At 45.3% G+C, this 67405-nt stretch overlaps 1 protein-coding gene across 1 annotated transcript; it reads right to left on the bottom strand.

Annotated features, from left to right (window-relative positions):
• Positions 1 to 7051: 7051 nt before the first annotated feature.
• VSTM4 (V-set and transmembrane domain containing 4) lies at positions 7052 to 65460 on the bottom strand. Its single transcript, XM_032766650.2, has 8 exons — positions 65361 to 65460; positions 60065 to 60463; positions 46906 to 46974; positions 43880 to 43987; positions 37440 to 37473; positions 30388 to 30494; positions 29339 to 29400; positions 7052 to 7911 (listed from the first exon to the last, which is right to left on the bottom strand). Exons 1-8 carry the CDS (start codon positions 65413 to 65415, stop codon positions 7786 to 7788), a joined length of 960 nt encoding a protein of 319 aa, XP_032622541.1. The 5' UTR covers positions 65416 to 65460; the 3' UTR covers positions 7052 to 7785.
• Between the last annotated feature and the right edge of the window lie 1945 nt (positions 65461 to 67405).

Here is a 67405-nt window from a genome sequence, read left to right as displayed (position 1 = left end):
TGTTGTGAAAGACAAAAGTATAACTGGGTTCAAAAAGACTCAGATGAGTTCACGGGGTATAGATCCATCAATGGCTGTTAGCCAAAATGGTCAGGGATGCAACCCCATGCTCTGGGTTTCCTTAGCCTCTGACTGCTAGAAGCTGGGAGTGGATGACTGGATGGATCACTCAGTAATTGCTCTCTTCTATTCATTCCCTCTGAAGCATCTGGCATTGGCCACTGTCAGAAGACAGGACATTGAGCTAGATGGACTTTGGGTCCGACCCTGTCTGGCCATTCTTATAACTGGCCATTGGCTTGTGTAATGGTTGCAAAATGCTTTGAAGCCTTAAACAGAAGCTGGCATTGAAGTGGAATTGTTATGGTATTGTCACTGAAATTATTCCTGTCATACACTGTGTTCAAAAGCAATGAGGAATAGACAATGTCCATTACATGTATAATTCTTCCAGTCATCTCACATGGACCCCTCTGATACAAAAACATTGCATCTTAGGTTTTGAGGTGATTAGAAAAATCCCCTGGCACTCACTATTTCAGTTTCCTTAGTTCCAGAGCCCAGCCACTTTAGCAGAAAGCATCACATATGTTTGCTGAAGAACTGCCCATCCTGTCGCTGTCTGTTTTGGAGGAGGCGTGGCAAAGGTTTTGTAACAGAAACCAAGTCCAACATGCTGTAAGTGCTGCCTCCTGCTCTCCGTCAGTGGCAACTAGAGTCAGATTCTCTCCCATTCTTGTGGGTGGGCTCCTGTGTCTTGCTCAGACCATCAGATGCTGTCCCATTCCCTGGGGTAATCTGAGGGCAAATGGCAGAGGGAGGCAGCCATGGCAACTTTTTTTTTTCGGGTAAATCGGGTGGCCGACGTGAGCTGTGTGCACAACGTGGAGTCAGCACTGGCTTTCTTCCTGACTGGTTTTGGCTGCTTTAATAAGACTTTATAGCACCTTCCAATTGAGCCCTCAAAGCACTTGCCCAACACTAATTAAACTAGCCTCACAGTACCCCTTTGATATGGGTGGTTTATTGCCATTCTACAGCTGGGGAAACTGAGGCCCGACATGGCAAAGTGACTTGCCCAGGGTCACACACACAATTGGTGTCAGAGCCAAGAATAGAACCCAGGATTTCTGACCCTTAGACCCCACCCAGCCATTTCAATCTGTTCAGACTTCCTACTGTAGCTATGCCTGCCTGTCAGCAGCAAGTTGGCCAGGAAGAACAACTCCATGCACTACTGGGAGTACACTTATTGCCTCTGGAACTACTTGTTCCTAACCCACAGGAAAGCTTCTCACCGGAAGCAATTAATACTTCATATAAGGCATAATTCGATAATATGACTCCTCCCTTTACATAACACCATTATACTACAACACTCACTGATGAAATGCAGCTGTTGCTGGGCTGGAACAACACACAGCATCCCTATTGTGTCCTAGTGGAGAGGTCACTGGAGTGGGAGTCAGGATACATGCTTTATAGACCCAGCTCTGGCACTAGCCTGCTCAGCAACCTTAGGCACGTCTCGTCTCTATGTGCTTCAGTTTCCCCATCTATAAAATGGGGACAGTAATACTGACCTCCTTTGGAAAGTGCTTTGAGATCTATTCATGAAAAGTGTGATGTAATAGGTTGGTGGTATTAGTAAATCACAGGAAGTCCAGGAGAATAATTACAACTACAGGTAGCACTAAGGGCAGCAGAATGGAATTACACATTTTATCCTGCACACTGGGATTCACCACCCCAGTCTTGCAGACATGCCATGGGGTAGTCACATCCCGATTCTGCAGCCCTTATGCACGTGAGTTGAGGTCCAGGGGAACACTCAAAGGAAGCAGAATTGGGCCCACAAATCACTATTAGAGTAAATAGTTGAAATGTCCATCTTATCTGGCACAGCGCTTTTTAGCGCCATGCTGGGATGCTGATTCTGAATTATCCAGTTCTGCTTCCTGCAGCATCTTTATTAACCCAGTCACATCTCTTCTTTTGGGTTTTACGCAGGCACTCCTCTTTACTTCAGCTTGAGCAAGGACTGAATTGAAAACTAAATAAAAACCTCAGGACATGACCCATGCATGTTAATGCAATGACATTCATTCTGAGTTCTGCTGTACGGGCAAAGCCCTGGCAAAGGACATAAGTCAACTGTCCTTTCCTAAGAGAACCCCACAACGACGTTACAGTTATTCTCAAACAAATGATCTCCTTGTAAATGGGGAGATAATGACATTCCAGCCACACCTACGAATTAGAAAGTTGTAATCAAGAATAATAATCCTCCCCCCGTTTCCCTGGAGCTGCAGAATCTGCCCCCACACAGCATCTGACACTAATGTGATTTACTCCTGTTTGCTGATGGAGGATTCTGGCCATAAAATTTAATGTGGAGGAACAAGGTGCATTTAAGCAAAGCTGTAAACATCTCTAATTCTATTTAAAGCTATAGAGTGCAGCACATTAACATTTAACAATCTGCCACTAAATCGGTGTGGCGCTAATAGAGCTGCGTTTGTTAAAATTTCGGCACCAGGCCATGTTTTACCAATGACAACAAAAGGAGTAGCCCAAATAGCATGATTCAGTGGAGTCCAGCCACTGCTCAATCAGGTGTTGAAAGAGTCTTCTTGGGCGCTCCTGGCATATAAAAGGACAACAGGCCACATTCAACTCTGCAGTAACTCCACTGAAGCCAGCAAAGTTGGACTGGAAATGTATTTGGCCCTGTGTCGCCTATTAAATCGACTATACATGGCATTCTCTTGTCAAGTGTAGTCCCATCCCTGCTTTCACTCGCTTCAGGAGGAAGTAAATGGCAGTAGTACATCTTACTTCCTGCTCTGTGCTGGCTCATTGAAGGGGCAAAGGCTCCACCTATTCCCTGCTCAGGAGGGCCAGTAGAAGGCTGTCCGTGACTGTTCTCCTCCAGTGCAGGGTCTGCCCATGCGGGATAGCCCAGGTAGAGGATGATGGGAGCTCATTACACCTCCTTATATCCTTGCAACCTGGGCTCACAACAGAGTTCTCTCTGTTTGGAAGTCTATCTGCCCCCTGCACCACTAAAAATTACTTTTTATTCTCATTGCGGCAACTTCTGAGGGAGAAATAGAGAGGGGTGCTGGATTCCATTCTGCCTCATCAGTCAGTCGCCAACATTGTCAGCAGGTCTCAGCTCACAGCTTGAGCACATCGTGTTGAACACTTGAGAAATGGAACAGAAATCAGAGGGAATGGTCCCACCATGTCAGGACCATTTAAAAAAAACTAGGGAAATTCCCATGCAAAAACATTGGTATGGTCAAGTTGAGGTTGCAGCCACGGATTGTGTTTTGAGTGTAAGTTACCATCTGAGAACATCTGGAATTAAAGAAAAAAAATTGAAACCTAGGAAATTCAGAATTAAGATTACACTGACAAGAACTCAAGTATTTGAAAGTTGGCAAGTTACCAGGTAAGGTACTCAAATGACTTAACCTCTGCCCCCAGAACCATCCCAGTGTTCCTTTGGTCGCTACTTGGTAAGGTGTGAATACTGTGGAATAAAAGGTATGAATAAAAACATTTTCATGTCCCTCACTCCCATTCTAAAAACAAGGGTAGGCTCTTTCTTTCTTTCTTTCTTTCTTTCTTGTGTGCAGGGGAAAATGGAACTAATGCGTTCTTAAAGTTAAGCACATGCTTATGCACTTTGGTGAATCTTTCTCAATAATTATTGGAGCTAGTCGGAATTTTTTTTATGGAACATTTCTCTGTTGGAAAATGCTGATTTGCTGAAGCCAAAACATTTCATGGAAATGTGCCGATTTCGACAAAATTTTGTTTCAAGACAGAAATTTGAAAAAAAGCGCTTTGATAAGGTCAGATGTTCCATTTTGACCTTTTTGGAATGGAATGTTTCAATTTTCTGTTTACAAACAACTTTTTATTTCAATTATTTAACATTTTATGTTATTTTTTTAAAAAATAAGTCAAAATCACAAAGCCAACATTTTGATTTAACCTAAATTAAATGGTTCAAGGGACCCCAAATAAATTTTCAAATTTTTTTTTTTGCAGGAAATTCAGAAAAAAAATTAGTTTTATTCCATTTTGGAATGGAAATTTGGAAATCATGGAATTTCACACTCAATATCATTTGACATTTCTACGGCAAGCAAAAAATTCTACAGAGGCTGACTGAACTTCTCACCAAAAAGGAAAAGGTAATTTATTTAGCTGAATCAACTGTTGTTAATTTGGGGAATTAGATATCAAACATAGACAAGACTACATATAACCTTAATACATGAACAAAGGTATTCATTAAAATACTGGGCAAAGATTAAACATGGAATGGTGCATTTTTTCTAAACAAGGGGCCCAATGTCCAGCCGTTTGTGACCAAAATTGTTTAAAACCCAGATTTTGGGATATTTTCATAAATAAAAGCAAGTGACGTTGATGTTTATGGGGTCAGATTATTCATTAAGGTGAAATTCACCGTGTGCACATGGACAAAGCATATCTTCAGGTTTCTGTACAAGATGAATTTCACCTGTTGGGGGATTCAGTCAATATCCAGATGTTCTAAAAATGTCCATAATAATCCTTGAATGTTCCATGAATTTTAGCACAAATTATTATTGATTAAAAGATTCCACTGGAAGAGTGGTGTTAACCCTGATTAATCTCATATTCAAAATGTATGTCACCCAATGAGAGAGCAGAAAAAATATCATCCCACTTAAATAGCCAACACCACCCTCTGAATGGCAAAATGAATATTTTCTCAACAGCTCACAAGCCTGAATATTACTCATTCAAATAGTTACTAGCAACAAACTACTTACAGAAATCGGGGCCAGCTTGAGAATGATTGGTTGTTCTGAAAAGGGGCTGAATATGGTATTAATATTATACATCACGTTTACCTAGTTTTTCTTAACACTTTCTCTTACCAAAGCAATTTAGCTAAGATGGAAACACACAGATGACTGCATTATACATACCATGTTTACAAGATAAATTAGGTTGACTATGTAAAATGTTATATACCCATTTAAAAAAAGAGGCTTAAAAACCTGATTTATACAAAAACTAATCTTTTCCAAGGGAACTCTCATAAAAGGCAAATTTGTGCTCTCTCTACATGCAAAACTTCTGTCATCCTGGCTGTGCAATGGGTGAGGCAGGGTACTGCAGAAATAATACGTGATTAAAAATTGTATAGTAACATACTATATATTCAACAGCTCAGTATTAAAGTTGCATACATATCAGGAAATACTAAAGTTGAGGATATTTTTTTCTGAGTGCTTGACTTTGCATCCTTACGTAGCGTGCTCTTAATGTAGTTTCTTTGCATGGAATTTCCTAGGTTGTTTTGCAAGACTAAAATAAAATAAAATAAACTAGTGCCTTACGTAGTCAGTTTGGTTAGGCAGTGCACGAATGCCCAAAGTGAAAAAAGGGCATGCCATAAATACAGGCGTGATCTGTCTGTGTGCACCTGAGAGCACAATTTTGCCCAAATCCACCAAACACAAAATATCAACTCACATTCTTAAGCAAAATGAACTAGCGAGGAACGTGATTTTAGAATACAAGGGAGAGATCTTCAAAAGCACTAAGGGATTTTGGAGCTCAACTACCATCTTCTTTCAGTGAGACTTGTAATCCTAAACCCCTTAGGTGCCTTTCTAAATCTGCATGGAGGTGGGCGTCATCAGAATGGCAAGGACTGTTTAAATCCATAGGCAATACCAGAACTGATGCATTAACTACTGCATGTTACAACAGTGTGAAACTATCATTCTAAAATGGCTAGTGCCCATTCCCAGTCCTGGAACTTTGGCCAGTAGCGGGATTTCAGCAGCTACAATGTCCATGCTAACCAGTTGGATCCGATCCGGATTGGACAGGGATAGAACCAAACCCACACCTTGCATCTCACCCTCCCTTGGGAGACTCTAGCTAAATACTGTAGCTGAGCCTGGGCCAGGGGTTAGGAATCTGGGGGGACAGGACCTCAGAGAGGTTTCACAACCAGGTTGGGTTGGGAAATAAAGGGGGGTGAGAAGTGTTGCACTTCAGAGGGGGTAGTTTTTGAGCTAAAGGGGGTGTTTCTCCTTCACTTGTCACCCTTCCTCCCCTCTCCTCCTACAGCTGCCCCATCCCTGCTGATACCTCTGACCTTGTTATCTGTGTCCTCTCCTCTTCCTCTGCACTTGGCACACTGGCTGCAGGGTAGCATCTGACCATTTCAAAGGTGGGGTCCCAGCAGTGCCCTGTTGGGCACTGGTGCCTGGCTGTGACTTCATCAAAAAGGCCCAACCAGCCCGTGAGGATGCAGCTTTGGCCAAGCCGGTCAAGATTTTCAAAAAATAAGGGCCAAAAAGTGCAGCTCCGAAGTCCATATGTAGGAGTCTCAATAAGGAGTCTGATTTTCAAAAGTGCTGAGCCCCCAGCAGCTCCTGCTGAAGTCAGAGAGAGCTGCTGAGCGCTCCACACACTCAAAACAAGGGTCTTGGGAGCCTAAAAGTGGATGTAGGGGCCTAACTTTGAAAATCTTGGCTTTGGTGTTCCCACCCAGAGACTAATTGCATACAGGCCATGACCCAAAGAGGCAGAAGGGAGCCCAGCTCCCCCTGGCCTGCAGTGGGTGCTGGGCTTAACACTCTCATGTTCTTTCAAAAATCCCAGCCTATGTCTTCTCCCTGGTGGAGCGCCCTGCTGTGTATGTTTGCCAGAGATCAGAAAAAGAGAGGCCCTAGGGCTCAGCACCTTCTTTTAAACCAAAGGCAGGTAGAGAAGAGGGATCCGTGCTGAGCAATTCAGAGAGCAGGAAGAAGTGAGATGTCTTAACATCCTGGCCCAAATCACAACATGTTAGGGGGCTCTAGGCTCAACTTCCTACGTCCCAAGCCCTGGTCTGTGCAGATTTGTAGAGGGTGAAGTGGGTGGGTGAGGTTTTTTTTTTGCCTAGACATGGATGGGAATCAGCTTTCCTTTCCCTATGCTTTTCAAGATGTATATTAAAAAAAAAAAAAAAAATCCCCATCCTAAATCTGCATAAATCAAAATCTTCACAAATGGAGGGCAAGGGGCTGGAAATTGGTTCGGGTCAATTGAAATGGTTTGTTTCAATAATCTCAAAACATTTTGTTTCAATGCTGACCATCTTTAATTCTTTATTTTCTCAACTATCATTAGCTTCAATTTCAAAACAAAGAGTAGTTTTGAACCGGAATTTTTTTGTTAGAAAATATCAAAATAAAAAGTTTTGACAATTTCAAAACTTGAAAAGAAATTTCTCTTTTTAATTGAAAAATTCATTAAACCCAACTCTTTCCTGGGCAAAGTTTTGGTTTTGATAAATTGGCATTTTCTGATTTTTCACAGAAAAATTCCTCACCAGCTTGACTCTTGCCCTGGGCATCAGACTTACCACGGTGGATCCAATCACTGCAGCTTCTGGGCTTGCTTGACTATGGCCATCTCTATCTAACCTGGGCTCTTTTGTATTTAGATCTCAGATTTGCATGGAAGTGGAAATAACAACATTGCAAATGATGCAGGGTGCTGCTGAGTGCTACAAAAAGGGGTTCTGTGGCAATGGTTTGTCAGTTTACGCTTGCTACATTTCCTTTCAACTACAGTTTTTTAAAAAGTCTCATAAAAATATAGAAGTGCATGAATGGAAGTAAAAAAATAAGGATATTTGTATGATTTTTATAAATAAACAGCACAGCAAGAATTAAATAGAACACAGCCAAAGAACATTTAGCCAGACGCCAGCTTTTACAGCTTGTTCTCCTCAAACAGGATCTGGGCGTAGACCGTCGTGGTGGGCACACCTTTCGCTGCCTGATGGGGCTTGATCAGCTCAAGTTCGGCATACGTTAAATTCTCCTCTGCAATTTTCGGCTACAAAACAGAACCACAAAATAGAAACATAGGGTTAGAAAGGATTGCAAGGGTCATCTAGTCTATCCCCCTGCCAAGATGCAGGATCTGTTGAGTATAAACCGTCCAAGACAGATGGCTATCCAGCCTTCTTTTGACAATTTCCCATGAAGAAGCTTCCACAACCTCCCCATGGATCTGTTCCGCTGTTCTATTCAGCGACAGCTCCAGGCACCAGTGCTCCAAGCGAGTGCCTGGGGCGGCAAGCCACGTGGGGTACCCTGCTGGTCGCTGTGAGGACGGCAGTCAGGCAGCCTTCGGCAGCTTGCCTGTGGAAGGTCTGCCGGTCCCGTGGATTCGGCAGCAATTTGGACCAGCAGATCTCCCACAGGAAAGCCACTGAATCCGTGGGACCGGGGACCTCCCGCAGACAAGCTGCCGAAGGCAGCCTGCCTGCTGTGCTTGGGGCGGCAAAAAAGCTAGAGCCACCCCTGGTCCTACTGTTCTTACAGTTAAGAAGTTTTGCCTGAGATTTAATCTACATTTAAAATAAATAGTTACAAGATTCTTATGGCTCTCCCGGTGGGATGGCTGAGTGTGAAGGACTGCTGTAGTGTCTTACGCAATGAGCCAGATTTCAGGTGCCTATCTCCTATGGATTTCACTGGGAACAAGATGGCTAAATACTTTTAAAAATCTGGTCCAATAGGCCTAGTTTTCCTCTCAGCTCTACGCTGCAGCCAGCCAGTTTACTCCCTCACTAGAACTTGCTTGGGGTTGGCGGGAATGGAGGGAGAAAAAAATCATGAACATATTTTGGGGGAATTTTTACCTATTTCCCCTCCAAAATTTTGCAATTTGAATTTTTGTTTTTGTGTTTCTCAGTTCAAAATTTAAAAAGTGGCCACCAGCTGTGTGGTTGGTCAGAAAAATGGTGGGAAAATGTTCAATTTCCCACTTGATTTTCAAATTTCAAAATATGAGCAATTTCTACCAGCTGTGCTCCTTGCATGCAACAATGTCCATCACAGAATAATTAGACCCAGAGGCAGCTACTTTTACTTGCTCAAGGTACTTCTGTTATTGGTATGTGGTATTTTTACATTATCTACAACTCTGCTCAGTGCCCTACTGAATAAGTCAAAGGCCTGTTTCTCCTCTTACTCTGATTGTACACCACGTGATGCTTGACTTCAATGGGGTCTCTCCTGTTTTAGATGAGGTCAGACTTAGGCCACGGTCTCTGCCCCAAAAAGGCTAAAGCATTGTTAATATTGGCAAATGTTTGACCCAAAACAAGATACAGATAACTGAGCTAACGTGGTTTTATTTAACTAAATATAAATATGCCATAGAACAGCCATCAGATGATACACCACTGTCCAATTCATCTGGATTCAGGACATGGGGCCTATATCCTGGGTCTTCCAGTCTCTCATACTCTGAAGTGACTACTGTTGATATATGCAGTGTTATAGCCGTGTCGGTCCCAGGATATTAGAGGGACAAGGTGGGGGAGGTAATATCTTTTATTGGCTCAGCTTCTGTTGGTGAGAGAGACAAGCTTTTGCGCTTACACAGAGCTCTTTTTCGAGTCCTGGAAAATAGTGTTGATATACACAGGACTCGGGAAGCTGGTCTTATCTCTTTGCTTCAATAACCAACAAGGAACTGAACTTGGTTGTTGGGCCCATAATTCATTGTGCTCCAAGAAAAGTCTAAACGTACACTGGATTAATTTGAACATTGTACAAACCCTGGATAGGATCAAGTGCAAGACTAGAGTAAACTCAGGATATTATTGTTCCTGTGAGTAAAATATTCAAGATAAGGTGGATGAGGTAATATCTTTTATTGGACCAACCTCACTCTTCTTATCGCTTTAATATCCTGGGACCAACACAACTACAACAATGCAAGCAGCATCAAGATAACAGTGCTAATTTTCATCCTAAACAGTTCATCTGCTTTCTTCAAATACTTGTAGAGAGTTATCTTGTCATTTGGCCAAGCCATACATATTTAGCTCTGTGACTATTCCCTCTGAGTCAGTCCCTTAATCCTCTTCTGTTGCTATTATCTGGACTCCCTTCATTTTTGCCTTGAATATCACTCAGTATCTGTGTTTATTTCCAGATGTATTCGTTTGCATTTTTCCAGCACAAATCTCATTTCATTATATCCTCTCCATAGGTCTGCTCCTGGATCCCTGTCCTCGGGTCCAGTCTGCTGAGGAAGTGGTATCTCGCTGAAGTCAACTGAACTGTTCACAGGAAGAGGGACTGTGCGGGTGAGTAAGGGTGTCTTGCAGGATTAGAACCAATGGCATCATTCCTGCGAACACTCATGTGTTTATCTTTGATACATAAGTAAATCCCATTCAATTTCTGATTAGCACAATGCTGCAAAGCTGCAAATTTCTGTTCATTTTCATAGGTCATAGATGTTTAAGACCAGGAAGGTCTATTGTGATAATCTAGTCTGGCCCCTTGCACGATCACTCAGTGATTCTTGCATCAAGTTTGGACCTTGTGACTGAGCTAGAACATCATTTTTACAAAAATATGCATCCCATCTTGATTTGAAGACTCCAGTGTTGGAGAATCCATCACATCCCATGGTGGATCCAATGGTTAGTTACCCTCACTGTTAAAAAGGTGCTCCTTATTTCTAGCCTGAATTTATCTAGCTTCAATTTCCAACCACTGGATCCTGTTTTGCCTTTGTCTGCTAGACTGAAATGCCCTTTGGAGGGTTCATAATCTTCTGTGCCCCTCAACCTCGTCACCCCCGGCTGGCTTTTATTTAATACAAAACCTAAAATTGGGAGCTAAGCTAATTTAATGTCCCATTAATCAGAACAGTAAAAATACGTGAAACATTTAGGCTACAATGTAAAATATACAGTAACAGATCCACCCTAAAAGCCTGAAGCCACTGGGAGTTTTGCCATTGCCTTCAGTGAGAGCTGGATTGGGCCCTGAATGTAAAATTGCATGATGCAGGTGGAGATCCTTCCAAAACTGAATCTGATGAGACTTGGCAAACTGGTGATTGCCAGTTTAAAGCTCTGCATTGCTCAAGACTGTGCCAGTTCATCCTTTGCAATGGAAATATTTACATAGCTTTGTAGAAATCAATTGCTTGGGGCAAACTCAACCCATGTTTGCGTTCCCCTCTGCTGTTTAATTACATTTCACGTTTATTTCCATTGAGAAAATGCCATGTGTCCTAAAATAGCCACCCCGACGCCCAGCTCATGTAAATTTTAGAATAAAGATTTATGAAATCATATTGTCCAGGTGTTTTATTATATTATCTCAAAATTGCATTGTTTTCTAGTGTAGATTATCTCTTTATTCCTACTTTATTCTATTATGTTTGGATATGAAAAATAACACTAGATTCCCCAAAACAGGTCATTGGGCAACGTTGGCTGATGTGTTGCTTTCATACATTTTTATGATGTTCCTATAGTAAACATAATTTAATAAAGCCAAAACACACTAAATAAATAATTGCATCTAGAAAAGCAATAAAACCAAATAAAATTAGTACTTTCATAAGTGGAAAAGGTACCTCAATTACTGCTACAAGCAACAGCACACCATAAAATGTGTAGAATAATTTCCCTTATGCATATTTCTAGTATGTAATAATTTGATTGAAAATATGAGGAAACACACAGGAGGTTCAAAATTGAGACGTGTGTACAGCTTTCAGCAAAGGATGTGTAATAACAGTACATGGGAACCAACGCTACTTTAAAGGTCCTATAATATCTACTTTTTGTGAGGGTTCCACCACTTTCTTGTATTTCACTCATCGGCCATGTGTTTAATGCTATTTTGCTGGTTTGTTTATCTGAAAACAAATTTTCAGACAGGCAGGGAAAGAAAACTAATTCCACAACTACACTCATTTACGTTTGATAGCATTTTGGCAAGGTACAAGCTGGGAGAATACCACCCTTCTGTTACTGGAACGGTATCACCCCCTTAATAACAATCAATCTCATCAGCAGGGCTGGAAGATGAGAGAAATGAACGACTGGTTATTCACCTTCTATGTTTCAAAGAGGTGTGCGGGTGAGTTAGCAATGCTACCACAACTATGTCCTGGTCTACACTACGAGTTTAGGTTGAATTTAGCAGTGTTAGATCAATTTAACCCTGCACCCGTCCACACGACGAAGCCATTTTTGTCGACTTAAAGGGCTACTAAAATTGATTTCTGTACTCCTCCCCGACGAGGGAATTAGTGCTGAAATCGACCCTGCTGGGTCAAATTTGGGGTAGTGTGGACCCAATTCGACGGTATTGGCCTCTGGGAGCTAGCCCAGAGTGCTCCATTGTGACGGCTCTGGACAGCGCTCTCAACTCAGATGCACTGGCCAGGTAGACAGGAAAAGCCTCGCAAACTTTTGAAAATTTCATTTCCTATTTGGCCAGCGTGGCAAGCTGATCAGCACAGGTGACCATGGAGTCCCAGAACTGCAGAAGAGCTCCAGCATGGACCGAACCGGAGGTACTGCATCTGATTGCTGTATGGGGAGATGAATCCATGCTATCCGAACTCCATTCCACAAGACGAAATGCCAGAATATTTGAAAAAATTTCCATGGGCATGAAGGACAGAGGTTATAACAGGGACCTGCAGCCGTACCGCGTGAAACTTATGGAGCTCAGGCAAGCCTACCAAAGAACCAGAGAGGCAAACAGCCGCTCCGGGTCAGAGCCCCAGACATGCTGCTTCTATGATGAGCTGCATGCCATTCTAGGGGGTGTCCCTACAACTACCTCACTCCTGTGTTTCCCTCCTCTACCACCCCTCCTGGGCGACCTTGGCAGTTATCCCCCCATTTGTGTGACGAATTAATAAAGAATGCATGAATTTGAAACAACAATGACTTTATTGCCTCTGCAAGTGGAGATCAAAGGGTGGAGGGGAGGATGGTTGGCTTACAGGGAAGCAGAGTGAACCAAGGGGGCAAGTGAATCAAGGAGAAAGAAACTGAACTTTCACACCGTAGCCTGGCCAGTCACAAAACTGGTTTTCAAAGCTTCTCTGATGGACAGTGTGCCCTGCTGTGCTCTTCTAACCACCCTGGTGTCTGGCTGCACGTAATCAACAGCCAGGTGATTTGCCTCAACCTCCCACCCCACCATAAATGTCTCCCCTTTACTTTCACAGATATTGTGGAGCACACAGCAAGCAGTAATAACAATGGGAATATTGGTTTCGCTGAGGTCTAACTGAAACAGTAAACTGCGCCAGCGAGCTTTTAAATGTCCAAAGGCACATTCTACCACCATTATGCACATGCTCAGCCTGTAGTTGAACTGCTCCTTGCTCCCATGGCTCATGAAGCCTGGAGTGTAGTAAGGGGTAGGCTGGGGTAAGTGCGACCGTGCGGTGCTGCTGGCTGGGAGAGCAAACTGAGGCAGTAGCCTCCAGCTCGCATGATATTTCAGGCAGGACTAAATCTCCATTGGACGAAACTTAAACAAGAGAATGACTTGGAGTCATTCCCGATTTTGTCCAGGCACCCCCGACTGACCTCACTGAGGCCAGCCAGGAGTACCCATGTCTACCCAGGCACTCCGGACCAACCTAATCGAGGTCGGCCAGGAGCACCCACGGGACAATTACGATGGCTAGCAGTCGTATTGCACTGTCTGCCGTCCGCAAGGCAAGGCAAGGCAAGGCAAGGCAAGGGGATGCTGCTGTGTAGCACTGCAGTACCGCATCTGCCAGCAGTACCCAGGAGACATACAGTGACAGCGAGCTGAGCGGGCTCCATGCTTGCTGTGGTTTGTCATCTGCACAAGTAACCCAGGAAAAAAGGCGAGAAACAATTTTTTGCCATTTCTTTCACAGAGGATGGGAGGCCTGACGACGTGTACCCAGAAGCACCCGTGACAATGTTTTTGACCCATCAGGCACTGGGAGCTCAACCCAGAATTCCAGTGGGCGGCGGAGACTATGGGAACTGTGGGATAGCTATCAGAGTGCAATGCTCCGAAAGTCGACGCTAGCCTTGGTACTGTGGACGCACACTGCTGACTTAATGCGCTTAGTGAGGACATACACAAACGACTGTATCAAATCTATTTCTAAAAAATCGACTTCTATTAAATCAACCTAATTTTGTAGTGTGGACATACCCTATGACTGACCATTGCTAAGCACTTTGGAAAATTAGATGGTTGGTCTAAAATGGTGTAAAAAATGAATTATTCAGAATCTAAATCACTTCCAAAGCAAGGTTTCTAGAGTCAGAGCCTTCATCTTGGTAAAATATTGTTTTTTCAGGCTTCATGATCAATACAGTGTAATATACATCACACAATCATAAAACTAGGAAGAATCATCATGATTCTCCTTCCAAGTCTTCTTCAGGTTAGTTTTTAAGTTACTCCAGTAATGGGGCTTCTCTTGGGAGACGATTCCATAGAACTCACTGCTAGCTATATCTTTCCTGGTAGTCATCCTGCATAACTCACGAGCTGAGATGTTAGAGGCAAGCTGGAAGAGACTTTTTTAAAAGTGGGCGTGTACCATTTATTGCTTTTTTTATGGCATACAAAAAAGGCCTGAAAGGTGTGAGGTTTAAAAAAATAATTGTTTAAGTTTGACCTTACAATTATCAGGAATGTCAAGTCTGGCTTAGCTGGAGAACTTCTGGGAAGTCTCAGGGATGTTTATTGTGAACTCTCGCTGAAGGAGTGAAGGGTTTTGAACCTTTAAGCAAGGATACCTTTATTCAAAGTGGTAACTTTGAGCAGTCTGACAAAATAGCCCATGTTCCCCTGTTCTTGATAGCTGAATTTCCACTCTCTCGGCTCTTGTGATCTCACCATTTTGCTAGCTCTCTGCTTCCAACCTCCGAGTGTGAATTTCAATTTAAAAAAGCAAGCAGATTTTTTTTAAACCAGCCATTTGGTCTTCCTATATCCATTGTAAAGAGGCAAAAAAAGGCCCAAACCTGATCGATTCCACTTGAGGTTCATTTTTAAATCTCAATGGACAGAAAAACTTCGGCAACTACTGCATCAGCTACAGACGTTAGCAATGAAGTTCAGTATCTCCACGTTCTTGCACCGCTATTAGACTGTCATGGATGTGATGGTAAGTGACTGTAACAAGGGTGAGGTGGGGAGAATGTGTTATATTTACTTGCCCCAGTGAATTGCCATCTCTTTATTTTCTGGCCTTCACAAATACATGTGTCCCAAACAGGTACCTCAGAGAGCTGTGTAAATACTACATTTATACTAGCTCTTGTGTACTACAGGCACCCTTCAGAGTGAAATCCTCCTCTGCCTGGCTGCACTCAGCTGAGGGAGTGTATGGACTAGGAGAGCAGCAAGGAAGCAGTTGCACATTAACTCCCAAAGCTCTTGCCAACAGCCGACTTGGTAGCTCAGGGTGGGTGACCGCATTGTGCTGTGAGGTGTCGATTGCTACTTCATAGAAAAGACGATTAGTTTAAAAATGCCACATGTAGACATGAGTTGTGACATTGCTTCTTTGATCCAAATGCTCTCTGATGTGAACCTTTCCAAGTTCCCGCCCTGTTAAGTTGAATCTAATCTGGGCTCTCAAGAGTTGAGTTTTTCAGCCATGCCCAGATGCTATAAATTACTCTTTCCTTGGTATTTTCCCAAAGGGCCGCTCTTTCACTCATTTTCTTTTGCACATGCCAGACACAAAGCTTGGGTCCTTTCCACTTGATATTTGAGTAACATCCTGTTTTGCACTCCTGCTCTGTGACCGCTCCACATGAAGAGGGCTGATGTTATCCAGATGGTGCAGCTCAGATGCATAAATATACAGTATTACATCTCAAATATTTACAGCAGCAAAAAGCATTGATAGGCCTCTCCAGGCCAGTTGGAACTGACCCAGCCCAAGGACCAGATCATTGGTACTCTCTGCAGAAAGGCAGAGAGGGGGTGAAACAGCATAAATCGTGGAGTGCAAGGGAATGAAACTGAAGAGGCATCGTCAGTCCAGATAGTCTTTCATGCAAGCCCCAGCTGTTGGAGCCAGGACTATGTGGGACAGCTGCCATGTTGGCCAACCCTGGGAATTGACCTGGGGACCTCCAAAGGGAAACACATGAGTCTCTACAGCTTAAGCTCGGTACCAATATGGACACAAGAACAAATGGATATAAACTGGCTATCAGGAAGTTTAGACTTGAAATTAGATTAAAGTTTCTAACCATCGGAGGAGTGAAGTTCTGGAACAGCCTTCCAAGGGGAGCAGTGGGGGCAAAAGACATATCTGGCTTCAAGACTAAGCTTGATAAGTTTATGGGGGAGATGGTATAATGGGGGAGCCTAATTTTGGCAATAAATTGATTTTTGACTATTAGCGATAAATATGCCCAATCAGGGGCGGCTCCAGACACCAGCGCAGCAAGCGCGTGCCTGGGGTGGCAAGTTGGGGGTGGGGAGGGCAGCGTGCTGGTTGTCGTGAGGGCAGCAGTCAGGGAGCCTTCTGTGGTGTTTCTGTGGGAGGGCCGCTGGTCCTGCGGCTTCAGCGGCAATTCGGCGGTAAGTATGCTGAACGCACGGGACCGGAAGATCACCCGCAGAACTGCCACTGAATCCGCGGGACCGGCAGACCTCCCACAGAAACGCTGCCAAAGGCTGCCTGACTGTCACGCTTGGGGTGGCAAAAAACATAGAGCCGCCCCTGTGCCCAATGGCTTGTGATGGGATGTTAGATAGGATGGGATCTGAGTTAGTACAGAGAATTCTTTCCTGGGTGCTGGCTGGTGAGTCTCGCCCACATGCTCAAGGTTTAGTTGATCGCCATTTTTGGGATTGTGAAGGAATTTTCCTCCAGGGCAGATTGGCAGAGGCCCTGGGAGTTTTTTTGCCTTCCTCTGCAGTGTGGGGCACAGGTCACTTGCTGGAAGATTCTCTGCATCTTGAAGTCTTTAAACCATGATTTGAGGACTTCAATGGCTCAGACACAGGTTTGATACAGGAGTGGGTGGGTGGGTGAGATTCTGTGGCCTGTGTTGTGCAGGAGGTCAGACTAGATGATCATAATGGTCCCTTCTGACCTTAAAGTCTATGATTCTATGAGCTAAAGAGCTAGTACATGTAGTGGGGGGCTGTAAGAGACTTACATCCTCTCTCAGTAGGGTGCTGTGGGAAGACGTGTAGAACCCACTGGCCAGTGGCTTATACATGTGCCCTACAGAATAACCATGGGAATTCCTACAGAGCAATGTTGCCAGATGCAGCACAAACTCCTGCTGGGTAGCTTCTGCCCCCTCCTATGGGGCACAGAGGGTTGGGAGGGAGCAACGCACAGCTCTTTGGCACAGAGCCATGGGCATCATGATACTCCGTGCGGCTGTTCTGCTGCAGGGAATAAGCCCTCGGAAGCCGCAAGCTTTCCCCAGGATTCTCTACAGATCCTTAGGATGGTGGGGCTAATGGGCCCCGTGCCCTACCCCTGAAGAGGCTGCTTAAAAGCCTCCTTTTCTCTAGGTGCACCTTTTTTCTCTGGTGAGGAGGGGGAAGGTGGAGTCAGCTCACTGCATTCTTATGAGTCCTCAGCCCTTTAGCAGCCATGAGCCACATGGGACTTTGCAGGAAGGAATGTTCCTGGCTGCCCCAATCTCCTGAGCTCCACCTCTGCAGGCCCTGGGACAGTGGAGCTCTTTCTGGGGATTTCCCCCTGTTTAGCAGATGGGGTGAGCACACATGGGGCACAGGAGGTTTTATTCATAGATCCCAAGGCCAGATGGGACCATTGTGATCATCTAGTCTGACCTTGTGTATAGCTCAGGCCATGGAATGCCTACAAAATAATTCCTAGAGCAGAGCTTTTAGAAACACATCCAGTCTTGATTTAAAAATTGCCAGGGAGGGAGAATCCACCACAACCCTTGATAAGTTGTGCCCATGTTTAATTATCCTCATTGTCAAAAATGTACCCCTTATTTCCAGTCAGAATTCGTCTAGCTTCAACTTCCAGTTATTGGAGCATGTTAGATCTTTCTCTGCTAGATAGAAGAGCCCATTATAAAATATTTGTTCCCCATGCAGGGACTTACAGATTGTGATCAGGTCACCCCTTAACCTTCTCTTTGTTAAGCTAAATAGAATCAAGGAGCTCAATCTCTCACTATAAGGCAAATTTTCTAATCCTTTCATCATTCTCATGGCTCTTCTCTGAACCCTCACCAATTTATCAACATCATTCTTGGATTGTGGGCATCAGAACCAGACACAGGATCTCAGCAGTGGTCACATCAGTGCCAAATATATAGGTAAAATAACCTCTTTACTTTGATTCAAGATTCCCCTGTTTATGCGTCCTGGGATCACATTAGCTGTTTTGGCCACAGCATCACACAGGGAGCACATGTTCAGCTGATTATTAACCAGAACCCCCAAATCTTTTGGTTTTGGTGAATAATAGTGCAAATCCTATTGACTGTGAGAAGTCCCAGGGGATCCTTATTGCCCAGGTGGCACACAGGCACTTGGGCTCAATATTCAAACCTGAGTGACTAAAGCGAGGTGCTGAAATCCATATTTTGGCACTGTAGTGAGACAGGGTGGCCTCCCTCTCAGTAGGAGAGTGAGGGAACACTACACTCCCCCTGGTGGGTGACGCTAAATCTGTCCTGCCCCCTCTCGCTGGAAGTCCTGAGGCTGGAGAGGAAGTAAAAGAGGAGTGCCTGGAACTCACCTGGGGCTGGAGCACCGGAGGGAGCAGACAGCTCTTCCAGGGAGCTGGCATTTCAACAGGATCCCAAACTAGGCTCTGAGTGGAGCTGCGCCTTGCAGCCAGAGGAGACTGATAAGTGCCCTGAGGAGCTGCCAGGACAACTGCTAGACGAATGCCCCGAGGAGCTGCCAGCAGCCGAGTACCCCAAGGAGACAGATGACCTTTGGACTGCAGTGCCCTACACTCAGACTGTGGTAGGAAGTAGCCAGGGGAACCAGACTCTGGTCTGGTTCTGCTTCCGGAGTGTGAGTCAGCATGTTGCAGTGGGATTCCCGGCTGACCCAGTGGTGGAACACTCTGCCATTGTTTGGGCTGTGGATTGAGACGTGGTGGAGTCGGGTGGGCCCACATCCCCCTGCCACTTCACCCCAGGGGTGGCAGCCTCCCCACCTGAGGCCCAAGAGGCCTGCATTCGTCTGCCATGCACCCAAGCCAGGACACCAGATCCCAGACTGCTTTGTCTGCTGTGTCTGCTCTGCCCCTTCCTAAAAGACCCAGAGCTCACAGACTGTGCTCTGCCTTGCCCAGGGAGACAGTGCTCTCTTATAGGCTGTTAATTCCTGTTGGCCCCAACCAGAAGGCGCTGCGCTATAGACTGTTTGTGCTCTGCCCCACCCAGGGGGTAGGAGTGTCTCCTCCAAACTATGACTTACAATCTGCCTGTAGTGAGGCAGAGTGGCCTCCCCCACCATTTTGAATGTTCAACACAAAGGACCATGGCCAGGCGGAGAAGGTTTCTAAGACTCCTGCAGTCCTGTCCTTCTGGAGATCCCAAGAGCTAGGGAGGATGGACCTTTCACCCTCATCAGTGTTTGAGCAATGAAACAGTTTACAGTTCAGGAGCAGAGATAATGCTACAGCTTTGGATCGAAAAGCCTGAGCTAAAGGCTTTAGCAGTCTCATCAACCAGTATCTGTGACCCAACCACTAGAGGGGGTCAGTGTGCAACACTAACTGTGGGTGGCTTACAATAACACTGCACCTTGGTTGAAATTTTCCAAACCACTTGGTGCTGGGTTAACTGGCAAAACTCCCGTTGGCTTCATTAAGAGCAGAGTTTGGCCAACCCAAGGTGCTTTTGACAATCCCACACTTTATACCCAGTGGAAAATCCTGCCAGAAAGTCATATTTTCCCTTGGAAGAAAGGAGTTTTAAAAATCACTTATGCAGACACTTGTGACAAGTTAGCACTTCTGCAAAAATGCAGCTGGATCTGCAAGTTGAATTAGTTCTTGGAAATGAAAGCAAAATGCAATTGCTGGCCAATGTGAGCTTTGAAATATCAAGGGTTCAATTGAGTTTCCACTTGAAGGGATCAATAAATATGGCATTGGAATGTCAAATGCTGTCCTTAGAGTTAGAAATATGAATTGAGCTTTCCACGGTAGGATGTCTGCTTGTCCAGGGGAGAAGGGCCGCTTCTCTCACATAATGTTCCCCCACTTCAAGATAACGCATGTGCCCATTCTTTATTCACCAGGAAAGTAACTGCTAGCAGAAAACCCCACAGAGTCATTGCACGCATGGACTTTGACTCTAAGCAGGAGGCTTGTTCATCCTTAGTTCAAACAGGTTTTAGCCCCTCAGTGTAATAGCTCATCCCTAGTATAATGCTACCAAAGTCATCAAAGTTACACTAGGGGTGGATTTGGCCCACTGAGTCCCATTTTGATCACCTCCTCTTAAGAAGATATCATGGGGATTAAAAAGATCCCAAGAAGGGGAAGAAAAGTGGTTATAGTTCTACGGGGACTTTCATTAGAGAGGGGTACATCAGAAATGACAGTGGAAAAATGTCATCTGCTAAGTGGTTTTGTATCTGTTCAGTGCTTAGCCCAGCTCCATCCAGGGCTGATGCAACCATTTAGGCAGAGTAGGCAATTGCCCAGGGCTCCAAGATTTGGGGGCGCCAAAAAGCAGCACCCCCCAATTTTTTTTTAAGTGGTTGAGTGGCCCGCTGCTGTTGGGATGTAGAGGGAGTCTGAGCTGCCGGTGGCAGTGGCAGCAGGCAGCCCAGGGTGTCCCCTGAGTCAGTGCGCCGCCGCGGCAGTCGGCAGCCCAGGGGGTCCCCTAGGTCAGTGCGCCGCTGCGGCAGCCGGCAGCCCAGAGTGTCCCCTGGCCCAGGGGAAGCCCTGGGCTGCTGGCTGCCACAGCGGCGCACTGACCCAGGGGCCCTGGGTCAGCAAGCTGCAGCAGCATCCGGCAGCCCAGGGTGTCCCCTGGGTCAGCACGCCGCCGCTGGCAGCCCAGGGGTTCCCCTGGGTCAGCGCGCCGCCGCCTGCAGCCCACAGGTTCCCCTGGGTCAGTGCGCTGCCCCCGGCAGCCCACAAGTTCCACTGCGCAGTCGCTGCTTCACTTCTCCCGCCTCCCAGGCTTGCAGTGCCAATCACCTGTTTGGCGCCACAAGCCTGGGAGGAGAATTAGAGCAGGACAGCGTGCTTGGGGAGGACGCGGAGCAGAGGTGAGCTGGGGTGGGGGAGTACTGCAGGGCTCCTCGGGCCAGGGGGTGAGGAGCGGCTGCGGGATGCGGAGAGCTGCCACGGGGGCGGGAGGCACACTTCAGGGGGCGAGTGGGGAGCTGCTGCAGGGCTGGGGAGGCGCAAGGTGGAAGTTTTGCCTAGGGCGCGAAACCTCCTTGCACCGGCCCTGGCTCCATTGAAAGGTTTGACAAGGTTTCACAAACTGTTTCTATTTATATGTGAAGCTAGGATGATTTTTGGTCCTGGTGTGAAAGCCGCCGTAACTCAACAGGTTTGAATGCATTGTGCTTTGAGTTTGAACCTCAGTGTGAATGCAAACTTCAGGGAGTGCAAAAGAAATGTTCTCGTGAACCCCTCAAATTCCCAAATGCTAATTTCACCACAATTCCTATGATGTGTCTCTGAGAAGATACTGCAAAAACTGGGGTTATCTAATGTGGAAAGGAGATGAGTAATGGGATTGGATGAAAGGTTTCAAGATGACAGAGGGACCCGTGAAACTGGATCAGTCCATTTTGCTATGTATATTTGCTCAATTTCATATCACACCTACAGAGATCATTAATATCTTGAGAGTTCACAGCTGAGTCTGACACATCCTGGGAAAAAAATAACCTTTCCAAAAACACCTGGTACAGGCTTTGACTCCTACTCAACTAGGGGGAACTCATGTCTGGTCATTCATATGGTCGGACTCCCCAAATCACTATAGCTATATATCTATATCTATAATGTACAACATACCTTTCACTCAGGGAATGAACCAAACTCATCCCTGGTATAACCCCAACTGGAAAAATAATCATGCAAACATACCAGCTTAGACATAAAATTGCCTGCCTCCCCTTTACTGGGTTAATAATGGTAATGGGGTGGGGGGAAAACCTGAATGGATTTTACTCAATCATTAAAAAAATCACACACCCAAGGCATATGGATGAGTACAATGTCGTATGTAAGGGATGAATTTGTTCCCACGCCTGCAAGAGACTGCAGCTATAAAACGACTAGTTTAAAAACGTCACTCCAAAGTCGCTATCAGATATTGGAAAGTGCTTCACCAAGCACGAGTTTGTAAAGCAGCAGCTAAAATCGTGTCTCTGTATTTCACAAGCTTATATTTCTGAGCCAGTAATTGGATTGTCTCTAATTCACTGATACTTAAAACCCATAATCATGCTCTGGTGCTAGCTCCTAGGCCATAGTATTCATGTTCACCCTGCAGTGAGTCTGGAGTTGCTATGGTTGATTGTAGTGCCAGGAACATTTTCCTGGAAGCTAAAAGTCAAAGGAACATTTGTTTAGGAAAACATAAGCTCTAATGCTTTTAACCTGCTCTATGTAGGCATGTGCTCTGTGTCTTCTTACGAGGATGACAGTGATGTGAAATATTTAACTACATTCATTATACTTAAAAATACTGTGAATGCTTATTATGGGGCGCCACACTGAAGGAAAAGTTTGATTTATAGGGAAATACATGCACAAAGACATACAACTAAATCATACCTTTCGCAGACATCTTCACTGGTTTCCTGTCCTCCCTAGCCTTAAAAAAACACCTCCGAGGTTTTTGGAGTTGTCCTTTCGGAAGAAACGTTTGCAGGGGCTAGTTGCGTTGATGAATTAAGCATTAGACTCTGATTTCTTCAGGGCAGGGCCTGTCTGTAGTGTTGTGTACTATAGAGCTACTGAGTGCACTGTCAGCGCTTAGCACAGAATAATAATTAAGGCTGAGCTTTTCAATGCTGCAAAAGGAATTTGGGCATCTAGTTAAAATTAATAGGAATTGGGAATCCAAAACACCCAGGTGGCTTTGAAAAAAATTCAGCGTAAAAATAGGAGCTTTATAAGCATGTATCAGAAAAGGGAGCCTGCGTCAGCTTTTAGAAGTGTTCTGTCCTTACTTACCTAGAGCCAAAGTGATGTCGTTAGCCCTGTCTCAGTCTTTTACAGCCCTGGACCTCTCCCCTTTCTCAAATGGCTGTGACATCATCAGAAAAGTCCAGGAAAAGTTATGGAAACCAAATTCTGAAGAATTAAGACCCTTAATGAGGAAACAGCTAGTGTGCGTCACATTTCCAAACATTCGACTACTGTAGCTGAGGGAGTCATTTGTAAGAAATAATCTATCTGACCAATTCGGAGGCATGGAGAAGTTATGTAATTGGCCCATGGTCACACAAGTCAGTGGCTGAGCAAGGAATATTCTCAGTCCTGTGTTTTAACCCCCAAACATTCCTCTCTTTAAAAACCAATGTCTAGATGTTCCTGTCAGTGGTTGATTAAGGATTGCAGGCTTTGGGTCTGATCCAAAGTCCATTAAACCCATGGGGAGTCTTTGACTTCCCTGAATCAGGCCCTAAGTTTGCTAAAGATCAGCAGGGCCGGTGCAAGGATGTTTTGTGCCCTAGGCGAAACTTCCACCTTGCGCCCTCGCTCCCGCCCTGAGCCTCCCCACCCCGCGGCAGCTCCCTCCTCCGCCCTGAAGCACTCCCCTCCTACGGCAGCTGCCCCCCCCGCCCTGAGGCGCCCCCCCTTGTGGCAGCTCCCCACCCTCAGGCACCTCCGCCTCGCCGCAGCTCACCCCTGCTCCGTCTCCACCCCAAGCATGCCATCGTTGTTTCACTTCTCCCGCCTCCCAGGCTTGCGGCACCTAAGCTGATTGGCACTGCAAGCCTGAGAGGCAGGAGAAGTGAAGCAGCCACGGCGTGCTTGGGGAGGAGGCGAGGCAGGGGTGAGCTGGGGTGGGGAGTTCCCCTGCATGCCGCCCCCACCCTTACTTGCTGCAGGCAGCCCTCCACGCACTCCCCTGCCCAAGCTCCCTCCGTCTAAATGCCGGTGGTGACTGGGGCAGCCGAAGATCCAGCTGCCATGGTCTCTGCCAATGAAAATGCCGCCCCCCAAATCCTAGCATCCAAGGCTACAGCTTAGGTCGCCTAAATGGCTGCACCGGCCCTGAAGATCAGCAATGTGACAGATACCAAAGATGTTTTATTGAGACTCTGTTTTGAAGCTGGAACTCTGTGCTCCTCCGAGGGCTTGGGCAACCAAAACCAGTCTCTGGGTGACAGCCAAAGGCCTGGCCAAACAACACGGATGAAGAAGTGTAAAACCATGGAAGAATTAGCTTTACCAACTCATAAGACCAAACACTTCTGGATAAATGCAAACAAGGCTGCCACCGGCTACAACAGAAAATCCCCAGGCGCATGGAGGGCAGAATTTAGCCCATGGCATTCGGTCTTTTTTACTCTCTGAGCTTCTAGCATCCCATAAATATACATCCTTCCTTGCATTTCAGCATCTCTACTTCCTTTGATCTGTGCACATCTCCTGCTGTCACTAATGGGAAAGGACCACAAAGGGAAGATATAAGCATCAAGAGGACCATACAGTTTTTATTCCAGATAAAAGAAGGGCAATATGACTTGAGAAAAGTTTTTTAAAGAGCTTTTTGCAGGGCTGTGGGTTTGAATCCAATATTATGTTTTTTTTTGCTTTTTTTAATTTTCAGTTGAAATTATGTCCATATTTTATGCAGGTTCCTATATTCGTTTCTTTAATTCTTTTGTAAAATTCAACTGCAACCAATTCTAGCACATTAACAACAAAAGAAATTCTCTAGCTTATTATAAACATCCTTCCAGAAACCTAAAGCACATGTCCTCTGGAAACAATTTTGCTGCTATTTAGGTTATTATAAAACTTCTCCCACAACACTAGAATTATTTGGTAATGTGGCTCTGAGGCCTACCTTGATGGCTTAGGATTTCGAGAGCACTCTGTTTCCATCATAGTTGTGATACCTTATCTCAGGTTTGGGGTGGAGGGAGAGGCTTCAAGAGAAGCTCAAAATGAAACAGCTCTGTCTAAGCAAGTCTATCTTTCCAGGGACTATCACCAAGTGACCACACAGCACCTGTGAACACAGATCTAGCGCAGAAGGCAGTTGCGAAATAGGACATTACTACAACGTCCTTTAGCCTAGCATAGGTAGCTGTGCCCTTGGGAGAATGCCAATAGGAAATATGCAGTAAGTGGTGCAAACAGCCTTCCATCCCTGGCACACCTCCTCCTTAGGTGTGCCCTCAGATAAAGAGTGAACTGACATGTGATTGAGGGTCACACAGTGCTGGGCTTCTTAGGAAGTTCTCATGTCCAGCCTGCTCTGATGGTCAGTGAGAAAACAGGAGTCAGAACCTGTGGGACCTACTTCCAGCTCAGATGGAAAACTGACTGTGGGACCTCTGGCAAGCCAGTTAGAATTTCTGTGGTCCAGCTTATCCATCAGGGATCATAATAAGGACTGTTCTCCCTGAGGTGCAATGAGTGGTCACATGTAAAGCTCTTTGATGACAGAACATGCTACATTATGCCCAGTCGTGTGGAAGGGGAGAGGAGTGCGGCTGCCGGGGCGTAGCCCCTCTTCAAGTTGACTTCATAGAATTTCCTCTGTGGGGTGGTGCAGGCAGAAAGGGGCAGGTATTTGCTGAAATTTCTCCATGCTCCCACAATGGGCTGGCACAAGCTACAGACCAAGTTTGTGGTAATGTGCGCATCTTCCTTCTTTTCCCCTTGGAGCCTCCATCAGCAAACACCCTGGGGAAGCTGTGGGTTGGGGTCTGGCAGCTCAGGGGAGGGGCTGGTTGAGGGGTCCATGCATGGCAGAGACCAGGGGCTTCCCTTTTGTGTCTGGTGAATCCTTGGAGATCTGTTTGAATCCAGAGTGAAGCCATAGGTTGTGGCATTACAGGGAGCATTACAGGAAGCATTACAATAGTGCTGAGTTTTATTAAACTCTGAAAGGAGAAAAATGAATATTTCCCTTCTCCCTTTCCCCTGTACCTATGTAACTCCACTGATTTCAGGGGAGTCACTCTTGATTTCCACTGAGCTCAGAATTAGACCTGAATTTTTCCTCTCATTTACCCTCATAGAATAACTCCACTGACTCACACCAGATTAATCAAAAGCAGAATTTGATCCTTAACATTCAGACCTCTTTGAGTGATTTTTTTTAATCCAAAATCCATGTGGTGGGCTTTTCTTGGGCGTATGTTTTATTCCATTTTTAATAGCGTAGATCAAATTGCTATGGCCTACTTAATGTTGTTCACTAATTTGGAATCTTGATTTTTGGGCACGCACCATCAGTATCTCAACAGGGGCACCTGAAATTTCAAGCACTTTTGAAAATTTGCACCTTAAATGTTTTGATGGAAATCTGAACATAATGGCTACACATTTCTCGTAATTTTTATGAACTGGCATAAGGAAATTGCTACAAAAGTGTAACAGAAATTCCTTGCACATTCATGCCTGTTAATCCATTTAGGCTGCATTATTAATCTGATTATGGAGAGATGTAATGACTGTTATTGATTATGGGACCTAGGCTTTCATTCTCATGCTGTTTATAGCTTTAACTAGAGCCAACCAGAGGGTGACAATGTCTAGTGACAGCAACACTTGCTTTTAAATTTGATTTGGTTCTGCACTGGAATGAAACCAAAATGTTTTGGTGAAAACAAACTTGCATCAAAATGTCTGTTTTTGGAACACAACTGGAGCTTTGTAGGTCTGGAAGGCCCATGTATGTGGAAGACCCAGTCCAAGTCCCTACACTGCCTGATTCACAGCTGAGTTTTTCATCCCAGAACACTACGAATCAGGAAAAACAGGGAATTCTTTCCTCTCACTAAAACACTTTGTCCAACCATTTCCGACCGGATGTACTTTTACCTCCAGCTTTGCATAATGTCTTCTCTGTGTGCTCACACCATGAGCGGGACAAGATTTTCTCATTGATAAGAGACATGGCATATATTAAGTCAGATCTTTTTCACCAATCAGTTTGGCTGTATGAGGAGGATTACTATACCCAGAAATGCCTATTAGAGTGTGTCTATATACGAGGCTGTGACAAGTATAACCCATTTTGTGCAGGTTTTGACTCTGCTGGGATATTAGGCCAGACCCTCATCTGGTACAGATTGAGTCGTTACACTGAAGTCCACAAAACGATGCCAATTTATGCCATTTGGGGATCTGGTCACACACCTTTACTGCAGGCATTGGGTGCAAATTTTACCTGGGAACTTATATACTAAGGCTAATGGCACCCTGCAAATACCTTTCTGGAAAATTTCCCACTGTTGTTAACACTGCAGTAGTTCTAGTATGCCTACACTTTCACACTGTTTTCATTGGGTGAATTCTGTTCTTTAAAAACAAGCCCGGACCAGCAGATGAACTGTACTCCTCATGCGCTAGTGGGTCCCCAGGTATACTCTGGTGTGAAAGAAAAGACAGCCAGAGATGGAGACGGCTTCCAGCTTAAAGCCTGACAGCAAGGCACTAGCCCAGAGTCCGCTGACTGCATGGAACGAGAGACTTCACTCACTTTGGAAAACTGAAGCAGATCACTTTCTTTGAAAAGCCTTTTTTTCCTGTCCACCTCCAAAACAGACAGAGAGACTGAGCCTCAGCAGGGGCCATGTGTGATGTAGCTGGCTGGATAGTGAAAAAATATTTGGGGCCAGATTCACCAGCAGCATTCCAGAGAGACAAAGCAACTGGAATCAAATGCGTTTAAAGTTTAGCATGTGCTTAAGTACAGTGCTGAACCAAGGGCAAAATCTGGCTGTTCATGTGATCTTTAAATAGGAGGTCTGAAGAAGGAAACATCTTAGCAACAGCAGCGGCCCTCAGGCACAATAAATTAGGATATTAGAATTAATATTTGTATATTTCTATCGCATAGTCTATAGGGTAGCAGCAGTCTCATGATTTTGAGTGTTTACTCTGTGATCTCAATGTTCTAAGCACAAAGTGTTTGGATAGCATAATACCCTGCATTTATATAACTCCTTTCATGCACTTTGCAAACTTCACACCTCCCACCAGTGAAACCTGCCCTCTGGGGAGGAACGCAACAGCCTTTCCAGGAACTCTTGCCTGGAAGGATGTTAATGAAACCAGTTGGAATTAGGCCAGGACACCACAGTTAGCCCCCACTCCTGCATGAAGGGCATGACCTCCTGGGGTCCCTTCCAACCCTGCTATTCTATGATTCTATGGAACACTGAACGACCACTGACAATCAGGTATCCAATTTCAGTTCTCTCATCTGAAAGCAAAGTCATTAAACAGGAGCTTTGGGGACACAGTGCCTCTTATGCCCTGCTGGGGTATTGATTCATTAGCAACAGTGAAAAATGTCAGTCTGCTAGGGTTGTTGGAGATTCGGTCCATCAATGGCTATTAGCCAAGATGGTCAGGGATGCAACCCCCATGCTCTGGGTGTCTCTACACTTCTGTTTGCCAGAAGCTGGGAGTGGATGACAGGGAATGGATCACTTGATGATTACCTGTTCTGTTCATTCTCTGTGAAGCATCTGGCATTGGCCACTGTCAGAAGACAGGATACTAAGCTAGATGGACCATTGGTCTGACCCAGTCTGGCCATTCTTATGTTCTTGATCATTTGAACCTTCAGACTAACCATGAGACCAGGACCCCATTGCGCTAGGTGCTGTAGGAACATGGAACAAAGACAGTCTCTGCCCCCAAAAGCTGACAATCTAAGTGTAAGACAAGAGACAACTGATGGCTACAGACAGACTGCCAGGAATACAAGGAAACAATGAGACAACATTAGTCAGGATGCCAGGCAGAGGCATCAGTGCAGCAGTATCTGGAAGTTAGTTTGACTCATTCACCAAGTGTCTTGGAAGTTTTCTTTTCTCTTACCCTAGCTTTAGAGATGGGTAACTTAGTGAAGTTACCTTTGTTACTCCTGTTTTCCCCAGTTTGGAGAAGAATCAAGGTCTATATTTGGTATTAGAAAACACTCAAACCAATGTTGCCATCTATCAAGTTTTGTGCTATCTGGTATTTTTCTCAAAGCCCCAGCTCTTGGAGGCATGTGAAACTCAATCCCAGTTTTCATTTTTTTTTAAATTATATTTCTAGTCCTTATGATTGCAGAGAAAAGCTTGATAAGACCCAAGTGTCAGCTAAAGGCTCACACTCCCAGAAGACAAAGGTGAAATATCCAAAGTGTATGACTTTAAAATGATCTCTTGATTTTTAAGCAAATCTCACAACTTTCTGAACACTGGATGTTAGCAATACTGCCAAAATTATATTGAGAGAAAAGAATAAGGGGGAAATAAAGTTATATAAAAAGACTACTCACCAGGAGAATTTTTCTTTGAGGTTTCAACAGCTTAGGTTTCTGAAAAGTATTGGCTATTGGAGCTATAAAAATAAATAACAAGAGATTACTTCACATAATACAATTTGGGATTACTTTTAGCATGTGCATCAGCAGTTATACACCTGGATTCATAGCAGGTTAGCAACAGCAGCAAAAACCCCACATGTAAGTCTTGGAGCGTGAAGCATATTTGTGATTAAAACCTATAACATAGAAAGAGCACAATTTTCAAAGCATGGTTCTTGTTTGTGTTCGGAGAGATGTGCCGGGCATCTCTGCGTGCTATGACTCTCACGTGCTCATGATACCCAGGCAAATTGCACCCCTTGCATGGCACAGGCAATGGTGCTCAGAAAGTGACATGCGGTGGTCTGCGTGCATGGCGTTGGAGGTTATGTGGAAACCCTCTTTGAAAATTAGGCCCTGAGGACTGCACTTGCACCCACTCAGTCTCTACAACCAGGCAGGATTTTGTAAGGAGTTCAGCATGCTGGGTGCATTTTCTTTTGAAAATCTGCCCATTAAATGTCATAATGGGAGCTGAGGGGAGGTGGGCAGATCTGAAAATTTGGCACCTACCAGGGTGCTGAGGACTTGACAGTCTGGCCCTAGATGTATAAACAGGTCTAAATAGCATGATGTGCCCTAGCAGATCTCAGATAAGAAATCCCTGCTCTCCACTGCCTTGCCAGCGAGGATTACAAGGCTCAGAGCCTCTAGGGCATTTTAGCGCCTATCAATGGGAGTTAGGCACCTAAATACATTTCAGGATGTGGGCCAAAGTCCTTCACAAACACTGGTTACACATCACAGTACCTGTGGGACACATTTGCGGTATGTAGGGCCCCTTTTGTCATGTGGCAAATCAGAGGCACGGAGATGTGAATTAATTTGGCCTAGCTCATGCAGTAAGTGGTAGAGTCCAAGATAGAACCCAGGAGTACTGGCTCCCAACTCCTTGCCCTCCCTGCTCAACCACACTGCTTGGCGGAAATATAGCTCTGTGGGCTGCGTTAGTTGCCTCGTACCTTTCGCTGGAATAGCTGGGGGTTGCTCAGCCTTCTCTTTCTTTTTCTTTACTTTTTTGGGTTGTAGCGGGGACAGACTTGTTACACTGGTGACGGTCTCCCCTGAGCTGGAAAGCAAAGAGAAGGGAAAGAGCATGGTTATGGCAAGAATGAAATCCATGCACTGACATTTTCCAACCAATTGTTTTCAATGACTTGGATTCTGACTTCAAAATGTTTTTAAAATCTGTAACAATGCTTTGCAACTTCTGTCCCACTCCACCAGGCCTGACTCCTTGTCCAATACACAGGCTTTATGGTTGATAGACTTATAGCTTCATCTGCTCTGGCTAACACAAGAAGTGCATGGTGTCCACATGGCCAGATTTTGACACAGGTTCATTTCAATGGCAATTGTACCTTAGCTATGATACTTACATGACCCAAGAGTTACAGTATCTGCACATGTTACAATTTGTAACACACACACACACACACACACACACACCAGGAGATAGGAAACTGTTTTTTTTTCTCATGGGGACCACAGGCCTACAGACACTAGGGACCAGTGATTTCAATGGGAGTTAGGCAGTTGGAAGATCTGGGAATTGTAGGATCTGGGCCTAAGTGGCTTGTCCAAGCCAGATAGCACGTTTGTGGCAACAGGAGGTCTTGACACCACGTCTCTGATTAACACCCTAACCAGTGGACCATCTACCCTGTGAACTTTTGGAACCGAGAGAAGAATTTGGTTCAGGATCTGGAGACACATGAGTCTGCAGTCACAGAAGGCGTCATAACGACTACAGCCCTGACAGGTAAAGTCATGAATTTCGATGCTTACTCTTAAGCCATTAACTAGCATCATTATGGGCCTAGCCCTGTATGGTGCTGAGAGCCTCCCAGGATACATGGAATCATCTCTACTTCAACAGGACTTGTGGGTGCTCAACATGACTCATGAGCAGGCCCCAGTTTTCAGTTGATCAAAAAGTGCCTTAAAAAAAGAGCAAACATGCTTAACATTGGCTCCTAGTCTGTAACGGAAGCACCTAGAGTTCTGCAGGGTATCTGTGCTAATGAGCACTAGTTGCTTTGGGGGAATATGATAGATATGGCATGTCATAAACACTTCTGCAGAAAGAGGACCTCTGCAGTTGGACCACTACATTTCAGCAGCCTATAAGTCCCACAGAGTTCTCTTAACTTTGCCAGAATGATTATCAATTCTCAAGGCCAGGATTAGAGCAGTCCTTCCTGGTTTGAATATGCATGAAAGTATTCAGGCATATAAGCTAATTGGGTCAGAGACTGTTTGTTCTGTTTGTACAGCACCTAGCACAATGGGATCATGGTCCATAACTGGAGCTCACAGCCACCGCAATAATAATTAATAACAGCACTACAATCTATTCATCCTAATGCTTTTACAACGAAGCTTGATGAAGAGGCAGTCACGTTGTCTAATCTAGAGTAACAGAAATCAGGCCAGATTCTCATTTTAAACAGCGGTAAAGCTGGGGTAATGCCATTGCCATCAGTGGAAGTACTTTGGATTTACACATGCATCCCTCAGAATAGAATCTGGTTCATTGTTTTTGATGGATGCCATGGTTGGAATATTTAGCCCAAAGTGTAGGTTTCTTTTAAAAAGGGGTTTTGTAAAGGTAAATGTTCAATGCTTTTTGTGATTTTGAAAATTAATTTCAGTTATGCAAGCTAAGTTTGAGGGCAGAAGTAATTTCAAAGTTCCCCTGCACTGTTGTGAATCTAAACACCACCAGCAATTTGTTACCGCATGACAACCACAAAGGGAAACTGACCGAACAAAAAAAAAACAGTAACAGGAAATGCAACTGAACAGCCTATATTGACCAATTGAGAAAAATGGGGAAAAAAAATAAAGGAAAGATCAAACCGTAATGAAAAGGGGATTTGATTGTTTTAAAAGTCTTCTGCATTGAAAGGGTTGTTAGAGCGTAAATACAGTTTACAAATATGTTTATCCTGATGTTGACCAGTTAAGCGCCGCAATCAGAAAGGGCTTAATGTCAATTCAATACATTCGTTATTTTTCCTGCTTTGCCACTTTAAAGAGAAACCACTGAGAAACTTATCTGTGGCTTGCCCTTTAATTATAAATGCAGGGATTGGGCAGGGTTAACTAGCACCAGAAGATACAGTAATTGCACTTGCAGTCTTAGAAGGTAGTTCCTAAAACTAAACAAGAAGATTCATAAAGGCTCATTGGCTCAGAAACACTGTGTCTTTGTCTTGCTTCTCTTGTCCAGAGTTAAAAGGAAAGATTCTTTTTTAATCTTGGGATTCTGCCCACGGCTGCCCCCCATCTCCTGGTTTGTACTTCAGGTCACATTATGCTTTCCTCATAGGATCTAACGGGCTTTTAGAGAGCAAAGGAAAGCAAGGAATTTGGAAAAAATAGGCATGCAAGTTGTTTTAAGATTAGAGCACTGGGAGAGAGGGTGATTTGTGGGTCTGTTATTGATGTTGAACATCAATGCACTGTGTTTCTGGATTTCAGACTCTTGTGAGACCAACATGCTGAGTTTTAGGGTTTTACTATCCACATTAATGTCAAGGAAGCACCACTTCTCCTGTGTTTGCTTTGGTCAAGTACTCTCCCTCTTCCAGACTGCTGCAGGATAACTAGAGATTGGATCAAGCCATGAAATCTGCATGTGGATTTGAAGCAGAAGCTATACTTTCTCAATGGGAGTGAGATGGAGGGGTTCCCAAGGGGAAGACTGGCTGTGGCTCAGAAAAGAAGGCTTGCCTAGAGTTTAGAGTGTTACTGTGGGACTCAGGAGATCTAAATTCAATTCCCCACCCTGTCACAGACTCCTTGGGTGACCTTGGGCAAGTTTGAGTTCAGATCCTCAAAGATATTCCAGATCCTAAATTCCATTGATCAGATGGAAATTAGGAGTCTGAACACATTTTCTGAGGATCTGGGCCTTAATCTCTTTGTGCCACACTTCCCCATCTGTACAAAGGGGCTCATAGCACTGTCCAGGGCCAGTTTTAAGCCGATTTACCCGATTCCTCAGATTTGGGCCCTGCGCCAGAAAGGGCCTTGAGCCGGCGCTTAAGGGAGCCCTGTTCTGGGGGGTTTTGGCGGCATTTTGGCGGTGGGGGGTCCACTCCGGGGGTCTTCGGCAGCATTTTGGTGGTGGGGAGTCCTTCGGTGCTGCAGAAAACCTGGAGAGGCTGCCCCGCCACCAAGTATTCTAATTGGGCCCTGCGGATCATAAAGCCAGCCTTGGCACTGTCCTACCCTGCAGATAAACACATTAAAAACTCTGAGGCCAGGTGCTCAGATACGACAATAATCAGGGCCATAGAAGTCCCTCTGACAGCCCTATCTGTGCAACAGGGACCTGGATTTTGGTTCAAATCTGAATTGTCCCAAAGGCTGGGTGGAGAGTTGGATCTATCTCTAACCAGGATCTCAGCTATGCACAATGAAATAGTTAGGGTTTGCAAGAGTCTCGTGTAAACTGGTTCAGGGTTTTGGGTCGATGGATTCTCACACCCCTAGATTCGTGCTAAAGTGTCAAGTTGAATTGAGGCACTTTATTAGCAAGTATTTTTCAATCAGTCTCTCCTGGATGGATTGGCTAGATTCTATGGGACTCATGATCATGTTCCAGGAGAGAAATTATCTCGATTATAGGGTGGAAAATAAAAAATACTTGCATGTTATATGTTAACTAAGGCCCAGATGTGGCAAACATTTAAAAGCTGGAGTCAATGGGAATAGTCACATGCTTAAAATTGAGTATATGCATAAGTGTTTGCCAGATCAGGGCCTCACACTAAAAATGCTGCTGCTTGCTGATTTTAATCCTGTTTCCTCCTGCACTTTTGTTTGCTGTGATTCCATTCCTGCCTCCCCGCCTTCCCTCCAGTTATATATGTTTGTTGTTTGATTTTAATTATCTCTGCTTATCACGGAGTGTGGGGGAATCCAGGCCCTGCAACCCTCACTTCCTGCGATTCACTGTGACTCTTAGCCAGCCAGTAAAAGAGAAGGTTTATTAGACGACAGGAACACAGTCCCAAGCAGGGCTTGTAGGTACATCCAGGACCCCTCAGTTAGGTCCCTCTTGGGGGACAAGGATCTTAGACCCCAGACTTGGGGTTCCTTGCCTTTTCCCAGCCAGCCCAAAACCGAAACTAAAAACCTCTTCTGCAGGCTCTCTTCCTTTGTCCAGCTTCCCGGGCAAAGGTGTTGACTCTCCCCACCTGGCTCAGGTTACAGGATCAGGTCCTGTCTCTCACATAAAGTCATCCCCTGCATTCCCATCCCCCATGCAGACAGTCCCTACTGCATCACACTGCTATACCAGGCACTGGTGGGATGGCAGACTCCATAACTTACCAAGGCTTTGTATCTAACTACCATACTCTTATTTTTGTCTCTCCGTACTCGTGGGCTTTTTCAACTGGTTTAATTTTCTCCTTTCCTTGTGTTCTCCACTGATCTATTTTCATTTTTTCCCCTTCTTGCTTCATCTGAGCTGCGAGTTTCAAAACAGAAACAAGCAGCAATCATCAGCAAAGGGAAAGATGGAACTGCTGAGCTATCTCTTCTGAATCCATGCTGCAGTTGCAGTGACTGGGAGGGTCACAGAACAGAGGTCATTCAAAGAGTAACATCAAAGCCTTGGGCTGCATTGACTCTTCTTAAACTATCAATTGCTTTATTGTGAATTCACTTAGGCTCAATGTAGGGTAGGTTGCTATGCATGAATGCAATAATTATCCCATTAGAGGGGATTGAACATTACACTGGCAGGATCTGGGATATGCTATACTTAGTCCAGGACCAGAGCCAAAAAGCGCTACTAGACTGAAGGACTAGTGATAGACTTGATGTCCAATATTGTTCAGACTACAAGAGCTAGAAACAAATGCTTTATGTCACTGGAAAGCTGCAAACCTCTGCTTTCTTTGCACTAATATGAAGCATCCACTTCTGGGCCTGGTGCCAAATAACTTTAAAATCTGACCTTAAGTGACTTAGAAGCCACTGAGTCTTAGGTTCCTAAGTCACTTATGGACTTTGAATCCTCACCCCCACCCCAATCTATGACCCTACAAAGCTGCAAAATCAAGAGTAACTCCACTGAAACTAATGGAATATCACCACTATAACTCCCATCTGAGGTTGCAAATAGGTCTCAGGGTGGGATTTTCAGAAACTTAGGGGCTCAAATCAGTGGGACTTGTGCTCCTAAATAACTCCTGAAAAATCCCACCCTGTGTCTAATGCTAAAAGTCACAGTTGCCACAGAGGATAAAAGTAAACGGGAATAGGAATGTCATGATTGCAAGGGCTGCTCCCCGGTGTTAGGAACCCTGCGGTGGGAACAGCAGCACAAATATTTACAGGAGCAGTAAAGTTATCTGTGCACAAGTCCTGGCCCTGCTCTGCCAAGAGGAGGATTTGTAAGTTCCCAGCTCTTCTTTTTTAAATTCAGTGCTGACTGTTACATGTTGTTAAACTGTTAACAAACCAACTGCTGCACACAAATGCATCAAGTTTGGTGCCAGAGACCATACAGATTTTTCCAGCTTTCACTCCAGCAAGGTTGATGGTTTAAATCCCAGCAAGGACTGATGGTCTGGTCACACCGGCATGCATTTCTTGCCTTCCCTCTCCCTTCTGATGTCTAGCATGGAACTGTGCACGTGTCAAGCTGCCCTTCTGCTGGAATAGCTCAGAGTCTTTATGCACTGGGGATTGAGTGCTTTCTTAAGGGGGAGGAAATATATGGTAGTGTTGTCCTCTAGTGTACAGGAAGGGAATACCATGGCTAGCTGCAGGGGCGGCTCCAGGCCCCAGCACGCCAAGTGGAGGGTCCGCTGGTCCCGTGGCTCCGGTGGACCTCCCGCAGGCGTGCCATGCTTGGGGTGGCGAAATGTCTAGAGCCGCCCCTGGCTAGCTGGTGGCACTAATATCTGGTGGCACACTGGCTGACCATCAGCAATGAGAGCTGGGATAAGCTTATATTGCTCTCTGATTGGGAGACCCAGCCCCTGAGAATTTGTTTTGGAGGTTCATGCCTGTGGCCCGAGGCATGGGTGCGTACTTGCGGCAGACAAAAACAGGAATATCAGGATGCAGTCTCTGTTCCATCTCCTAGAGGACATCCTCCTGCAGTCGAGAGTTGAGGGATCATGTTCACCCCCAACATAGCCACACTGGTTTACCCAGCTTCAACCAGGGGCTCACTCCTTCCAGTCCACCTACTCTCATTGTCCCCTTGTCTCAGTCAGGGACTCACAAATAAACAGTGTTCCAAAGGAGGCAGTGACCTCGTCCATTAGCATTAGCCAAACAAAACACATTTCAGTGAGTTCAGCTATAAACATTCTCTCCCACTTCAATAAGCATTCCGCTCATTGTCATGTCATCCCATGACCTTTCCAGGCGACTTGCAGACCCCTGCAGAGTTCTTTTAATCTAAGCATGTCTAGTTTCTATCACTCTGTCTCCATGATTCACTGACTGATAACCATACCAGACTATGATGGGCTTTTTGAAACTGTCCATGGTAACACTACAGGCCTTTGGCCTATATGTCTTTGCCGCTGGGCTAAGCTTCTGCTTTCAGTAAAGTCTAATTTGCTCAACGGGATCTTGCTGAAGGAGTCAAAGGCAGGAGGAATACTATGTTTGTATTCCTTTGCCGTGCATTCTGTGCTAGAGATGAGAACAGCTGGTCTTTGAGATGCGTGAAATCCAGAGCTTTATTTCATCCAATATATGTCTGAGGATGGAAGTAGTCACATCATCATCATCTTCACCACCATTATTTATTATTTATATAGTGCACAACAGAATGCTGGGTGCTTTACACACATCCCATGCAAAAGACATTGGATATGATTTTCAAAAGCACCTAAGAGATTTAGGAGCCTAAGTCCCACTGACTTTTGCTTAGGCGCTTTCTGAAATTTTACGTATCTTCTTTGGCTCCCCTAGTGAACATAAAAGAAGATTGGTACAACACCTTATAATAAACAGAAGTGCATTCTCATACCTGTTCTGGGGACTTTTCACCAGATAATGCTTCACTGTTAAAGAAAAAAAAACAACAGCAATAAATAAAGAAATGTGGCTTCACATATCTAGGATTTATGCTCTACAAAGAGACACAGCAGTTAGGTCCTAGCATAGCCACTCCTAGAACTGTATAGATGCCAACTTTTTACCACCGGAAAGCTGCTAGCTATAACCATGCATCATGCTGCAAATCACAACATATTCTAACTTGAAGGAGATTGCTACCTTCTTTCCTAGGAGCCTTACAAACAAAGCTAGGAAGCTGCTGCAGAAGTTCAGAGCCATTTAAATTCCAGTGGTCAGCTTAGCCAAGGGAGAGCAGGCTAAGGACAGCCACTAAAGGCTGAGCATTGGACTTAAAAGTTTTTGATTGTCTTGTGGTGCTTCAGTTCTGCATTCTGTCCCCAAACTTCATTTTTAAAAATATATCTTTCTGAAAGCCTGAAATAAAAAATAAACCGTTCACCCACAGGAGCTGATGTAGTTCTTAACATACAGCTAGGTCATGGCTTTAGACCAGGGGTCGGCAACCTTTCAGAAGTGGTGTGCCGAATCTTCATTTATTCACTCTAATTTAAGGTTTCGCGTGCCAGTAATACATTTTAATGTTTTTAGAAGGTCTCTTTCTATAAGTCTATAATATATAACTAAACTATTGTTGTATGTAAAGTAAATAAGGTTTTTAAAATGTTTCAAGAAGCTTCAGTTTAAATTAAAATGCAGAGTCCCCAGGACTAGTGGCCATTACCCGGGCAGTGTGAGTGCCACTGAAAATCAGCTTGTGTGCCGCCTTCAGCACCCGTGCCATAGGTTGCTTACCCCTGCTTTAGACACAGAGGCATTGCCAGATGAGATAAGCACCAAAGTCCAGTATCCTGTCCCTGTCAGTGCTCAGCACCAGCTGCAGAGGCTGGTGTAAGAACCCCACAGTAGCAGATGTGGGATGATTTGCCACTCGGAAAGGTATCATCAGACTGGCTTTGGCCCTGAAGCATGAGGCGTTATGTTGCTTGCAAAACAATTTTTTTAGCATTAACTGTTCTAACTCTGGGTGTCCGTGTGATCCGATCCCTCTTTCAGTCCTGAGCCAGTGGTGCGCCCCTACTTTCCAGAAGGAACTGAGGACATATTGCCTCATAGACACCCTTTGTGGAGCAAGCTCTGCTGGTTGGCATTTGGGGGTCTGACTTGCCCACTTGCAGGGGGGAAGGTTGGGCATACAGCCCCCATTCTCCTCCCCATGTCCTGAGCCAGGATGTCTGGTTTTATGTGGCATATTCCCCCCGGATCCCCTGAATGGCTGCATAAGACTGGGGCCCAATCTAGCTCACATCTCTGATCAGGGTGTGTGGGCATATCTTTGTTTATTTTAGGCCCCACAATGCTTCACCCATTTGGGGGGGAAATGGTTACCTGTCCTGAAGGACTGCATTTTAGCATTAAAAAGAAAGCTGATGATTCAAGGGATTGGTCATGGTAAACTACAATTAGGTCCCCAAGTCTAATCTAGTTTAGGTCTGTGGTCATCAAAAGTTGTTACTGCCTGGCAGCTGTTTGGTGGCTGATATGATATAAGTAGACCTGGCTGGAAAACAGAATTTTTCCCCACACAAAATGTTTGACTTTTCAGCAAAATATCAAAAAACTGAAATATTTCAGCCAATACCCAAAATATTGTGGTTCAAAATGGCTCCACAGTGCCTCATGGGAGTTGTACTTTGAGTGTTTTATGCCTTCATTCTCCTGTATGGGACAGGCTCTTTGACTGACTACATCTTCCATGAGCCATTACTTTCCTCTCTTTTGGTGAGGGAAGGGGTGCCTCATAGGAGTTCCTGGCTATGCTGCCTCATGGGAGATGTAGTCTGGTATGATAACCCAGCCAATTGAGAAAAATGGGAGCATAAGGCATCAAAACTACAACTACAAGGAAGACATTCTGGCAGCATTTTGAATTAAATATTTCAGTTTTTGGCCAAAATATTTTGGGTTTTGGTTGAAAACCAAAAATGTTATGGCTATCAGGTATTCAGATTTTTGATGAAATGTTGAAATTTTTTGAGGAAAGCAGTCACTCAAAAAACAGTTTTGAGGAAAATTTTTGACCAGCTCTAGATGAGAGTTTAGTGGCCTAGAGGAGATCATTCGGCCCTTCATATCAGGGGGCTAACTGGAGAAGTCTAGACCGTTGTGACTTGTCCTGTGAGTAGAGAGTGGACTTCAGTCTTTACCAAAGACACACAGGGCTTTTGAACTGCACAAGTTGCTACTCTGCATGATGGGACAAAACTCCACTGAATTCAGTGAGTTAAACCTGTGATGAATTAGCTCCAGTCTTACTCGTTTTCACATTAGTGCCCTGAGACTAACCACAACTCTGGTCAAGGTTTTCCACACCGACACCACAGACAAGAGCTTCTACTGTTTCATCTGCTGTACATCATTATACGAGTTGCTCATTGTAACAAGGTGAACTGGACCTTTAAAGGACTTGGGTTCAGCCTCACCTTTGGCCATTTAGCCACGTGCCAGGTGATAGACTTGGGCTTGGGTCAGGTGATCATGACATGGTAGCCTGGGTGTGAGGCTCATATAAGAAGCAGCATGGGGGGTCAGCAGAGTCCTGAGTGATGACAGGAGCAAGGAAGGGCTCTCCAAAGTTAGGTATAAAAGGCCTGCAAGAAGCTAGTAGGTAATCAGCTAAGGGGCTGGGGGAACGACAGAGAATCTGGCACAGGTTGGACCACCCCTGATGGGCTTAGGAGATAGACTGACTGACCAGGAAAGGGTTACAGGAAAAGCTGTGAGACAGGCCAAGGTAGGCAGTAGTCCAGGGAGGTGAAGCAAGAAGCCAAAGCACTTGGATCTTCTTTGTTGCTATCAGGTCCTTGGACTGGGACCCACAGTAGAGGAAGGGAGGGCCTGGGACTCCCTACAAGATCCCAGAGGAAGGAGGTGTGACAATCCTGAGATGTGGGGGGGAAGGACTATTGAGCCTGAAGCCCAGCTGAAGACCCAGTATGATATTACTGCATGACTGTTTTGTTGGCCTTTCTGGTTGTTCCCAGCTGAAAGATGGGCTGGGCTGCATGATTTGGCTGGAAGGCCCATTGTGAAGAACGCTGTCCTAGAAGGGGAAGCTGAGGTGTGGGGCACAAGGACCCACAGAAGGTAAGCAGATTGTATCACCGGGTGTTATGGGGAACCTGGGGAAGCCAATTAAAAATGGCTATTAGTGGCATGTTCTGCATGTGAATATCAAAGGGAGAGGGAAGCTGTTGGATGAGAAAAGGCAGATTTGAGATTCAATGGGAAGGGGCCAGAATGTGACCTGTGGTACGTGCCCATACAGGGGATGTAAGGAGTCCCTCACTCCCCTGTACCTGCTACCAGTGTCACACCATCAGTAGGAAAAGGAGCTTCCAGAGCATTGCTACTCCAGCTCCTGTGCAGGTGGGCAGGGAGTGGTTGGGCTCTGCCCTTCCTCACGCCTCAGCTGAGCCAGCACACCAGGGGGATTAAGCTGGCTGGGTATAGTGGTGGTGCAGATTATACCCCCACCAAGCAAGAGACCAAGCTGTGATTCTCAAAGGCAGGCTGGTTCCTGGTCTGCTCTAGGGCTAGTGGCAAAGCCAAAAGTGACTCCACAATGTGGACTCAGAAGAATGCATGTTCATGAGGTGCTGGTCTGAGCAGATACTTGCCCTAACAGTATTGCCAGTGATCAAAATGTAGCATACTGAGCCTCTCTCCTGGCTAAGCTTCATCCATCCAACACAGAATCATAATGCTGGCACTTCTTGCTGGATGATGGTCAAGATTTAAATAAAAGTTGAAATCAGCCTGCCATTCATTTCATTCTAGAGCAGCCTAGGAAAGCTTATCTTCCATACACACACAAGGCATTACATGGGCCAGCACCCAACCTGCATTAGCTCTAGCTCAAGAGAGGGCTTTTCTCGAGGTTGCTCTTTCAGTTATATCAGTGTCAATAAACAGAAATGGGAGCAAAATCTGGGCTGATGTTCCTTGAAAATCAGCTAGAATAAATCAGTGTGGTTAGCCCCATGGTCTCAGTGCTTGTGGCTTATCTGTGTGACTCATTGTTAAAAACATTTAAAAGTTAGTGTTTTGTTACTGTTGTGGCACAGAGATTCTTCCACACTCTGAAGTGGTAGGAAAAGTACTGCATGTTCCTCTTGGTTGCTATTCCCACAAACCCTGACTGATTTTTGCCCCAGATCCCTAAGTGGCCCCCCTCAAGGACTGAGCTCACAATCCTGGGTTTAGCAGGCTAATGCTCAAACCACTGAGCTATCCCTGCCTCTCCCCAAAATTGATCTAAGATACATCAGCTTCAGCTATGCTATTCTCATAGCTGAAGTTGCATATCTTAGATTGATCCATCCCCCCAGTGTAGACCAGGCCAAAATTCCCAGTTCAGGATGCCTCTGTCTCTTAATGGGGATGATGTGAGAGGCATTTCACAGCTGGGCTTCCAGATCTCCAGGTAGTTTGCAAGGCTGGCAACTGGAAGACTCCCCTTTTGACTTGCAGTAAATCTGACATGGATCCCACTGAGAGAGAATAAGTAGAAGACAAAGTCTAGATACAGATCTCAACATTACCAGGGTTTGGGCGGAGTCAAGCTTCTCACTAAATGCCAAGTCATTTCACTTTTCAAGTAACATCTGCACTTTAAATAGGAGCATAACATTTACAGCCACAAAGTCCCTGCTTAGAACAATGCCTCTAAGTAGATCTGGGCCCCCCAAAAAAGGCAAGTAAACATTTTGTTCAGACTAGCTCCACATTTTTTCCACTTTTTGATTTGCTGAAATTTTTTTAAAATAGTTTTGGGTTGAATCAAAACAAACCTTTTTTCAATGTTTTTTCCCCAAACTGCCAATGAATCAAAAATCCATTATTCACCCAGCCCAATTTCACAGCTGATAAAAAAAAAGTTAATATTTTGTGGGAATCTGTCAATTTAACTGTTTTTTTTTTTTTTCAAATTTCATGAGATGTAACCTTTTTTTTTTTTTTTTCAAAACTTGAAAACCTCAACCAGCTCTAGAGCTGGTCAATGAAAAATTGCCAGCATTTTTCAAGGATTCTTTTCTACTATTATTTGAATTTTTGACAAATATAGTCCTTCAAAAGTCAGAACATTTTGACTCTGCTAATGCTAATGCAATGGTACCAGAGGCAGGATATAGAACTCGAAGGAACAAATGTGTCATCTGATATGGCAAATCCTCAGAGGTGCGGATCACCGACCTGCTCGCTTAAGTCAGTGGGTTTTATCCAAGCACATGTTAAAGTCAATAGCAACAGCTGAAGGAACTCCTTAATAGCAAATTTAGTAAATGTTTTAAGTGTCTTAAAGCCCATTCCTAGAAGATATAATAAGTAGCATTATATCTGCGAGGAAATAAACTAAACAACTGCTTGTAGTCCTTCCACCTTTATATTTCTATGATTCAGCACACTCTGATCTATGAGAGCCCACAATTGTACTTCCTTATAGAGTATTTTCTCTTTCTTTTTGTTTTACGTGAATTACAAAAGTTTGAGCTTATGTTTTGAAAGATCACTTCTTCCTCACACTTGCTGATACAAAACAGCCTTCAGAAAAGAGTGATCCTTTGGTGGTGGTGGCAGTAGTATTAACGATGGTGACGTCTCCTATTTTTAAAAGTATGGAAGTAGATGTCTGAGGTAATAAATGGGAAAACAAGGGGAGATAGCCGCTGCCCACTGCCACCAAGTGAGTGGGGCTAGAAACTGGCCTGCTTTCTCTGAACAAGGAGGCACTATAGCCCTATCTACACAATTTATAGACTTAGGGCAAGTCTTTTTTTTTTCTTTCCCCCTCCCCTTTCTCCTGGGACAGACCCTCTGCACACATCTCTTCAAACAAAGGGTTTTTTTAACTAGATGTTAACTAGCGCTGGTCACATTTTTAGTTAAACTGCTCCCCCAACCCCCCCCCCACTTCATTTTAAGTCAAAATATTTTGCAAAAATTCTGATTCAACAAAATTCAGGGGAGGGTTTGATGAAAAAATCAAAACAAAAAAATGGTTTACCAAACATTCATTTTGTTCAGAAAACCAAAGTGAAGCAAATGTCAGTGTCAAGCGAAATGAAAATGGCTTTTCTTTCTTTGACTTTTTTAAATCAAAATTGTTCCCTGAAAAATGCCAGTACAAATTGTTCAAAATTTTGGCACAAAATAAATTGGATTTTTTTCCCCACCTTTGAAGCTGGCGGACTTTATTTGTAACATCAGGGGAAGCTGATGTGTTTTTTTGTCTTCTCTCTCTGCATCATCTGCTGCTTTCTCATGTTTTTGTTGTTCTCTTTGACAATCCAATCCCCCCCACCAGTGGGCTGACACTTGTCTGTCACTCACCTCTAGATCTTTTCTTGTTCAGCAGTGACTGGCAGAGAATGACAAGGGTAAAAAGGAAGACACTGATGATGCCGATGGAGCACACAAACACTGCATATACATACAGGTCTGAAAGGCAAGCAGAGAATTACTCAGTCTGGCTCTTGATATGATTAACATTTCAACACAGGAAAAAGGATCAGCTCTGTGCAAGACAGAAATAGACAGGTCCTGCCCCAAAGAATTTAGGGTAACATTTTCAGAAGTTTCTAAGTCACATAGGCACCTAAATTGAAAGTCTATAGTATTTAGGCACCTACATGTCTTTGACAGTCTTACCCTTGACCTTTAAATTGAGCAAGACAAGTAAGCTGGGGGTCTCAAAAGTACCCAGCGTTGGCCTAATTCTGCTTCCATTGAAGTCAGTGAGAATTTGATCATCACAAATTTTGGTCAGCATGGAGCACTTTTGAAAACTCCTGCCTTCTAAAATAGGGCCTCATGCTTCTTCCTGTTCCTGCCTTTCATATAACAACGTACACAGCCCACTTCATTGAAGGATGCTTTACACACTAAGTGCCTTCAATACACCAGGGAAGCAGGCCAGTTTTAGCTCAGTTTTACAGAGGGGAAACTGAGTCACAGAGTGTTCAAGTAACTTGTAGGAAGTGGCAGAGGTGGGAACAGAATCCTGACTGGTCACCCTCTTTTCTACTCACCAGCCTGCACTCCTTCTGCCCAGGAAAGTTGTATATTTTTTAAACTGTGTTTTAAAGAATGTCACAAAAGCTCCCAAGTGGAACCTTTGTACATTGTCAAATATAGCAGCAACTGAGCAAACCCATACAGAATAGCTGTGAACATTTGCAACACCTGCCACTTAATCTGGACTGGCATGCACTGAAAAAGGTTGGTTGATCCCAGTAACACTATAGTCACTCACCAGTCTGCCTTAAGTACTCTGCTTGGTATTTTTCTATTTTATAATGGGCCCTAGAAATAACCAGCCATTTGATCATCTCACCAAAGATGTGGTATTATCAGGTACAAGTGCAGTCCAAAAACCCCACATGGGATGTTTTGCTTCAATCCGTGTTCTTCTGGAGTAAGAGCAAAGCGCCAAAGACACACACTGTGGCAAAGTGATGTATGAAGGCTGCAGGCCAGACTTCTAAAAATGTAGGACTCAAGCTTCACATGCCCCCAGATTTGCAGAACTAACTGTGTAATGGTATGCCAGGTCCTGAACAAATGGACTGCACTGAACAGGTGCTTGCTTAGGGCTAGAGAGGTTATCTTTGCTTAGGGAGATGGGTTGTCATGCTATAGACCAGGCATCTTTGCTTGGCTTGTTACTACAGAGTAGCGAGGAGTGTCCGGGAAGTGCTAAACTCACTGAGCCAACCTCCACTGAAGTCACTGGAAGATGAGAGAGCTTGGTATGTCTTAAGAGGTGATCGGTACCAGGCTGGATTGAGTCCTGTGTTTGCATGGCTCTCTCGCCTACAGGCCAGATACAAATTAGTTCCCTAATCGTCTTAAAAAGAAAACCCAGTGATATGAGAACTTGATGAAGTGGAGACCTTCCCCTGTCTGGTTTCCCACATTCTGTAACATGAGATTATAACATAAGAATGGCCATACTGGGTCAGATCAAAGGTCCATCTAGCCCAGTATCCTGTCTTCCAACGGTGGCCAATGCCAGGTGCCCCAGAGGGAATGAACAGAACAGGTCATCATTAACTGATCCATTGCCTGTCTCTCATTCCCAGCTTCTAGCAAACAGAGGCTAGGGACCCCATCCTTGCCCATCCTGGCTAATAGCCATTGATGGACCTATCCTCCATGAACTTATCTCGTCCTTTTTTGAACCTTGTTATAGTCTTGGCCTTCACAACATCTTCTGGCAAGGAGTTCCACAGGTGGACTGTGCATTGTGTGAAAAAATACTTCCTTTTGTTTGTTTTAAATCTGCTGCCTATTAATTTCATTTAGTAACCCCCTAGTTCTTGTATTCTGAGAAGGGGTAAATAACACTTCCTTATTTACTTTCTCCACACCAATCATGTTTTCATAGACCTCTATCATATTCCCCCCCTTAGTCGTCTCTTTTCCAAGTTGAAAAGTCCCAGTCTTTTTAATCTCTCCTCATATGGCAGCCGTTCCATACCCCTAATAATTTTTGTTGCTCTTTTCTGAACCTTTTCCAATCCCAATATATCTTTTTTGAGATGAGATGACTACATCCGCATGCAGTATTCAAGATGTGGGCACACCCTGGATTTATATAGAGGCAATATGATATTTTCTGTCTTATTATCTATCCCTTTCTTAATTATTCCCATTGTTCTGTTTGGTTTTTTGACAGCCGCTGCAAGCTGAGTGGATGTTTTCAGAGAACTATCCACAATGACTCCAAGCTCTCCTTCTTGAGTGGTAATAGCTAATTTAGTTTAGTTTAATTTGCCTTTATCACCATTGAATTTCATCTGCCATTTTGTTGTCTAGTCACCCAGTTTTGAGAGATCCTTTTGTAGATCCTCTCTACAGTTTTGAGAGATCCTCTTCTCAGTCTGCCTGGGACTTAACTATCTTTAGTAGTTTTGTATCATCTGAAAATTTTGCCACCTCACTGTTTACCCCTTTTTCCAGATCATTTATGAATATATTAAATAGGACTGGGCCCAGTACAGACCCCTGGGGGACACCACTATTTACCTCTCTCCATTCTGAAAACTGACCAGTTATTCCTGTCCTTTGTTTCCTATCTTTTAATCAGTTACCAATTCATGGGAGGACCTTCCCTCTTATCCCATAACAGCTTACTTTGCGTAAGAGCCTTTGGTGAGGGACCTTATCAAAGGCTTTCTGAAAATTTAAGTACTTCATGGTAAGCACTCTGGGAGCAGCCTGTCTTTGTACAGCACTTAGCGCAATGGGGCTCTGACCCCAAACAGGGCTCTTGATTTCTACCACAATACAACTACAGCCAGTGTCTTCATGAGAAACTGCATGTAAACAAGTGATAACGTTAAATGTATCTTTACCTTCAAAAAACTTCCAGGCCTCATGGGTTTTCTCAAAAGTGGGATCTTCTGAAGCTTTCAATGAAATCACTGTGAAGGACAAATAAACACAGTATAATGATGATGCACGTGGGGTGAAATTCTCCATTGAAGTCAGTGGGAGTTCTACCATTGACTTCAATGGGGCCAGGACTTCACCCATACTGTCTAACAGAATATGCATCCGACGAAGTGGGTATTCACCCACAAAAGCTCATGCTCCAAAACGTCTGTTAGTCTATAAGATGCCACAGGATTCTTTGCTGTCTAACAGAATGGTCATCTCTTATGCTGAAACAACTGAATTATAAAATGGCAGCATGTCTCTTGGCAAGATTTGACCCTTTTTGGCACCAAATATCTGCCACTCTCGTAGAAGTGGCAGGGAGCTCTCCAGACTGAGTCCTGGAGGAAGACACGCAATGCTGCAACAGAATGAGCTGGCAACCTGCACTCTGTCTCACCCTGGACTATGACAGGAGCTAAATAGACTGATTCGTGATAGCAATATTGTTTGACTGATCTGGTGCCGTGGCAGAGTGAACTGCCATGGGGGAGGGGAAAAAAACCTGAGCAGTTGACTCCAGTTATCTAGTCCCCTCAGAGGCTGCTGGGAGTGGGAAGGGTCTGGGGATTATATAAACCAGACCCAGCTCATTCCAGAGGGGAGAAGAGGTAACACTGGGATGCTGGAGAAAAGCCAAGTGGCAAGCAGCACCAGAAATGGAAAGAAGGAGAAGCAATTACCTTGTGAGTGTGGGCACAGGCTGGGGCCTGCTTCCCTAGGAAAGTGAGGACTTGCCTGAGAGGTAAGAGAATTTATAGGGAAATGGGACTAACGATTTGGGTGTAGATGATGATAAATTAAATACTGATATGCCCCTTTTATAACTACAACTTTCTTCCTGCTTCCCTTTTTCTTCCTCCTTCATCCCCCTTTTTTCTGTGGGAGTCAGATCATGCTGGCCCACCAGACAATTGCATGGTAGGGTTACCAGATAGCAACTGTGAAAAATCAGGACGAGGGTAGGGGTTAATAGGTGCCTATCTAAGACAAAACCACGAATAGCGGTGCTATCCTTATAAAATCGGGACATCTAGTCACCATATTGCACGGTGACAGGTGACTTTCAAGTACTGATCGCCGAGTGCATGACAAATACTCCTTGATCAAGCTGTGCAACAGCTCTGTGGGGTAGGCAGAGTATGGCAGCAAACTCTGTTGCTGAGGCTGTATATAAATGTTTCCATTCTGATGCCTTGCTTTGGTCAGAACTCTCCAAAAGTTGTCTTGGGGGCTGCATTTTCCCAATCCTTGTCTCTGCCCCAAAGTGAACTATTCTGAAAGTTTGTAGGCCAACAAGAAGAAGGAAAAAAACTTATTAATTTTCCAGTTACATCCATATTAACAAAGATCTCGTTAAAAAAAAAAAAAAAGAGGTCTTGTCCTAAAACACCGGGGGTGAAGTAGCCTCCCAGTGGAGATGTGTTTTGAAGAATTCCTGAGAAAACTGACTTGGATTTGACCAAGTCAGAAGCTTTTTCAACATGACAGTGTACAATAAATGTGACAATTGTTCTAACCAAATTCAAAGCTAAAGGAGTCACTGCAGGGTTAGCTGCGCTCCACAGCTGACTCCTTAGTCCCCTGAACAGCCAGGACTCTACCAAATATTTCTGGGACATATCAGTCCTGGTGAATGGGACACTCCTGCAGGTCCTACAAAAGCCTTGTACCAGGGTAGCTGCCACCTCAGCACACACACACACACATGGCCTGGGGTGGCTTTGTAGCACTCTGCCTCAGTCTCCCTCTCTTACAAGGCTCCTCACTAACGCACCCAGTCCATATCCTTTTAAAATAGAACTCTTCTGGAGGGGATCCATCCTATTCAGTCTATACACACAGTACCTCACACCCCTAGCTGGCTGTTGGTTCCACAGTTCCCCAGGGCCGTAGCAACAAAGAACGTGGCCCCCTCCGAACATATGTCTGGGGCCCCTTACCGAAAAAGTCAACGGCATATTTCGATGACTTTGCCGTGTCTGAGATCACAAGATTCCAAGTGTGAGCTCCACATGGTACATACAAGGCACGGTCATTTATTTCTAGCATGCGGGCTTGAACTCCTTTATTCTTTCCTCTCATATCTGCGCCGTTATCATAAGCTCGGCCTCTCATGTCAGCAATGTCTATTCCTAAGTTGTTTGCCTTTCAAGAAACGCTTCCAATAAGCCCTCGCCAGGTGTATCATGAACATTAAGAAAACCAACAAACGCTTCATGAATATTGACACCATCTTCACCGTTGCATTCATTTTTTTTGCCACTTTTAGGGGCCCCCTTCCTTGCAGGGCCCCCTCCGGTCGGAGGGTACGGAGGGCGCTCGCTACGCCTCTGCAGTTCCCTGATCTTGAGTCAGGAGTCCCCAGCCCACCTTCCCAGTGTTGGGTTATCATTCACACTGTCCCTTTACTGCCTGCAGCTGCTTTCTCAGCCAGCTACAGCCTTCCAGGAGTCTGTCACATCTGGCACATGCTGAAGTGTTAGCAGTGCCTCAGGGCTCTTCTTTATAAGAAACCTGATTTGGTCACCTGACCTTCATTCTTCCCACCTGGGGAGGTGAGTTAAGCCTGTCAAAGGTGGACTGAGGCCCATCTCCCTTAATGAGCCAGCCACCCTGTGACAAGCACCCATTCAGTCCATCACAATAAGCTCTGGACTGGGCGTTAGAAGCCCTCTATGGTTTATTTCAATTACAGGTTTCCCTTTTCTGCATATGCAAACCCTTCCATATCACTTCTGACAGAGCCAGGCCAGCCTCACCTCTGCTCTGCGGAAACGGTAACTGAAGCACAGCAAAACATCATGACTTGCCACAGCTCACCCAGGGAGCAAGTAGCAGAGCTGGGGAGAGGTCATTATCGACCAGATCTCAGTGGCTCTGAAATACCAGTTCAGATCTGTGTACTTAGTTACATTGCTCTAGATCTTCAGCTGGTGTAAACTGCCAGAGCATCAATGAGTTCAGTGGAGCTACTCCAGCTGAGGGGCTGGCCTTCCTGTCTGTACAACAGTACTGCTCACGCTCACACAAGTGAATGCTGCTACCAGGTCAGTTTTACAAATGGAAGAACTTTGGCACAGGATGACTGAAGAACTTCAGACTTGCCTGAGACTTGACACCTACAGCTCTTTGCACAGAACTGCATTCTTCACTGTGCAGAGAATTAAACGGCAGCCATGAGGGGCTAAGCAACATGTTCAAAGGCACAGAATCCATCTGCTGCACAGCCGGGACTAGAACCCCCAGGCTCTGACTGGCAGCACCTCACCACGCTCCCCAAACAGATGTGCAGTCATGCCACAACTCTGGCTAAACTCATGTGAAAGATTATCCCAGCTGAGCCTACTCGCTGATTGCCAGCAAACAATATCCAACAAAACTTCCATCTGGTGATAGAATATCATTTTCCAGCTAGGAGGCTCGCAGCCCTAGCTCTCCAGAGAATGGTTTTTTAACAGCTTGCCACTTAATGCTCTGTTCATCGGCCAACAGCCAAACTGCCTGAAGAAAGACTATACTTGAAAGAGTACTTTGGGAGTATGTCAGCACGGCCCAGCGGGCAAGGAACTGGCCTGAGGGTCAGGAAACCATGGTTCTCAGGCTGGCTCTTCAATGTGACCTTGGGCAAGTTATGTCACCTCTCTATGCCTGTTTCTTCTTCCATGCTTTATCGTTCCTGTTTAGATGGTAGCCTCTTTGGGGCAAGGACTGTGTACCATGTCCATGCCTTGCTCAATGGGCCCTGATCTCAGCTCAGGTCTCTCAGTGCTACCGTAGCAACTATCATTGTGGCAGATTTGGAGCTACCTGTAATAATTTATGAATATTGAATCTTGACCAGGTCATTGTGTTTATTGCATGCATATACTGAGTTAATTCACAAGCTGGTTTGGCAGAAAATGCACCCAGAAGCGCATTGATGCTGAAACAATTTTTATGGGGGGGGTGCTGAGAGCCATTGAACCAAACTATCAACCCTGTATATGATGGAAACCACTTCAAGCCAGGGTGCGGCAGCACCCCCAGCACCTATGCTAGAAGGAGGTGAGCCTGTGTGTATCCTGACCAGGGACCAGGCAGAAGCCATTCACTTTGATGCTCTGGTTCCAACCCTCTGCAGAGCTCACCAAACTGGTTTTGTATTAGTAAGGGGGAGAGAGAGCCCAGGAAAAAAGCTCAAAGATTCTTTCTAGAAAAAAATCCTTCAAGGCTGAGCTAAGGTGAACCTAGACCCCAGAGAGTGGGGTGTCTGGGGTAAGGTAGGCTCACCTAAGACTCTGTGTGTGTGTCATGTGTGGACCTTGTATTGTTTTCATAACCTCTTCTCTCGGGTTCTGCTTTGTTCCTAGTGTTAAGATTAAACAATACTTTGATAAAACCGCTGGGAGGTGGAGATTATCTCCAAGAAGACAAGGTCATAGGAAGGCTCACAGCCTGGCTTTCTTGTGAGGAAATTATTTCTTAACTATGGCACTTTCAAGGAATGACTTAGGCCCAGTCTTCCCCTCTGCTAGTGTGTGTGCAGTATCTTGATGTGGATATTATGATGTATAAGGAATAGACTGGAGATTATTTTAATATCACTATCTAAATCGATGGTGTGCACACTATTTTCCAAATCAGGGTAACAGTAAGTGGAATTGGAAGGAGATAGTGGGTCATATGCTGAAGTGCAGCACAACCTACCCAGAAATATGGCGTTACTACTATTATTTGCAATCTGTTGCAGCCGTATGCTGTCAACACATAAAGATACAGTCCCTGCCCCCAACAAGTTCACAAACCAGGGGTGGAATAGTCAAAAGTACCTAAATCACTTGGGATTTGGGCTTACTTAAAAATCCCCCCCACCCCAAAAAAAGATAAATAGCATCTGACATCTAAACATTACATCTATTTTAAAATGAAATAAATATCAACTATCCTTTACTGTTCCTTAGCCTAACCAATTCTTAGTAGGGTGGCTTCTTGTATGTAAAACCTGTATCTTGAGGCGAGGCTGAAAAGGAGAGAACATGGCATCTTGCATATGGTCAGAGCGGGGGGTATGGGTGGCATGGGGCAGAGTACCACCAATACTTTGATTCCCTGTCATTGCTTTTAACGGTACTTGTAAATATGGAGAGCAGGATTTGACCTTCTGACTAGACTTCAAAATTTGACTCATAGACTTTAGGGTCAGAAGGGACCAATATGATCATCTAGTCTGACCTCCTGCACAAAGCAGGCCACAGAATCCTACCCATTCCCTTCTATAACAAACTCCTAACCTATGTCTGAGTTACTGAAGTCTTCAAATTGTGGTTTGAAGACCTCAGGCAGCAGAGAATCCACCAGCAAGTGACCCATGCCCCACGCTGCAGAGGAAGGCGAAAAACCTCCAAGGCCTCTGCCAATCTTTGCCCTTCTTCTTCCCTGGAAGACTGAAACGTATCTGAACCTCAGACTTCAGCTGTTAATAGCAACTTGACAGCTGTCATTTAGGACTTTTCAGAGGTTTGTATATTGCAGGTATCATGAGTCTGTGAGGCTATTAGAGCTACAGAGCAGCAGTCTGTAAGGGTGCCTGCCCATATTTTATAGTGGCGTTTGTTCTGCTGCCAATTACCTGGAACATGTCCTCATTCACTATCCATGTGTTCCACGTGAATCCATGTGTGCCTGTTTTGCAGACATTCAGGAAATTACATTGTTCAATGTGTGAAACACACGCATGACCACCTCTTTAATGGCCTGGCTATATTTAAGTGGATTATGTGAACGGTGCGGAGAAACATTGCATAAGCAGAAAGGGCCTGACAATCTGACCTGATCGAATAAGGAACAAAAATGACCGTGTATTTGACATGCCAGTAACCCTAAAGTCCTGCTGATCTTGTTCTCCATTATTTGGATGCATTCCTCATAATACTTTGCAACTCCCTGGAGTTTTCCAAATTCATGCCAGAAATGCTATGGCCAATTTTAAGCCATCCTTCACTTGTGTGATCGCACTGCTCTGAACAGGGTTGGAGGGTTTGTGAGAGGGGATCATTTAGCCTGCACCCCAAAAGTAACTGGTCCTTCATAATTCTATTTATTTGCCTTTTTTGCATCCCCACGCCCATTCCTTCCACCCCACCTATGCTACCCATTTGTCCTCTTCTCCTACAGCCATGCTCATCCCCACTTTCACAAAGCCCCATACTCATGGAACAGGGATGTGACATATGACAATTTCCTGCCTTGTCTTTAGGAGCTCTTACTGTATTGTGTTTAGGTATCATTGTGGGCCAGAGACTGTCTATAATTCCAGGCGGAAGGTGACCTCAGCCCTCTAGGAACTAAGAACAAAGACAAATTCTCTCAGGTTGTAGCACCTTGAGGTACCACCTCCTGGAGAGGCTCGCATACACCAGTTCAAATTAGATTCATTAGAGACCAGTAGATAAAGAAAGGTCTTTTGGTTAAACTGCCTGAGTTTAAACTGACTCAAAATCTTCTGTCTGATCCAGCAAGCAGAAAGGCCCATACATTCAAGGGGGGGCCCTAGTCCTCAGGAAGGGCTGGAAGGACTGATGCCAGCCGGCGCCTGAGGCTGGAGTTGGGGTGATGGATATAAGTTCTGTATTGTTTTCTCTGTCATGCTTTCACCTTAAGAATAAATGTCCTTGCTTAGAAAGAACTGTGTGGTAACAGTTATAACTGTGGACACTTACATAGTTAACTATCTGAGGAGAGAAGCCAAGCAGGCTTACTTAAGCAGTCTGGATTGCTAGGAATATCACTGTATACAAAAGGGAGCTGTGCAGTCTGGAAAAAGCCTGGTCAGAAGGGAGAGAAAGACATGGGTCTCTGACTAAGATAGGTGATGATGAGGGGCTGGGAGCCTGTTGTGGCCTTGCTGGATCATAAAAGGAGAATACAGGCACAGTTGCCCTGAACTGTGATAGCACATACATCACTGAACTAACCTGCTAAAGCAATTATCTCTCCTTCCCATCTCGCCTCACGACCCACCAGCAGAGATGCCTACAACACATTACCTGAGCTGTGCTAGCTGAAATGGACAGGAAGAAGCAAGCAACAGAAAATATTGATTATGGGCTGGGATCACCCCTGCTCTCGGTGAACCAATGATGGTGCACCTGCTCTCCAGCTGCCCTCTGGGCAGGGGCTGCATTGGCAGAGGAGTGGGCTAAGCCTCAGGCCGCAGCTGCTAGGGAGTTTCCAGTGGCCCAGTGCCCTCAGCGATAGGCTGGTGTGGGCTGCTCACTACAGCTGACAACTGAGGCAGCATCTTCCCAACAGCCCCCAGAACAATGGCCACGGTTTTACTGGCCCCATATCCCAATCCAGGGAGGCTGTGAGGAGCTGTAAGTAACCTAGCATCATTGGGAAGAACCAGGGATGGGCAGCAAGCTTGCAGCATTGGATACATTGTGCAGGCTCTTTGCAAGAGAATGGGCTAGAAAGTGATTCTGCTGAACATAAGCTCCCAGTGCCATGCTGGGGCCAAAAAGGCTAATGTGATCCTGGGATCCATAAACAGGGGAAGCTTGAGTAGAAGCAGAAAGGCTATTTTACTGCTGTATTTGGCACTGGTGTGACTGCTGCTGGGATACTGGTGCCCACAATTCAGGAAGGATGTTGATAACTTGGAGAGGGTTCAGAGAAGAGCCATGAGAAAGATTAAAGGCTTAGAAAACCTGCCTAATTGTGATAGACTCAAGAAGCTCAATCTATTTATTTTAACCAAGAAAAGGTTAAGGGGTGATTTGATTATAAGCTAGAAGTATGTGCACAGGGAACAAATATTTGATAACGGGCTCTTCTATCCAGCAGCGAAAGGTATGACACAATCCCGAAGTTGAAACTAGACAAAGACTGGAAATAAGGTGTGAATTTTTGACAGTGCGGATAATTCAGCATGGGCACAACTTACCATGGGTTGTGATGGATTCTCCATCACTGACCATTTTTAAATCAAGACTAGATGTTTTTCTAAAAGATCTGCTGTAAGCCTTTTTGGGAGACGCTCTCTGGCCTGTGCTATACAGGAGGTCACACTAGATGTTCATAAGTCTTTTCTGGCCTTGCAATTTATGAAATGGAAGCTGAGATTCTTCTTTACATCCCTGGTCCCCCAAGTGTCTGAAAGAGTTGCCACCTTTCTAATTGCTAGCAACTGGACTCCCAGGCTTTGCCCCCTGCTCCACCTCTTCCCCCAAGGCCCTGCCCCATCACTCGTTCCTCTTTCTGACCCCAGAGCTCACCTCCACCTCCTTCCTCCTCCCCTAGCTGAGCTCCCTCTGCTCCCGGGCTGGGACAGGAGCTGCTGTGGCCTGGCAAGGAACCTGCCTGCAGGTAGGAAGCAATCCCAGTTGAGCAGGGGCTGGTGTGAAAACCGGACAGCTGACAACGTGAAATGGTCCCCAGACACAGAAGCCAAAAACCGCCCTGTCTGGGTAAAACGCGGACAGGTGGCACCCTGCAGTGTGGGGGAGCTGGCCATTGGCTTTGCCGGGCTAAGTAGTCTGCTGAGAGAGCAGGACATCAGTAATGGAGCTTTCTGCACAGGATCTACAGAGGTCTCTAGTCTCCAAGGATGGCCCCTTTCACCAGCCTGGAGTTTAATTAAAACACACACAAGGAGCAAAACTCTTCAGTTTAAAAAAAGAAACCAATAGATGCAGTTTGGCCAAGCAGGCGCGGAGGCCTCTCTCTGGCTTGCTGCTGAGTGCTGGTTGCTTGGCAATGCTCCCCTCGTGTCACGGAATTCAGAGCAAGGTTTTTCCCCTTCCTTTCCCAGACCCTGACACAGCAGTGAGCCCCGGCTCTCCCGCTTCCCATGTATGGACGGCGACTATCATTGAGCCTGTGCCCATGCTGACTGATTAAAGGGACTGTCAAGTGCCGGTAGCTGAGGCCCTTCAGTCTGTTTAATACCCACATTCTCCAGCTCTACTGGAAAGCTCAGGCTGGCGCATGAGAAGCAGAGAAGGAAATGGGCAGGGCTTTTGGGGCAGCTCTCTGGGTGACACCACGCTGTGGCTAGATTGGAGAGGAAGAGGCAGAGCCTGGGAGCTGGAGGAAGCACAGGGTTGTTTGGGGTCTGGGGGTAGCCAGAGCTGATGGTTTGGGGGCAGTTGGCAGAGCAAGGTGGCTCAGTTCAGGGAGTGGCATGGGAGGGCCAGTGGGAACTGTGTGAATCAAGGGGTGGGGGCAGCAGGAAGTGGGGAATGGGCCCTCATGCAGAAAGGAGCAAGGGGAACGAGAAGTTGGGAGTCGTCCTTAAGGATTTCAGTGCTTGGGGATAGGAGATGTTGAGGCAGTTGATGCCAGGGGCCAAGGGGAAGCCAGGGCTAGTGCCAATCTTCACCCAGCATTCCTACTGGATGTGCGCAGCCCAAGAGCCCACCTCAATCATGCCCAAAGCCTTGATGCCCTGCACAGCTCCAGTGCCCCACACATCCTGCTTACACATTCCTATAGCCTCAATAGACACAGCCCTAGTGCCCAGGCCCCAGCACAGCCCTGGAGCCACCAGTTCTTCACACTCACTGCCCACAGCCTGCTTCCCAGTTGCCCACTGGTGGGAGGCTGAGGCAACTGCTCACCTCTCCTCTTCACTTTCTTTTCAGCAGTGGCTGGCTCTTTCATGTGGGCTGGGAGGAGCAGTGGGAAGGGAGGAGGAGAGTCAGGATGGCACCACCGTGGCTGGCCAAAAGCCTCAGTAGGAACCCTGACTGGTGCTGGGCTGGACGCCTGACAGCTCAGCAGGGCTATGAGGTTATGACACATGCAGTCAAGTTGCATTGCACACAGCTGAGTCATTAAAGAGACTGTGACTGGCCCCAGTCACCTGACATATAGTCAGAGCTCCAAAGGCTAATACCCAGAGTTAGGAGATCACCATGTTCTGCAGATGCTTGGATCTAGCAATTTGCTTCAGCCCAGTGCAAAGAAAAAAAAAGAGGGGGTCTCTTTTGAGACTTGGCCCCAGGATTAGATTTGGAACATCTATGGTTGTTAATTCTTGTGACTTTTATTGCAATGCTCGCAATATTTGGTGCTTTTCCCACCTAAAGCTCAAGCTCCCTGGGGCTTGTGATTGTAGGATAATCTCAGCTTTCTTTCTTGCTGTGAGAATTTTTAGCCTTACAGAGAAAAGCTAGAAAATGTGACTCAAAAACCAGGAGGCACATAAAGAACCTAAAATGTATTTTTTTTAATTGTGATTGTTTTAAAATCTCATGATTTCTGGGGTTGGACGCATGATTTATGTTGAATTCCTCTTACAGATTTTGACTCTTAAGATTCAACCTGCTCTGCAGCGGGTAAGTGTCCTTTTTTTATGCATGAACTTCATGTTTCCCACTAAAATTCCCCCTTCAGGAAAGGTGGATTTTTAGGGCCATGATTACCAATTATTTTGTAATGGTGACCATCAGGGGTTGTCACAAGGACCCTAAAATCAAGATCCTCAATCACTCAACTAAAGGACTGATTCCAGTCAGTAGCTATTGCATGACTTCTGTCCTCTGCCCCAGTCACGAGAGGGGGCTGTGTAGCGTAGCCTAAACAGTGGATTACAACCTGTTTTCCTGGCTGTGAAAACTCAGTTCTTTTCTCAATTCACCATTTAACACCTTTGCTGCCCTCCTTTGGCTTCTCACCCATTCACTACAAGCTTTTTATTTTAATCCAAGAGTCGGCTCACTGATGTCAGTGGCAGTCCATCCATGGACTTCACAGGGTGCTGGATCAGGCCCATGTCAGGTTCTACAGGAAATACAGTTGCGGCTGGAAGGTCAGAACTCCACCGTTGATATGCTGAGGTGTGGAGCCCTGCTTTGAGGAAGCACACCACTTGGATAAACTAAGACAAACATCCTTGGCCAAAACTCAAACTAAACATGAGCTTTCTCTGTGGTCTGGGGAAGTGTGAGAATCTTCTCTTCCTTCCTCCTCCCAGCCCCCTGGTACCTTTCCTATTTGCATTCTCTCTGCTTCTTTTCACATTTTGACCAGGATCTGAAGCAGAAATGCCAAAATAATAGAGATATTTGGACACAACAAACAGGGGAAATGCAAATCTAGCATTTAAGCGCTCCAAAAACTGGGGGAATTAAGATCTGGGGTAGTTAGCTAGGGGCCAGAGGAAAAGAACAGATCTAGGTTTGGATCTGTACATTCCCCAAAATAAGTGAGGGTTGCTTGGGTCTGAGATTTCAGACCAGGTCACTATTCTCACTTTATGTCTGTCTGGCTGCAGACAGGAAGCATGGAAAATCTCATCCAAAATCTTGCGGAAATCTTGCCAAATTTTGCAGGCCCAAGAGGATCAGATGGTTTAGATTATGACTTTTGAAAAAATTCACATTCATACAATTTGGTACTGAGCCAAACTGAACTTCAACTCTAGATCTTTTGAAGAGCTTCCACAGCTACTAATAACTTCAGCTAATTACATGACTTTAATCCTCTGATTTTAATCAAGGCAGGTTTAAACATTAGTGGGAAAAATGCAGCTGCTGTTTTTCTGATCATATATTTTACATATTCTGTCTTTTATCTGTGAGATAACAAAGCAAAAACTTGTCATCTCTATGAGCTATCGATAGAGATCGTCTGTTGCACTGTTTTTCTTCCTCTATGTATTAGTACAAAGATGCTATAGGAGCTTAATTAGAACTATGAAGCTAGCACCATGGGAAACATGCTTTAGGTTTCTCTGGCACAGGATATTAACGAAATGAGACCTTTGGGCCTGATTCTGATCTCACAGCAGTTGTAAATCAGGAGGAACTCTGCTGAAGTCAGTGGAGCTCCATCAGTCTAAAACTGGTATAAGTAAGAGGGGAATCAGGTTCATTTTCCCCCCAGAAACACATACTAGTTAATTAGGAATATGTTTGCCTCAATATTTAGTGCAGCTACTTAATTTAAAAACACTCGCCCAACAAGTCAAGCACCGGCAGGGCTGGCGGAAATTCCATGAGATGAACCCTAGAGTTTTCATCCGACAGGTTTTTCTATGCTGGGTTGGTGATTCCCCCGTAGGTCATGCAGGCATTCACACCCTTCAGTTCCAGTAACTTAGGGCCCTGATTCACACTGACTTCAGTAGTCTTTGGATCAGGCCGCAGTGAACTTAATCAACACTTTCTTTTACCACACACCCATGTCTATGAGGAGACTGTCTATCAGACACAGAGGAGCGTTTCCCAGCCAACATTGACACTGCAATATTGAGCACAGCTGCCTTCTGACATGAGCCCAATCTATGAAATCCAAATCCAGAACACCACCCTTTCTCACAATCTGGGTTTGTTTGTATCAGGGGCTTTGATATGGCCTGCTATTAAGGGGCAAGGGGCAGCTGTAAGCATGGGATCTGGATTTGGAAGGCCCACCTCAGGTCATTTTTATGCTGGACTTCAACTCAATCTTTCTATGCAATTCTGAAACATTCTGATCAGTGCTTTTCCACTTTCAGGCTAAGACTAGAGCAGAAACTGCATTAGAGAGACTGCTCCTGAACTACTTCCAGTTGGGACTAGAACTTAAAGCAATCTCATGAGGAAGATCTATTCTCTGGAAGTGTCTAGAGGCAGATGGAGAACTGGGACACAGGAAAACCAATTTCTATTCCCAGCGCAGACATTGACTCATTGTATGACCTTTAGAAAATCACTTACTCTTTCTGTGCCTCAGTTTCCCCCTGTTTAAAATGGGGATAATATTGTTTAGTCCCTTCTGCAAATTCTCTGAGACCTATGCTTGAATGGGTGCAAAGTATTGTTAACTATCATAATTTTGGCTGAACAGCTAAGGCAATGATCTAGAAATCTATGGCAGTGAATTTCTACACATGTTCAATTGCTTCCTTTAATTTTTCAGTTGTGAGGTATAATTATTATTTATGAAGCTAAGTATTATATGATATATTTCAAAATGATTTTTTGGGGAAAAAAAACTAAATTCCGGCATCTTCTGGATTAATTTGACATGGGGAGAAAACCAACAATAAACGATAATGAGCAAGAGAAAGGCTGGGATCAGACTCAGTAGCATCAGATGCATCCTCACCTTTTACTTCAGTAGCTGCTGTGCCATTTGACCACGCAGTCCACTTATTCCTGTGCTTGCCAATTTCCTGGACTTTGCATATATAATGGCCTTGATCTGTTGGCCGCAGATTCAGAATTAGGAATTTGTACATTGTTCCATGTCTCTCTCGGAGAAGGCGAAGTCTTTGCTTGTGGAAGTGGTGGGTGTAATTTCCATAGTACTGGACAATCCCAAATTTAGTCATTTTGATCATCAGATACTCCTGTGTGGGTGAGAGGGCAAAAACCCATCGGACAGCCAGTAAGTTGTCTGTCCGTCTCTTTTGAGAAACGTGACAATAAAGGGTAGCATTGTCTCCCTCGGCGTATCGCACTATCGGTCCTGGCGAGACTGTCACATTCAGAGCCTCGCAAACATCTGCAAAAGAGAGAATGGATCATGAGAATCTTTCATGGCAGCACAAAAGCACCTGAATCAGCAAACAGCTAGATTGGCAGGTTAACTCTGAGACAGATAAATCGGGGTCTGTGCAGTTGAGCTTCTGATGAGCTTTTAAACCCCGAAATCTTGGGTGCTCTCCATGGATATTAAAGAGTTCTATGACATTTGCCCTAGTGTTCTTGCCTAAACTTTCCCCATGTAGGACTTGGCAAACAGTATCAGACTAGTGCTATGTCTAATTTGCTGTCCTGCCTCCAGCAGTGGCCAGTACCAACTGCATCAGAGATAGGTGGAAGAAATCCTGTAATAGACAGTTATGGCATATCTACACATACAGGCAATTGCTTCCTGACCCTGTCAGACAGAGAGTGTGTGACTTATACCTTGGCGCACAAGAGATTATATTCCTTTTTCTTCCTTTCTAATGTAACTATAGATGTTCTCATTATTTGTGATCTACTTTTGAAGTCTACAAAACTCTTGGCCTCAATCTTGTCTTGTGGCAATGAGTTCCACAGATTGTCTCCAATGTGTTATCGAATAGTGTGCTGCCCTCTACCCTAGTTGTAGCTGTATTTCAGCAGCAGACAAGTGATCCTTGCAATCCTCTCTGCAAAGTACTTTGGGGTCCTTCAGGATGAAATGCACTTTGAAAATGTGAAGTATTATTCTGGCCTCTGCCTTGTTTATACAAACAATCATGGAACATACACAACCAAGGGAGAATGGCTCTCTCCCTTCCCGTTACTTTTTCAGCACATCAGCAACGAACAGGTTAACCAAGAGAGGATGAGCATTTGGTAGAGGATTTTGTCTGACATCAACTCCTGAAACACAAACATATACTTATCTTTAAAATAAGCAAGTCAAGTATTTCCATTTACTGTTGCAGGAGTATTGAAAGTAGAGGTGCTAGTTCTGTTTGGGCACAACTAAGCTGTGAAACTGAGTGTTGTGCTGTGATTATATATTTTACTTTAGTAGGCTATGACTTCAAATAAGGTGTTACATATCAAGCACTGAATTAGGACTCAGGCGATATGAATTCGATTGGTGGTTCAGCCTGCTGGCTGACCTTGAGCAAAGCATGTCCCCTTTCTGCCTCAGCTTCCCCATATGTATCCATAATACTGAATGGATCTTTTTTGAATTGATTTGTAAGAAGATGTCTGACCTAGCTAGGCATAGTCTGGATCAGTGATATTAACTGAGGGATCGTGATAACTGTTCATAAGCACAGAAAGTTGTAAATCCCAAGGAGAGATGTTATTTCAGATTTTGCTGGGGTATGAGTAGAAATAGCAGCTTGCAATAAAGAAAAGGCAATTTAGGCTGAATGGCAGGAAAAGCCTGCCTGCAGTAAGATGATGGTTTTATTGCTTATTTCTCTAACACTAACAGTGAAGTAACTAGGTGCTTTACAGTGAGATATGCAAATAGACCTGCTGTCTCACACTCTCAATGAGATCTTTAAGGCTGTGGATAACACTGATCAAAAAAATGAGAAATTCAGTTTCATTAAAAATATCAGGGTTTTTTCTAAATTTTCATTACCTATTTATCAAACTGTATTAAAATGTTTTGATTTTTTTTTTTTTTTTGGTTGACCAAACCCATGTTTTTTAGTCAGTTGAATGCACTATAAAACATTATTGGAAATTATTCAAATGAAACCATTTTTATGATGTCCTTTTCTGATGTGCAAACTTTTTGTTCAAAAAATGCTGACCAGCTCTAATTGTGGCCTAGTATCCCAGAGTAAGAGACCATTGTTTGAGTAACTGAAAACTAGACAGCACACAGTGCCAAAAAATACACAACAGAATATGTAAAAGAGGAGTTCAGATGCTGCAGTGGTGGAGACCAGAGTAGGCAATTAGTACTACTTCTTCGGTTTCTCTGATCATTTCTACCTGAGTGTTGGCCCCAGTATAAAAGTTTTCTTTTTTTTTTTATGTCCAAGTTTTTGGCTTTTTGTTCGGTTTTGTGGTTGTTCCAAAGAAATGATCAAATTCAGCCCATACACTTGAGAGCACTAGTTGCACATGTAGGATTTGGTCCAAATGCCCAATAGCAGACACTGTTCCCTAAAACTTCCTGCTGTTGCTATCACCAGAGCTGCTCTGGTGGGGGGGTTGAGGGGGTGAGTAGCAATAGAGAGAGCTTTATGCATTTGAAGCCACTGGCATTTTAACCACCATGTCATCTAATCCTGCTGTGAGCAGAGTTAGGTAATACTGTATTTAAAACAAGCAAATAAGTGACTGATGGAGCCAGTGGGGCACTAGTGGAGCTGGAATGGTAGTTGTAACAGTAGGAGATTTGGGGAAACTGAGGATATTGTAGACATATACGGTAATGAAAGCTCTGATCCAAAGCCCATTGAAGATCATGGAAGGCGTCCCATTGACTTCAAGTGGGTTTGGCTCAGCCACCAAGTGAAGGATACTCCTGTAACAGGTTCCTTTCCAATAGCGGAGCATGCTTCATCAATTAGAGAACAGCAGATCCTCGTGCACACACAGTGCTGGGTTCGCAGACTTTGCATGGTTGCTGCTTCAAATGGGGAGAGATTTGGGACGGCAGGGAATGAAAACTATGTGGCATGGATGACGCTGCAGCACAGACAGAGCTCACCACAAGAGTTTAGTCTTGCTGTTACCACTGCCTGAGAAGGGAACTATTTATAGTGCGTGGAAGAAGTAAAAAAAAAAAAAAAAAAGAGTCAAATATTCAGGACTCGTGTTATACATTCATAGATTCCAAGGGCAGAAGGGACCACTGTGATCATCTAGTCTGACCTCCTGTACAGTACAGGCCAGAGAACTGCTCCACAATAATTCCTAGAGCAGAGCTTTTAGAAACACAGCCAATCTTGATTTAATAAACATCAGTGATGGAGAATCTACCACAACCCTTGATAAGTTGTTCCAATGGTTTGCTACTCACTGTTAAAAATAGCAAAGAGTCCTGTCGTGTGGCACCTTATAGACTAACAAGTACTGGAGCATGAGCTTTTGTGGGTGAATACATGCATGTATTGTTAAAAATGTGTGCCTTATTTCCAGTCTGCATTATCTGAATTGCAGCATTCCTAATTGTCAAGGGTCTTTGTCTGCTCTAGCTTTACTTACAACTGGCTGCTGTAATTGTCAATGCTGTTGTCTCATTTGTCTCCCTTGGATCGCAAACACCTTTTTCTCTGGCTCGCTGGGAGGCAGCCTGGACTAGTGGATTAGTTGCAAGACCAGAGCGCTGTCTACACTAGGGACATCTAGCAAAGATTTCCCACTGCTGCTAAGGCCATGTCTACACTTACAAGCATACAGCAGCGCAGATGTACCGATGCAGCTGTGCCACTGTAAAAGCGTTTGTGTAGCTGTGTTACACCGACAGGAGAAAGCTCTCTCACCGACATAATGCTGTGCACACGAGGGCTTGTGCTGGCAAATTTATGTCACTCAGGGGAGTGTTTTTTTTTCACCCCTCTGAGTGACAATAATAAAATAAAAATAATTAGCATATGGCAAGAAAGATCACAACAAGCAACCAGATGTTTTCAGTTGGACTGAGATGTTTGTAAGTTTCACTGGTAAGAAGGCTCCTCTCTCAAAGAAAACTTCTCAGCCTAGCTCCAGAGATTGGCCTGAACCTCCATTCAGCCTTCAAAACTTTGATGGACAGATGCAGATCCAGAACTCTCAGCCAGACAAACAAAAATCCCTGCTTGGAATATCCCCAAACTCTGAAGTTCAGGTTTGGAGTGGTGAGCACATCAGAATATTAATTCTTGTTAATCACCAGTGCCCAGGTGGGCCCCATGTCTGGGAAGCATAGACATCACCAGTAAAAATTACAAGAATGCCTAAGTCTCATTTTCAAAAGGGACTTTGAGTCTCATTGAAAGTCTATGGACTTTCTCATTGGACTTGGGCTGCTACATGACTTAGATGCATTTGAAAATTGTCTCCCAAATCGCTCACTGCTACAGATTCACCTCTAGTGACACAAGCCATGTTTTCATGGTTTCTTCTTAAATTCAGTGGAAACATATTTTATTAAATCCTCCCGCCCCCTCTGCAGGGAGCAACCAAGGCTTGTGATAGTGGAACTGAGTAGAGAAGTCAAAATGACACGTCTCGTTTTAATTGCGCAAGCTGAGAGAAACGCAAAAAGTTAGCAGCAAACCTAATACAAAGTAAACTAGAGGTTTAAAATTCCTGCAGCTTTAGTACGGTCCAAGGTTAGTAAAGAGGGTAATAAAAAAAAAAAAAATACTGTGAGCTGCATGTTGTTCCTGCCCCGTTAAACAGAAAGCGACAATTGTCACAAACTTTAACAATCGGGATTGGGGGCTGGGTTTTTAACTCTTTCAGTGTCTTCTCCTTTCCCTCCTGGTGGTGTTGACGCGTTGTCTGGAGTTTAGGGCCGAGTATCTGCAGCAGCTTCCAGGGTCTGCAATGACCGGAGCAAAAGCCGCCCCGACCCGAGACAGAGCGTAGAAGACTTGATTGCGAAAGCGCAGGGACCCAGCTCGGGTTACAAGCGGGTCCCGGGGCAGGAGTGGGATCAGCGGGCCGGGCTTGGGGGCTCGCACGGAAACCTGGCCAAGAAACGGGCCGAACTCAGCCCGGCTGCGGGGAGCGCGTCTCGGGGCGGCGGGGCCCCCTTTCCTGGGCCGTGCGCGGGATGAGCTCGGGGCAAAGCACCCGGGGGCTGGAACTTCTCCTTGAACAAGCGCCCCGCACCCCCAGTTCTGTAACAGGAGACCCAGATTTCCCCAGAGCCAGCGCGGGGGACGGGGGTCCGCTGCCGGGAGCGGGGGAGGCAGCCCGCAGCCGTGCGGAGATTCCGCGCCCGCTCCGCTCCTTACCTGGGGTGGGAGCTTGGGCCAGCAGGGCGGCCAGGGCCACGGCCAGGAGGCGCATCGCCCACTGCGCACAGGGACCCTTCTGTTTTCTCTCCCAGCCTGAATCTCGCCTCTCCTCCCGCCTCCTCTCTCCTCCCGCCTTCTCCCCTTCCCCTCCATCTCCTCCCCTCCTCCCGGATCCCAGCCTCTTTCCTCTTGCTCTCCTCGCCTTCCCCCTCCCAGCGACTCCCGCTAGCCTGGGCGAGCACTGGGGTTTCTCCAGTCAGTCCCCTTGGGGAATTCCCTGGGATCCCTCCCCCAGGACCCGGCTCTGTGTGGGGGGTGGGGGAAGAGAGCGGAGAGCTCCAGCTGTGGCTGTCGGAACCATCCCAGGAGGAATCGGAACTCTGCGGAGGGTAACTGGGGCTCTGCTCTCCCAGGACGCAAAGGGTTTGGGGAGAGTAGGGTGACCGGATAGCAACTGTGAAAAAATGGGTAGGGGGTAATAGGCGTCTAAATAAGAAAAAGTCCCCCCAAAACAGGACCGTCCCTATAAAAACGGGACATCTGGTAACCCTAGGGGAGAGCTCCCTTCACAGCTGAGGCTCCCTGCTGGCACCACCGGTAGTTGGAAGCAGGGGAGGAGGCATTTTTTTGCCTCCAGCCCTCTCTCCATTGTTGGAAGAGTTTGAAATCTTTCCCAGCCCTGCTGCCAGATGGACCTTCAAAGCTATTTTGGTTTGAAATCAATAGCAGTTAGGTTCCTAAACACCTTTGAGGATGGGGCCTAAATGTCTAAAAAAAAATGATCAAACTGATCAGTTGTCTGGTATCATCATCAGTGAGCTCTCAGTTCAAGGATGATCTCTAAAAGTTGTCTGGTATAGCAGGATGCTCTTAGGGTTTCTCACCACATAGATATTGCACTGATGTAGATACATTCATAGAGCTTATGGCCAGAAGGTACCAGTTAGTCTAACCTCCTGCATATCATGGACAACCCCGGGGGTGCAATCCTTTTGTCTGGACATTCTTTAACTGATTTAGAGTGGCTACTGATGACAATATAGCTTTGCATGCTGTGTTGAGGGGGGGAGGGACGGGGTCTATCTGTGCATCTAGAGGTGTTCCAGGTGATGAAGAGGTTTGAACTCCTGTGGTGTAACCATAGAGTTGCCAGGTGTCTGGTTTTCAACCAGAACACCCAATCGAAAAAGGATCCTAGTGGCTCCGGTCAGCACCTCCGACCAGGCCATTAAAAGTCCAGCTGGCATGGGGCTGGCAGGCTCCCTACCTGGCTCCATGAAGCTCCCTGGAAGTGGTGACATGTCCCTCGGCTCCTAGGTGGAGGGATGCCCATGGAGTCTCCATGCGCTGCCCTCACCCTACTCTGAGTACCCGCTCTGCAGCTCCCAACTGGCTCTGAACTGAGGCCAACGGAAGCTTCAGGGGCAAAGTCTGTGGGCAGAGGCAGTGTGCAGAACTGCCTGGCCGCATCTCTGCCTAGGAGCCGAGGGACATGTCACCACTTGCAGGGCGCCGCCCAAAATGAGCACTGCCTGGAGCCCAAAACCCCTCCCATGCCCCAACCTCATGCCCCAGCTCAGAACCCCCTCCTGCATCCCAAACCCCTCATCCCCAGCCCTATCCCAGAGCCCACACTGCCAGCCAGAGTCCTCCCTCCCAACCCCCTGCTCCAGGCCAGATCCCCCTCCCACACCCTGAAAGCCTAATTTCTGGCCCCACCCCAGAGCCTTTACCCCCCCAGCCCAGAGCTCATCCCTCCCTTCCCCACATCAGCCCAGAGACCCCTCTCACAAGCCGAATCCCTTGGCCCCATCCCCCAGTCCAGAGCCCTCTCCTGCACCCCAAACCCCACATTCCCAGCCCCAGCCCAGAGCCCACACCCCTGCTGATGCCCTCACCACCTCTGGCACCCCAACCCCCTGCTCTAGCCTGGTGAAAATGAGCAAGTGAGGGTGGGGGTGAGTGAGCAACAGAGGGAGGGGGATGGAGCGAGCCTTGGAGAAGGGGTGGGACAGAGGGCGGGGCAGAGGGGAAGGGAATGG

The sequence above is a fragment of the Chelonoidis abingdonii genome, chromosome 16 (assembly GCF_003597395.2).
Source record: "Chelonoidis abingdonii isolate Lonesome George chromosome 16, CheloAbing_2.0, whole genome shotgun sequence".
Classification (NCBI taxonomy): domain Eukaryota; kingdom Metazoa; phylum Chordata; order Testudines; family Testudinidae; genus Chelonoidis; species Chelonoidis abingdonii.
This window is presented reverse-complemented; position numbering and strand designations above follow the sequence as displayed.

Bases quoted from the DNA above. Each gene is read 5' to 3' on its own strand.
- VSTM4 (XM_032766650.2), bottom strand. From the start codon at position 65,415: ATGCGCCTCCTGGCCGTGGCCCTGGCCGCCCTGCTGGCCCAAGCTCCC. The intron at 46,975-60,064 runs GTGAGGATGCAT...TGTCCTTCACAG, and splicing joins AGCAGCTACTGAAGTAAAAG to TGATTTCATTGAAAGCTTCA. The intron at 43,988-46,905 runs GTAAAGATACAT...CTTGCCTTTCAG, and splicing joins GGCCTGGAAGTTTTTTGAAG to ACCTGTATGTATATGCAGTG.